Below are 67,133 nucleotides of genomic sequence, written 5' to 3'. Positions count from 1 at the left end.
GATGTATACACTATCGAAATAGTTTTTTCGATTGTTATGATTTGTGTAATATTTATAATGTACATTTCCGGCTTGCTTGATATGGTTGCGCTTACAAATGAGGTTGACGCTTAAGAAATGAGATGTTACGCTTTAACATTTGTTCGCTAAGTATTCTGCTCGCTTAACAAAATGGGTCTGCTAACATTTTATATCTCGCTTATTAATCAGAGTTTACCGCTTAAAACCTTATATTAACGCTAAACTTTTGTCAATACCGGAGCTTGTGATTACGGTCAACCTAGTTAATGGCTGCTATTTAGATCACCCATGGAGACCTTAGCGAATTGAAAGTTAACACGACCTCGACACTGGGAGATTATTCAAGGGACACCGCTTATGGCGTTTCATCGAAATGGTGCCATATACCAAGAGGGCCCTTCTTGATTCTTTGCAAAGGTATCGATGGCGCACCAATAAATTCGTGGATCGGGAAAGCCCGGAAGTTTGGACCTCAAGATGGGCCTCGTTTCGTCTCATACATGAGCGACGCAGCGGGGTCTTTCAAGAAGAAAACCGTCAAGGCTTCAGATCTATCAAAGACCCACGAGAGACACAGAGACTCCATCAAGCAGCACTCCTGCAACTTGTCTCGAAGGTAGGGAGTAAGAAGACAATTTTGTCAAACTCCTCGATGGTGTACTGCATCACGGGACAGCCCTCTTCCCAACATACATCATGCTCGGCTCCGAATCGATCGTTGATTACGCATGAGCGATCTACCGCCTATGGGCGGCGATACGCACGGGCGCGTTAGCGACGCACAAGTGGCTTGGCTGGAGTGATATTCCACAAGTCGGCCGCCCGAGCGCAAGATAGACGCGCCGGGAAAATAGACCAACACGTGTGGGCTACATTAAGGGTTGCTCTGGCCGCCGCTTAACGCCCTCGCGGTTTTACGAGCCGACCGTGAATCGGGGAAGGAAAGTCCTGCCGGCTAAGAAGATCCCAAGCTGACGCCGTGCTACGGTGAAAGTACCACTTACGCTAAGCGTTGACGGAAACGAGCTTGTCATCGCTCGATGGAAAAGAGAGGTAATAAATCATGGACAATGTCTAACATAAGTCTTTAATGTTTAAACATTAGTTTATTTAGCGCTATACTTTAGTATTTGGCACCGCTTAACTCTTTATTCATAACCGCTTAAATATTTCTCGCTCTCCGCTTTAATTATATTCTATAACGCGTAAATATACAGTATAGTTTAAAATGAACGATCTCGCCGAAATTGTTTGGTTGTTGCCATGTTGTTTCCGAAATGGTTCCGCAATGTCAAGAAGAAATATTTGTTGGCGCCAACCGACTGATGGATGCCACTCGCTCCCGAACCACTTCCAAATTTCGAAGGTGGACGCAGTAGGCAGCCTCTATCGCGGCGCTACTTCGGACGCCAGCTCTCCTGGCCTCCCAGCCCACCACGCGATCACATTCCCTCGACGCCGAGAAGTTCTCCCTACCCCGCAAGCAGATTGCAACAACCCCTATTACCACGACATAACGACAATCTCCACTCATGGCGGTGCCCTCCGACCGCCAGCACTCTGACCGCGACATTGGGCTGAAGATGCGTCACCGCAACTCCCATGCGCAGTACGCCAGATATTGACGATCGAGTTTTCGCATGTCGTCAGCAGACGGCGCCTCGAAGGACGTTTTCACAACCACCGCGCCATCTAAAGAACTGCTGACACCGGACGAATCTAGATGCGCGGAATTTGACGGCTTCACCGACATCACTTCCGGAAGGTCATTCCAAGGCGGCCACATTCGAAGAGACTTGGCGAAAAGAGGAGAATAATATCGCCTCGTCTCCACCGCCACGACGATCTAGAATCAATAAAGCAACACCATCGCGGGCCGACAGTCAAGTATCGAGTCTGCCGCTGATGACACGGGCTACGACGGTGGAGGACATCAGACGATGTGGCTGGCCGCTCGAGAAGGTCGCCGACTTCTTCTCGATGAAATCGCTCGATCTCGCGGAACCGGTCACGAGATTTCATGATCAAAGACGGACACAACCCTCAAGGTCAAGAACAGTTAAGCGTGTGTCTCCCAATGATGCCGCTGGCTACGGCCACGGCTGAGAAGATCGCCGAACCGCTGTCGCGGGCGTGGGCCGACAGCATCTGGCAGCCCAAGCAGGACACAATCCCACCACAACAAGAACCATGTAAGGAGTGTCATGGCCGATGCTCGCATTGCTGTCGTCTCAAGATCGGCCGATACAATCCCACAACAAGAACAACAATGTAAGGATGTGGTCATGCAGCTTTGATGTCATGACGGGCCATCGTCGCATCAAGGAAGATGCTGGCGAAGACCCCGACCGAGCAACGAGAGTGATCAAGGCCAATCAAAAATTGGACTGACGCCTGAAAAGCTTTTTATTCAAGAAGAAGAAATGGGTTGGCCTCGAGTCGTTTTAACAACACGAACAGTGGAGTTGATGAGGATCTTCCCTCAACCGCCTATGGACGGTAAGTAACGCTTTTTAAGGATATTGTTTAAAGAGTTTCTTATAGTGTTTAACTATTACCCTAATAGTGTTTAATACACATTATGTTATCATTTAAGTTTTCGCCTTTACCGCTTAATTATATATAATATCATGTAACAATTGATAATATCATTTAAATATTTACAATACGGTCTTCTAATATCTCGTTATCGCTTTAACTCAAAGACCGCCGTGCAGGGAAGAACGACGCACAAGACACACACGCCGACTAAAAGTGTATACACGCCGCTGAGGGGAAGGAGATGGTCAATCGATGATGTGATGGACGCCAGATGCATAATACAAAAAGTCGCCGAGCAAAAGAGCCATATCTCATGCAAGAAGCGCTGCTCCATCATCGTATCACTGGCATACTGCTTTATGTCAAAGGTGATCGACGTACATGACACAATTATGGGTTATGATCGGGATGCTGCGGCGCAACCTCGCATGAAGTTCAAATTGTCATCCTCCCGATAATCATGAATGGCCACTTCCCATGTCAGCTCGTCCCCGACAATGATAAACAAGAATACAGTGATTATTCTTCATGTCCGGTACTGATAAGGACGCCTGGACATGGTAAGTTCTTTAATTATGTCCGATTAATATCTGCTTGGTATTTAAATCGGTATTCTAATCTCGACTCTGCATATCCTCGACAATGGAATCTATCTCGACCTTTGTGTCGATATGGAGTTAGGCGAGTCTGGCGACGCAAGAGTACCCGCTCGGCACGACATACGTAAAACCCCACGCCAAAACAAGGAAGGCCGATTGCGTCCCGCCCACGCCATGCGGTTTATCGAGCACCATTACGTGGGGCGAGAAGTTACGGCCACCGCAGTATGCGACGCTCCTTACCTCGGGACTACGTGATGTTACCCGTGATACTTAAGGAGTGGAGGGCACCATGGCTCCACGATAAAGGGGGTCAGCCAAGCTGGTTAAATTTGCTTTTTGAATAACATGTCTTGTATATCCGATCGCCAATTTTGTTTTCAAATGTAACTCGACAAATTCAATTCATTGTTTTCGTGTTCAAGAACATGACTTGTATATCTTAATGTAAATTTTGTTTGTTTTGAATCAGAAGCTGGTTAAATTCCATCTCGGCTTTTATTTCATTGTTTAATTTACGCTGTAATTGTGTACATTTCACTTTCATTGTTTAAATATAGTATATATCGCTTTAAACATCGCTTTTAAATATTTCAAAATTACGTGTACATCCGCTTAAAAATAACACTTTCTCCTGCTTAAATGAAATGCACTTATTGTTTAACTAAATATGGAAAGTCGCCCATCAATACACAATTCAATTCATTGTTTTTTTGTTTTCAAGAACATGACTTGTATATCTCAATGTAAATTTTGTTTGTTTTCAATTGTAAGGCAGGTTAAATTTCATTCAGCTTTCATTTCATTGTTTAATTTACGTAGTAGTTGTGTACATTTCCGCTTCATTGTTTAAATATACCATATATCGCTTTAAAACATCACTTTGAAATATTTCAAATTACAAAGTGTATCCGCTTTAAAAATAACAATGTCTCCGGTAAATACATTCAATTCGTTATAAATACACAATGTTTCCCTCGCCATCGCTCGGTTTATTAACAATGCCTAGTCGGCGACAGCTTTCATCGCAAGATCGCCGATCGCGACCGGATCCTCGGCACGGCCGCAATGTAACTCGCTGGACATCAAACGCCATGACTCGATCCTCTTTTCGCCTAGGCCGCCCAGTCGCCTTCTAGTCACAGCGGTCGCAAACGAAGCTCACGATTTCCGTCCCCAAGGCCCTCGCTATCGCTCGGGCATGGGGAATATAGCTTCCTTTGTACGCCAGCTTTGTAATTGTCGACGTGAAGCACCCGCTAATAAATCGATGTACGCTGGTGTCTGCTCACATTGTTGCCGCGCAAGCATGTTTGCAAGGGATACCATAAACTTGCCACCTTCGACATGAACAAGTTCTCGATGGCGAGATCCACGGAGTTGCTCGTGATTGGTCGATCACTTCGTAACGATCATCGACACAACGACCAACACGTAAGATTTCTGCCGCCCTCAACAATGATCTCTAACTTCGAATGTATGTCTCGGGCATAAGTAGGTCTCCCATTTGGTCGCTGCTCACGCCTACATAACATGCGATCAACTCGAACCTCGCAAATAAGGTTAAACAAAGACAAAGATGGTTAAATAATTCACAACATGTTTAAACATTATTGTAATTAAATAAACGAAATGATTAATATTTAAAGTCGAAAAGTGTAATTAAACAAAGATTGAGAATGTTTAAAGGGTAATACTAAATGTTAAGTGTAAATCAACATTCGCAGACTCTTATGGAGTCGACCATTTTCGCCACCCGTAGAAATGACGAGCTTCCTTGATCCAAGCATCGAACGACTCCGCGACGCTCGAATCACATCTCACCCCCAACGATCACCTCCCGAACAGATAATCTCACCAATGTGCCATATCCGATTTATTAATCAACCAGATGATGAGTTTCGCGTGATACGGCCTCGCAGCTCATTCACGGTATCATCGAAATCTTTAGCCGTGGATGCCCACGCAATGCGGAAGCATATAGACCAAAGACTCCTCCCTCAACGCCTTCCCAAGTCCGACATCGCTTTCATAAAATTGGCCTCCAAATGTCGAAGACAAGACGCATGTGGCGAAGAAGGGAAGACTCTCGCAATTGCGCCTACAAGGCCCTCGACTCGTCCGACACGAAGGTAATTATCTCATGATAATCTCCACCCTCGTGATAAGGCATCGCCCAACTTAGATATGAACCAAGTCCAATTGGCATCGGTCTCGCTGTCGACTCATACCAAGGCGACGTGGAAAAACCATTGTTACTATCTTTCCCTCGTGGCACCCAAAGAGTGTACCCCGATATTTTCCAAGGAGGCGGGTACCATCGAGAAACAAAGCAGCGCCCCGCAAGCCCTCTCGAATCCCACAATACACGCCACGAAGAAAAAGAATGCACGCTTAAAACGATCACCGCCTCTCCACGATCGCAACGCCGCGGATTTGTCTCAGCCCTACTTTTATCCACATACCAAAGCAACAAATATAGCCGGAGATGTCACCGCGCCGAGGACCACCCGCATGCTTTCTTTTCCCAACCAAGCCTCGCTTGTATGGTATGTGGACACCATGTTCCCGCAACATGTCCTTCTCGAATGTCGATGGCCTTGCATAAGGGACTGGTCCCTCGAGCTTCGAATCACCGTAGCGCTAACCCATTTTTTTCGACGCTTTGACGTGACGCCGAACCTACGCCACCACCGCAAGTGTGCGACGGGTTGATTGTCTTGATTCCGAAAAGTATTTTTTTGTTATACTCTTTTGATGCATGAAGGCGCTTAACGACAACCACTCGGCAACAAGATTCCACTACCACCCGATGTTTTTTTCGCTCTTTATGAATTTGAAGTCAAAAATTCCTTTTGATTGCATGATTTCAAGTACATCCCTCGAAATGTTCGACACCGCCAAAACGTCGACCAATATCCAACGACAACACTTCGTAATGATCCGACGAGGAAGGAAGACATCCCACACCGCCGTGGTCACCATGGGGATGAATCGGGAGCACTCGCAGAATCAATTCCCCGCCAACACTTCACCAAATGAAAAAGATCAATATGTTAAGCTTGAGAATATAATGTTTAAGCTTTATAACGACAATAGTTAAACGTTAAATTAAATACTTAAACAATTAACTAATAACGTAAAAGGACTAGTACAATATGTTAACCAAATGACTGACATATTTAAACAATAACGACCCCGCATAACCTGAAATAATTAAAAGAAAAAGGAACTTACAACGAGTAAAACCTCGCTTTTCATTAGGATTCAGCAATGGCACATTTTCTCGCCCCTCGACGACAAGATCAACTACAAAGACATTTGAAGATGGAGTGGACGTGACACATCCGACGGAAGTCAACATCGCTTTCTATCGGGCAAACCGCTTTATATCCATCCTGTGTGATGAACTTAACCCCGACAAGAGAAACTTCGAGACCCCATCGCTCACATATCTCGCCTAACACCAATTCCCAAGAAGTCTCGAGCCAGGAACATTAGCACTCTTCCCTCCCCGCTGAATCTAGCAATACCACAAAAAAACTCTCCATAATATATCGGGCTCGAAAACCAAATCGTATAAAACCAAATGAAATGAAGAACAAAACGAAGACGACGTAAGAAGAAGTAGAAGATGTAAAGAACAAACAAAGCAAATGAACGCAAACCAAAAAGTGCACGCTTGTATGTATAGAGGTTAGACTAGACGTGATGTGATTGGGCGGTATTTTTTTCCCTCCATCCCAAGGGCAAAAAGGGAAATATATGTCATTGTCATGCGAGGAAGACATATTGTCATCGCTCGAATGAAAGTTCTCAACTCAACATGAGTCTCGTCGTAAACGCTAAGCTTTTTTTATGTTTAAATAGTATACATATAGTGTTTAAAATAACGGGTTAACTGCTTAACTAAAGTCTATATCATGTAAATAATATGTTATCGTTTAAATCGAATGCTTAATCGACATCGCGCTGCTAGATGGGTACCTCCCGGGTCACCGCTTAAAACATATTTACGTATTTTCTTAAACACCGCTGTCATTGTTTAAAGAGTAACTTGAGTATTGTTTAACTTTTTTTCTATTGTTTACAATGACGCTTTTTTTGTTTCCCACATTGTTTTTTTACTAGGTCTCTCGCTTTAAATTTCGTAAGTTCACAACAACACGATTGTTTCGCTTTTATTTATAAAAAGATTTACAACATTTACAACATTTACAAAGATTTACAACATTTACAACATTTACAACGTCCGCTCTGGACTTTGACACTCACGACTCGACCCTCGTGATAATCTAAAACAAGTGTCTCAGACATTCGAACGCTCACAAACTGGGCTGCATAACAAGCGCATCAACTCAACCTCGCAAAAACGCATAACATTAAAAAAAGGTTAAACAACACACATTCATGAAAAACGACTATTAATCAATGTGTCATGGTAGGACTTAAACGATCGATCCTCGAGAAGTTAAACACGTAACGTAATAACATGACACTCGACGCCATTTTCTTAAACGCTAATGTAAAAGTCTCAGTGGTAAATGTCAACCTCAGCTTTTAAAGGATGTTTCATGATCTCCTCCTCTAGAGAATCCTCCGCAATCACGCAATACGTGAAAAACTTTCTTTTCTACCCAAGTCGAAATGCTCTCTTAATTGCTTTCCCCGTCATCCATCACCGGAGAATCCTCCCGCATTCGTGCAATTATGAGAGGATTTCGCTCAGGGTGAAAAAGATAGTTTAACTAGTTCGGTGATTACGGCTAATCGATTCTCAAGATAAGGAAGAAGGCTCACGAAACATCCTTTCGTGATAGAGTGGTTGTCCATGGGAAGAGGAGGAAGAGGAGGAGGAGGAGGAGGAGGATGATGAGGACGACGAGGAGTGGTTGTCCATGTGGGAGGGTTCTTCCCGGGTTATTTATGGTGTGAAGTCCACAAGCAGTCGACTCTTCGTATCCGAGAAAAAGTTAAACGCACAGTCGCCGATATCGATCGATGAGAACGAACGTGTGTTCGGAATTTGAGTTACCGCGGCATAAGAATTAATGCCGCCATTAATTCTCACGCACGGATACCATAACCTCAGCCACCGCCACGGCCACATGCCAACAATTCAGATCAAACGAAAAAGATCACCGCTTTTACGCAGAGACTTTTGAGAATTTACACGCTTATGAATAGTTATACATGTAAAGATAATGTTAAACTGAGATGGGAAGTATTAAAACTGATATGACAATTATTAAACATATTAGTAAAAATATTTAAAACTGGATAATAGCAAATAGTTAAACATTATTTAAAAATATACAAATAGATAACCATAAACGAGAAGAACTTTTACAAACGAAATGAACTCGTCAGTAATCATCGCTCTTCTCGTCGTAATACAACTTTACAACCATAAACGAGAAGACTGACTAATGGCACATGCTCCGCCTCGACAATAAAAATCGACTACATGCTCATTCTGAAGATGAAGTGCACTCGACCAATCCGATGGAAATCAATTTCATTTTCTGTTCGAGAAACCGATTTATATATTTCTGGGTATGATAATGAGGAGAATAACAAGATGTAATGCAACTCCTCGCATTGTCTATCGAAACCAAGCAGAAAGTTCTTCAAAAAGGCTGAATACGATGTGATTTCAGCGCTTTCCTTTTCCCACCATTTTCGGGCCAAAAATGGGATTTCACAACATGGACCCATTTGAAGTGAACGGTAGGGGGTAAAGTGAAGTTAAACACTAACGGAAGGACCGTCTGCGGTGTAAAAAGTAGGAGGGGGTTTTTGGGAAGTTTTTGAAAAATTACGAGAGTGAAATGTGAATTTTCCCTTTATTTTATCTTTCTTTTAAATTACTTGAATACGCTACAAAAATTTATTTATTTGGGATTAAAATATTGTAGTAGACTAGCAGTAGTAGTATTAGGAGGGAAACAAACTTGGTGAAAAGAAAAGTTTCCAAATAAATCATGCGTAAATTTTTTTTTTTTTTAAAAAAAAATAGATAAATCACACTAATTAAAGAAAAAAACGTCATGCGTAAATCCTTTGTATGGTTAAATATAAATTAATCAGTGTAAAAATTTGGGATACCTATATAATTTCATGTGCATATGAAATATCATGAATAAATCATGAATGATTTTTTAAAAAGAGTTTTATAGTAATTATTTTCAATATAAATAATTATTTTTGTTCATCCGAGCTTAAAAGAATATTTTCTAATTAATTTATTTAAAGAGAATTTCAGCTACCACCCCTACAATTAGTTTCTTGGTATTTTTTTTTTACTTTAAATTGAAATGCGTGTTCAAATCCTACCCACGTACCACAAATTGAAGTGTAACAAGTTCCTTGTAATAGTATTCAATTTAAACATAAGATTTATTTGTAAATCAACGATAAGTCAAATTCAAGCTATCTAAAATAAATAAATACTAAACAAACTCCAAAATTAAGATATTAATATGTATTATAACAATCTAAAACCTTCATGCATGGTCATAAAGTTAAAAGATTCTATCACTCCACTCAATGAGTTTAACTTTAAGATACCGGAAAAGACAATGGTCGGTAGTATTTGTTCAGAGTGTATTTGTAGTTGCTGCGGCGTTTGTTATTATGGCAGTGGTTGTTATGACTATGTTAGTTGTTGATGGTGGTGATTAGGAATGGGGGTGGGGTGGGGTGGGGTGGGGCGGGGGAATGGGATCCCCGTCCCCCATCCCCGCTCTCCACGGGCGGGATTCCCCAGTAAAATTTCCCCATGGGAAAAAATCCTCCCCGCTCACTCCCCGCTGAGGATCCCAGCCCACGGGAATCCCCTCGCCCACCCAAACCATTAATATAAAAAAATTTTTCTATAAATAATTATAATATTTTCTAATGCGATTTATGTTACTACATGCTAAAAGATCGCTATATACAATTGAAAAATAAAAAAATATAATGTGTGATGAAATAAAATAAAAAAATTCTCAACCAAAGTACAACATACGTACATCATATATAAAAATAAAAAAATTCACACAAAAATATTTCTCATAACAAGTCATAATATAATGTTTGATGAAACAACAACATTAAAGGTACAAATAACTATAAAAGTTTTAAAAACTAAATTAAAAAAATATTTAATGATAGATTATTATACATGAGATTTGGCATCAAATGGTTGGTTGGTCATTTGGTGTTTTGTAGTGAAAAATTTTATAGTGAACAAAATTTTTGCTATAATCACATTTCGTGCAAAGTAAAAATTACAATATTTGTTATATTTTATGAAAACCGATACTCGAAATATATATAAAGTTAATTTAACAGTTTGATATGAACACACATTCTCTATAAAATTATCTTAATTCTCACATCTGTAATTTTATCATGTGAGATAGTTTCAGAGAATATAACTTTAGAATCCAATAATTAATAAAAAAAAATTGAAGATCTAATAATATGTCAGTACTCTCTTATATGTAGCAACACATGGATATTTGAATAAAAAAAATCTAGACAATTACCTAATTATCCAATTCATTTAAATTAAATAAATAATTAGTTTTTATTAATATTAGAAATTTGAAAATTAGAAGTTTGAATTTTAATTTTGTAGATATATTATATAATAATTTATTAAAATAATTTAAGATTTTATTAAATAAATATGTTTTAATGAAATATATAAATTTAAATAGTTAATAAGTTGTATGAAATAATTGTGAGTTCCATAATAATAACTAAAAATATTAACAAATAAATATTTATTGATTATATAAATATATATATATATATATAATATTATGTTAATGTTGAAATAATCTTTAATAAATATATTAAAAATATATAATATATTCTTTTGGGGAATCCCCACGGGGATTCCCCACGGGATTCTCAGCGGGAGCGGGCGGGGATCCCGTGGGCGAGGGAGACCATTGCCCGCCTCGCCCGCCCGCTAGGCGGGGAGGAATTTTTTTCCCGCCCCGCCCCTGGGATGTTTCTGGGAATCCAGCCCCTTCAGGGCGGGGCCCCGTGGGAACGGGATTCCCGCCCCCACCCCATTCCTAGTGGTGATTGTTGCTGCAGTGTTTCTTGCTGTCGTTGTTCATCTTGTTGCTCCATGTTAAGATTAGTGACGGCAATAGCAATATTTGTGCTAGACATGATTCTATCTGTATGGAAAAAACAATAGCACTGTATCAAATATATATTATAATTTGAATATTATTTGAATTGATTTCTAATGATATTAATTTAATTTTAATCCAAATTGAATATGGTAATCCATGACTTTATTGTTACAATCTTATGTTAATTCTAATGGAGACGGGTTGAAAGTTTTGGATTGAGTCAAAAACTTGACCCATACAAAGCTACTTAAGCATATATATATATATATAAGCACACATTTTCTATGTACGTTCGTAGATTTTAAATCTATGAACGTTGCTATCGTTGGATTTCGATCCAACAATTCTACTTAATTTCATAAGTGAAAAGTGGAATGTATAGTAATTTGATCTAAACCGTTCAATTAATTTGTGTACAGTATCTGAACAAATCTAAACCGTCTAACCCTTATTTCTACTACACCAACAGGAAACATTTTAAAAACAAAACCTAAACTAATCAACCCAGCTAACCCATAATTAGGTAAACAAAACCTAAACTAATCAACCTAGCTAACCCATAATTAGGTCTCACTGCAGCACCCTAATGGTCACTGTGCTCCACTGCATACGTTCCTATGAATTTCCGCAGATGATGTTATATATATATATATACACATGTAATAGTATATATAAATATATTCACAGTGATTTTGATGATTAGTTATTCCCGCAAAGGCTTTCGTGCATGGCAGTGAATGTTTGAAATTGTGAGAACATACAATGTATAATTAAGCATATCATATGCTTACATAATAATTAGTAAACCATACATGATAATTAGCGAACACAATAACACTTACCTCCAGCTAGAGCTATTAGACCAAAGAACAGCAAAATTAAGACCTTCAAGTTCTCTCTCGTCAATGGTGGTGTATTATATAGATTGTGGAGTATGGTGTTGGTCTATATATAATTTTTTTAATAAATTTTTCTATCAAAGACATATATATATATATATAAATCATCAAATCATTATCCATATTAATTATTAGGATAAACATAGTCCTAATAATAAAGTTATAAATCACATTATTCAATTTGATCTAGAATTTGATTAATATCATCACCAATTTAATTTTTTTAATAATCACATTTTATACAAAATAATATTATTACAGCTAAATACACTTTACTATATGTGACTCAGCTTTATTATATGTGACTGTCTTCATTAATCTTTGATAAGAGAATTTTGAAAATATTTTTTAATTTATGTAATTTTATAAATTATAAATCAGTGATAATTTTGAAAACCAACTCACCACAACCAACTCATATGGTTTTCTTTCGTTTCTCACTTGATTAGGGTTTTCCCTTAGAACCCTCTCTCCTATAAAATGCATATGGATCTTTACATTATTATTCTTTTAAGAGCAAATACACTGAAAATAAAAAACTAAATTGGCATGAAAAAATAAGCACGACAAAAAATTGTGCCAAATTTGTTACAAAATTTGACACATAACTAACAATTGTGCCAAATATATATTTTTTTAAATAATAATATTTTAATTTCTTACCAAATATGGTATCAAATATACAAATTTAATAATTTTACAAGACTGTGGATAGGTTTAATAATAAATATAATAACTTATTAATAATGTCATCCCAAATACTGTGTCAAAAATACAAAAATAATATTTTAATATGGTGTCAAATGCAGTGTCAAACATGTAAATATAATAACTTTATTAATACCGTGCCAAATGTCATGCACAAAATACAAATATAATAATATATTGATAATATTTCAAATGTCAAATACAGTGCTAAAAATGTAAATATAATAATTTATTAATATCAACAATGATAGGAGAGAAAGCACGCTACATTTGAGAATGTGTCTCTAGCTGGCTCAAAAAGTTCTGCGATGCAGCAATCACTGTTCTGCTCGATTTGTCGGCCCTTCATCTAGACAGTGTTTGCAAGGTCTCTATTGCTAGTTAATTGATGTGCCATTCACTAGAACAATGGGCAACAATGTCATATTAATTAAAAATAAGCAACAATTCTAAATTTGACAATTGACAGCTAATTTTGTTTAAAGCATGACTTGTAATCAAAGGAGAAGCTTTGGGCTTTAAAGTGATGTTTTGTTCTATCACAACTCTTAACTTATATTCTTCAGATATTCAAACAACAAGACATGACATTTAAAAATAGTGCAAGAAGAGCATGGTGGTGATGATGCTGATGATCGAGGAAAAAGAACATCACATTAGAAGAAGAAAAAGAAAAAGGAGGATGAGGTGCATGGCGATTAATCAAGACCATCAAGAAACATGCAAGAAGAACACGATGATGATGATGATGATGATGATGATGATGATGATTGAAAAAAAAAAAAGAAGCAAAAGAGTAACATATTAGAAGAAGAAGAAGAAGAAGAAGACCTGTTCGACGAGATAGGTGGAGTTGAAGGAGAAGGAGGAGACTGTTGGGTTTCCATCGTTGGAGACGGGTGGAGTTGGAGGAACCCTATATGCAAGAAGGAATAGATCACCACTGTGAGAAGAAGAAGAAAAAGAAGCGAAGACCAAGACCTGTTTGACGAGACTGGTGTAGTTGGTGGAGGAGGAGGAGACTCAGTTGGCGTTCCATCATTAGAGACAGGTGCAGTTAAAGGAACCCTATATGTAAGAAGGAACAAAGTACCATAGTGAGAAGAAGAAGAAGACCTGTTTGATGAGACTGGTGCAGTTAGTGGAGGAGGAGGAGACTCAGTTGGCGTTCCATCATTGGAGACGGGTGTAGTTGGAGGAACCCTATATGCAAGAGGAAACAGAGCATTAAGGTAAGAAGAAGAAGAAGACCACAACCTGTTTGATGAGAATGGTGCAGTTAGTACGTGGAGAATGAGGAGACTCAGTTGCTGTTCCATCATTGGAGACGAGTGCAGTTGGAAGAACCTTATATGCAATAAGGAAAAGAGCACCACGGTGAGAAGAAGGAGAAGAAGAAGCGGAAGACCAAGACCTGTTTGATGAGACTGATGTAGTTGGTGGAGGAGAAAGAGACTTAGTTGGCGTTCCATCATTGGAGACGGGTGCAGTTGGAGGAACCTTATATGCAAGAAGGAACAGAGCACCATGATGAGAAGAAGAAGAATTATGCGGGCCGGATTGATGAACTAGCATGTACTTACATGGACAAGTGGGACATGATCTAGGTAGGGTCATTTTGGTAATTTCCTTGAACGGCTAATTTTGGTGATCAAAGGGCCCATTAGATGGAAAACATGTCAACAAACACAAGTCACATGTAAGCTCGTGAGTCATATCAGTTTTCGGCCAAATTCCATCATTTGGGCCTCGAAAACAGCAATTTTACTATTTATGGAAAGATTTCGTCCAACCATATTTTAGGCTATGAATCTCTCATTGAGGTGCCATTTTTGGCATTCGCTTTGTTTAGCTATGATTTTCATTTCTATAATGTCAATTGGGAATTTTCCAATTTTGGCAAATTTTCAATTTGTTTCCTTTTTATGTTTTTTTTGGGTTTTCTTGTTGGTCTATTTAATTGTAAGCCTTCAGGCTATTGGTCTATTTAATTGTAAGCCTTCAGGCTATAAAGGGAGTTTTTAATGAAATAACATATAGTCCGTTCTCTTTCTCTAAATCCCTGGGTATTCTTAGACTAAATAGGATTTAGGGTTGTTACTTTGTTGTTGACTTGGGCATTCTCAGACTAAACAAGTCTTCAACCCTATCCCTGCTGCGCCAAAGAAGAAGACCAAGACCTGTTTGACGAGACTGATGCAGTCTGTGGAGAAGGAGACTCAGTTGGGTTTCCACCATTGGAGACATGTGCAATTAAAGGAACCCTATATGTAAGAAAGAACATAGCACCAAAGTGAGAAGAAGAAGACCAAGACCTGGTTGACGAGACTTGTGCAGTTGGTGTAGGAGGAGGAGACTTAGTTGGTGTTCCATCATTGAAGATGGGTGCATTTGGAGGAACCCTATATTCAAGAATGAATATATAGAGCACCACGGTGAGAAGAAGAAGAAGAAGAAGAAGAAGAAGAAGAAGAAGAAGAAGACTAGGACCTGTGTTGACGAGACTAGTGCAATTGGTGAAGGAGATGGAGACTCAATTGGCATTCCATCATTGGAGACTGGTGCAATTGGAGGAAGCCTATATGCAAAAGGAATAGATCACCACCGTGAGAAGAAGAAGACCAAGACCTGTTTAACAAAACAAGTGAAATTGGAGAAGGAGGAGGACGACGATGAGACTCAGTTAGGGTTCCATTATTGGACACTGTGTAGTTTGAGGATGAGAAGTAGCACGAAGCTTGTGCTTTACTACCTCTGTGGCTATCGCCGTAGACACTGCTATGCATGTTGACATGAGGCTCACGTACTTAGTCTAGTGCATATTTAAATACATGAACTAATTACTTCCCGCTCAGTTACATTTTATAGGATAGAGAGAGTTCTACATGAAGAACCCTAAACCCAAGAAAATTAAGGGTCTGTTTGATTGTTGTTTTTAGAAACAATTTTTTGTTTTTAAAAACGCCTAATTTTTTGAAAATGTTTTTAAAAACTAAAAGACAAAAAGGTGGTTTTAAAGATAAAAAATTGAAAACAACTTTGGGAAGTTTCCAAACCGACGTACAAAGTGAGAAAATGTAGACACATGTTTATAGAAGGGCTTCTATGTGAAAGATATTAATTTTTTTATCATATTAATTTTTCAAAATTATTTTAAACTTTCCAAAATTGATAGGATTTAGATAATAATCCGCCCCCCTCATAATTTGCATCCGTAATTGGTTGCATGGTTTCATAGGATAGATTGGAAGTTTTAAATTGACTAATAAATTTGAGCTTTAAGTGGGTCAGTCAGTCAGTCAGTCTGTGCTCAAGATGCACAAAAGGGCAACTAGGGCTATATTTCAACACATATAATTTTTTTTTAAAAAATATTATTATTTATAAAAAAAGGATTAAGGGGGTGTTTGGATGTCAAGATTGGAGTGGGAGTGAGGGGGGATTGGATGTAACCCCTTGTTTGAGTATACATCAATGGGAGTGAGGGGGGATTATGGAGGGAGTGAGACTCACCCATGCGAGTGAGTCTCACTCACCGCACAATTGGGGGGATTGTGGCGGGATTGGGCAACTTGAATATGAAAATGACTAATATGCCCTTACATATATATATATATATATATATCATATTTTACAAGGTATTTTTAATTGTTTTGATTTTTTTATTACATTGTTGTTCTTATGCAAAAGAAATAATTATTATAGTTAACTTCTTTTATTGGAATTATTTTTAATTTAATTTGTAATCGATACCATTAGTTAATAGCTAATTAATGATATTATTATTTAAATCCAAAAAATTAGAATGAAATTGTAGTATTATAAAGTTAAATATTTATTTTTGATAATTAATTATTTATATTTTTTTAATATTTTAAAAAAATATAATTAAAAATAACTAATTATTATATATACAATAGTATTTGTTTTGCATAAAGGGCATAAGTGTCATTTTATCATATTTACTTTCTTTATTTTTTCCATTCCCAATAAATTACACTCTCCAAACCTTACCAACCAAACACATTCTTTATTCTCACTCCTACTCCACTCCCCCTCATGTCACTCCTATCCCATTCTTCCCTAAATCCACTTCTGACAACCAAACGCCCCCTAAAAACCAAGAAGATGTTTGTGATATTCTTCTCACGGTGGTATTCTTTCCTTCTTTTGCATAGGTTTCGTGGTGCTCTTCCTCCTCCTCCTCCAGCTACATTGGTCTCCAACAATGGCACCACAACCAAGCCTATGCAAAACTCCAGCGTCTCCATGTCCATCAAAGGCAAATCGGAGGAACCGATTCCTTTAAGAAAGCGGACGAGTTAAAGAGGTTTTAATCCTCTTCCTCCTCCTTCTCCTCCTCATATATTCTTTTTCTATTTCTTTTTTCCATCATCATCATCATCATCATCATCATCATCACATGCTCTTCTTCCATATTTCTTGGTGTTCTTGATCACATTGCATGCAGCATCACTATATCAAATTAAGAACAAGTGTCAGCCAAGGTAATGACCAAGTTATGTTCTTAGGTCGAAATTATGTAATACTATTTGCCTAACATGTTTATGACCTCAAAATTTACATTTTCTACAATACATATCATCTAGACTTAATGCTCCGGTGAATGTGCCGGAACTAGGACCAAATCCAAAGGGGTGCTAACTTTAATTTTAAAAAATTATTAATATTAACAAAATTTATAGTAAGACTTGTACGATCGCATCATTCAACAAAATAAAAACTTCTTCTAAAGGTTTTTTTCTTGAGAATTTGAAATTTTATAAAAAAAAAATCATTAGAATAAGTTTCTAGAAGTAACTTGTTACGGTAAAATCTAAAAAATAAGTCTACATGATGTGCAAAATCATATTAAATATAAATATTATATATATATATATATGTCATATATATATATATATATATATTAATAATAATAATTTATGAGATGGGGCCAAGGGGGTGCTTAAGCATTCCCTTGATCAACAAAAAGATTTTCTTTATGCATGCTATCTTTGGTATTAGTGTACCTGTTTATTCGGTTATTTGTTGCAATGTTTTAATCTTTTTATATTATTGGTAAAAGCTTATTTTTGTAATTTATATTGATTATTTTGGTATATTCTTTTAGAGTTGTGCTAACCCACTCACTGAGTGACCTAGGTTACTCACCCCTCCTTCTTCTTCCCAGTTTGTTGCAGGTAGTGAAGCGGTGTGCTGGGCAGTTGCTAGTCCTTTCTCTTATGTATTCATTTTTTAGTTCAATGTATGTTTGTCTTGATCATGAACATGTTATATAAGTCTTGGATCGAATAGTCTGTTGAAAACTTTGTCTACATGGTTGTGTATTTGCATACTTCTTAAACTCCTATGTTTAAGTATTGCTACTACTGTTGTTACTTCCTTGCGTATCTTTGAATTCCTCTATTCTATGCTTGTTCTTAAGGTTGTTGATTCACTTTTGTCAACCTTGTGGCAACTCGAGGGTTGAGTGGTGGGGTATCCCTCTTTGGGTTGTCACGTCCTGGAGCCCGCTGGTCCGAGCGTGACAAGCGATGCTTCCAGGACTATCAATTCATGGCATCCATGTCATTTGGACTATCAATTCGGCCTAAATATCATTATTGATATTAAATATGGTATTAATAATTAAAAATTTTAATTGCACTTATTTATTTGTGTAATAAATGTTCATAAGATCTTTTAAAACTAGATATCCCTAAAGTTTCCATTATAAGAAATTATTTAATCATTGTTTACATTGTATGTCTAGCGATGCTTCCAGGACTATCAATTCATGGAATCCATGTCATTTGGACTATCAATTAGGCCTAAATATCATTATTGATATTAAATATGGTATTAATAATTAAAAATTTTAATTGCACTTATTTATTTGTATAATAAATGTTCATAAGATCTTTTAAAACTAGATATCCTTAAAGTTTAATCATAGTTTACATTGTATGTCTATATACAATATTGACTCAAAACCCTCAAAATTATGTAAACTCTATGTGAACAGAGAGAATTCACCAAGTAATAATAATAAATATATCAGTCAACCATTAGATAGCCCAATGTTATAACACAAAAGTGTAAAGGGCAATGGTAAGGATTCAAATCTTTCCCCATGTAATACCATCAAACATGTTTGTTCCTTTGACAATCTCTATGGGGATGCTTGTCCCTGTTTGTCAAAATGATAATAATAATAATAATAATAATAATAATAATAATAATAATAATAATATGATATATAATATATAATTATTACTTAAAAGTAATAAAAGGAAAAAAAAGCTAATAGTGTGGTTTGCTTGATTGCTTTCCATGATCCTTGTGTTTCAAACTCACTTATCAATATTTTGTTTTTCAAATGGTTTTTCATTTGTTCTACTTTCATGTTTAAATGGTTTTATTTTAAATTGTGTTTGTATAAATTTGAAAGTTAGATAATTTAAGATAAATTAAAAAATTAACTAAGTAATCTGATATAACCTACTCAACTTAAACAAATTATATTTTCTCAAACATTATTAAGTGATTAAAAAAATATTTCATATAATTAAAACAAAAATAAGAACCTGTCTATATATTATACAAATATCTCAATAAAATGAAAGATATGTTAAAAAAATGGCTATTATTTTAGAGTTGAAGTACAAAATAATAAATAGAAAAATTGCACCCGCCCAAACACACGTGATGCGTCACACGTGTATATATACTTGTGAGAAGTAGACATTTGCTTATATACCCTTAAAAAGAATTATATTTGAGAATATACACTCACAAAACCTGTTATTTAATGATATAACCTTGAGTCACTTGCTGTTCTATGAACAGAGAATGGAGAAAATATCATTCAAGGTCTCTTTGTAGACCCTTATAAAATTTAGATTAATAATTTTTATCATTGAAAACATGGCGTACCTAGTGTTTTGGTTTATGGAATGAGAATTGATATAAGAATGAGAAATAGAAATGAAAATTGTTGTTAATTGTAAAAATATTTCATTGGGATGCAAAAAGCATGGGGTGATGTCATAAAATGGTTTTTTTATGGTTTTAATGCAAATAAATGATATTCAAATATTTAATAACATGATCGTTATAAATACTTTAAATATTATTATTCAACATAATTATTATAATTAAATATCTCACCTTAATCGTTATTTGCTTTTGTTATCTTGATTAACAATCTAAATTAATAATTTTTATTTAATTAATGACTACCATGGTTAAAAGTGTCAATTCACTTTAATTATCCTAGTTAAATTAATTATTTTATTTAATTAAACATATACTTTAATTATTATAATTAAATATCTATATTAATTCATGTTAATTAAATTCTAATCAAGGACAAAAATATTATTTCATCATCAATAGTATTTATTCCTACTTATTCCTCCAATTTTGGTGTAATAGAATTCATTAATAGGAGAAAATCATATTTTTTTACAATATCAATTCCCATTTTAATAGTTGTATATTCACCCATAAATATGTATTTCATATATGATTTTTATGAGGTATATAAATACACGCTTATTGTCTCAGGGGTATATGTGTAATTTTGTATAATAATTTATGTTTATTTTAAGATATATATTTTAGATAGGAGTACTTTTTTAACAAAACAAGCACTTTTAATGCCGGCATTTGAAAGAAAACGTTTGCTATGTTGAACCGTTCATGTTTTAACAACCCAAAACAACTTTTAACACAATTATAGCTTCGAGAAGGAATTGAACTCACATGGCCCCACCGGAACAAGTCGGTGCATTCCCTTCCATTAACCTCTACTTTTCCATTATTAAAAATCAAATAAAAATAAAATAAATAAAATAAATTTAAAAATTAAAATTAAAGAAAAAGTTCTTTTCTTTCATCATTATATCCCTATCACCAACTTAATTTTTTAGTACCTAAAACATCGCGCCTTTTTTTTTATTTACCATATTTAGTATTAATAAAACGTTTTAATTTTATAATATTAAGTCTTAGATTTACCGTTGGATCATCTCATTATCCTCCTCGAGATTCTCACCCACGTGCGGTTTTCACATCTTTGGGTCGTGGTACCCGCCCAACTGTTCCATCGTGGCTACACTCACCTCCTGGTGATAGTACCGGAAACCTCACTACCTGGTATAATAAGTATGCTTGACTTTAATTTTGGTGATATTTTTAAGAAAAGATAAGTGCAAATTAGTTTTTTTAATTAGTCAAATGATTTTGGGGTTTTGGTTTTAAAAAAAATGATATATTTATGTACAATTACTCCCTCCATTCCTTCTTTATCTGTCGTAAATAACCGAATCTCATAAAGTTAGTTATTTAACATAATTTAATTAAAAATTAGTTATCTTTCCAAAATTACCCATAATTTATATCTTCACATTTCTCTCTTATATTAAATTTTGAGTAGAGAATTGTTAGGGCAACTTTGGAAAAAAATAATAAATGCTTCTTGATGTTAAAAAATGACAGATAAAAAAGAACATGGGTTTATGACAGATAAAAAAGACCGAAGAGAGTATTTCTTTTATTTTTATGATTTCAATTTAAGAATATAAAATTTTTATTTATTTCGAGATGCAAAATTTTTAAAATTTTCAAACAATGACCAGTTCCTCAATAGTGGGAGAAACTTAAAATTAAGTACTGTATTAATTATATTTTTTAGAATTATAATAACTAATTTAATTGTTTTAAGCTGTATGTATAGAATTAATTTTTGTGACAATTTTAAAAAATAACTTCTGAAGATATACGATAATTTTTTAACTGTAATCCTTTACAAATTCAACACACTATTTTTTTAATATGTTAATAACATACATCACCCATTGAGATTTTATAAAATTCAATAAGCATGTAACCATTGTTTGCTTTTTAAAAATAAATGGCTTTAAAAAAATTGAAGAATTTAACAAACAAAAGTGGAAAATTTCAAATACTCCAAAGATTTATAATTGGGCTAAGTGGGCTGATTTTTAAGAGTAGGGGAACTAATTAAGAGTATTTCTGAAGAGGGGGATTAAAAAAAGCAGAGTGACTTAAGTAGAGGGTTCATTTAGGATATTCTACTTATTTTTTTTTAATAAAAAAATAATTTAGGCGCAGGCACATGAGTCAGTGGCGGTGACGCGACTGGGCAGGCCTTCAAACCTTTGAATCTATTTAATTATTATATCTTTTGCAATCCCAGGATTCGCGAGGCTCGTGTGACTCTGCTTTCTGGAGCTCCATCCTGCTTCTTCACTGCTCCTCCTCCCACCATTGCCAAGCTTCTTGGAGCTTCTTGAAGACCTTGAGCGCGTCAATGGCCTCCCAGATGGATGCCTTCTTGGAGGAATGCTCGCGATCGGGCGACGCTGCCTCATGCCGCCCTCAAGTCCTTGCTTGAGAGGCTTGAGAACTCGGACGCCCGAACCGAGGCCAGAGTCTTTCTCGCCGACGTTCAACGACGGTTTCACTCAAGGAGGATGCTGATCGATGCTTCCAGGACTATCACTTTCGCATCCACGACGTTGTGCTTAATGACTTTGAAGGTCTCCTTCTCTTTCTCTGTATCTTGAGCTGGTTCTGGTTTTATCATCGGTTTCTTTGATGGGTCTTTTGCGGATTTGGTGGATGCTAGGATTGATTTTGGTGATGGTTTAGCTCGTCATTTGTTTTTGATTTGCTTACTATAAGATGGGTGTTGGATTTGTCTGTTTTTCTTGGTTTGATTTGCGCTGAATTGCTAGTGTTGGAGTTTGCGTTGATTTTGCATTGTTTCTATTGCCAATAGGCTACCAGAAAAGGAAAAAGCTCACGATGATAGAAATCCCGAGTATATTTATCCCAGAAGACTGGTCCTTCACATTTTATGAAGGGATAAATCGGCACCCGGACTCCATTTTTAAAGACAAGACGATTACTGAGTTAGGCTGTGGCAATGGATGGATATCCATCGCCATTGCTGAAAAATGGTCACCTTCAAAGGTGTGTTTTGAGTGATACTTTGTATGTTGCGCTATGGCATCTCTGTTATAGAATTTTCATGAAAGGCACTTGGTTATTGTCTATGATTTCAGCTGGAGCATCTTGATCAGTGTGCATCTATTTAGATGACACTTGTTTACTTATAGCACATTATATTGTATTGATAATTTTATGGATAGTGAGTTAGTTTCTTTTATGTCTCACTGATTCATAGTATCTACTAACATAATTATGACAGGTTTATGGTCTTGATATAAACCCGAGGGCTATCAAAGCTGCATGGATTAACTTGTACCTAAATGCATTGGATGAAAATGGGCTTCCCATATATGATGGAGAGGGCAAAACTTTGCTTGACAGAGTGGAATTTCATGAATCAGACCTTCTCGCCTATTGCAGAGATAAAAAAATAGAACTTGATCGAATTGTTGGATGTATACCTCAGGTACGGAGTAAATGATCTTATATGTGAAGTAAATATTTATTTAAACTAATTAACACGCTTTTGTCTGCATTGATGCACCAAGGCATTATCATTATATTTTCCTGAAATAGTCCACCATGTCAGGGCCATTACTTTGGAATATTTAGTGGTAAATGATTTAAGCTATTCTTCTTCAATAATTCTATAACTTAACTCAATTCTTGCAGATTCTCAATCCAAATCCAGAGGCCATGTCAAAGATGATTACTGAAAATGCAAGCGAGGAATTCTTGTATTCCTTGAGTAACTATTGCGCTCTTCAGGTTATAATATAAGTCTTATATTTTGGACTTATTTGAATAAATTGAAAAAAACTTTTCAAATTTATGTAAGAGTGTCAGGCTGACTTCTTGGTTAGCGCCTTTTTTTTTGGGGTGCAAAGTTTCTATTGGTTATATGTTTTGAACTGAGTCAAGAAAGAGCAAGAGGGGTGCCATAGGCCTTTTAGCACTTCTTGGTTAAAAGGGTAGAAAAATGGAGTTGTCGATGGCTATCATGTTTGTTTTTCAAGTTAAAGGATGTTAAGATGTGCTAAACTTAAAAATTCACAGTATAGATTGCTTTCAATAGGAAAGTGAAAAACAAGTGGTTCTCTGCACTTTAGGCAGGCAAGAAAAATGTATTTCATCCTGCACAGCATGTAAAAATTTTATTCACTGTCTGATCCATATTTATGGCCTTGTTTATGTGAAGCTACGAGAGCAAAGTTTACATAGAGCAGATGTGGGATATTCAAAGTGTAGTTAACAATTCCTTAGTGGAGGCTGGTCAATTTTATGGTGAAAAATTTTGCCCAGTTTCAAGTGACATTTTTGTATTTGAGGATAAAGTAAAGAAGTTTCTAACCCTTGTGGGGATGGTAAATAAGTAAAAAGGGAGGAGTATGCAGGTCAGACTTGACTCACGTGTGATAGTCTGGTCTTCAGATGTCCTCTTTTATTCATTTTCTATAACTACTATTGACTTGAATATTCTCAAAGTTTACATAAAAGTTTTGAAAAATATGCCAAAAAGGCCTGGGCAGGTAACCTTGAACTTTGCCTAAGCTGAAGATTATTGTCAATTTTGAATTTGAAGTGTCCATTTCTTTTCTTTTGAGCATATTTGTTAGAAACTTGAGATCATAACTGAATCCAAGTAAGTGCTATGACCAAGCCTTTCAGATTGATAACAAAGTTAAATTCAAGTACCATTATATTTTATCTCTTATTTTGTTATTTGTCCCTTTGTATATTCTCTTTCTTCAGGTGTAGGATATAACCCTGTGTATCTGATTCTATGTTTTGGTTCAGGGTTTCGTTGAAGACCAGTTTGGCTTAGGTCTAATTGCTAGGGCTGTAGAGGAGGGAATTGCCGTCATAAAACCCATGGGTATCATGATCTTTAATATTGGAGGCCGTCCAGGACAAGGTGTCTGCAAGCGACTGTTTGAGCGCCGTGGTTTCCATATAACAAAGCTCTGGCAAACAAAAGTCATGCAGGTGAGCAAAAGTGGATAGCCACTATGAATTTTGGTTGATATAAAAGTATATTTTGGGTAAATGTGTGTGTGACTAACGGGTTGTCATGGTACTTTAGAGTTAATGAGCTCTTATTGTAAAACCATTTGGTTATTTGATTGCCGTTATCAGTTGTGTTCTTTTGCTCTGCTTTATTTTGTACCTTTCCTATTCGTCATAGATCTTATTCTGAACATCATTTGAAAATTTTTGTAGGCCGCAGATACTGACATTTCTGCTTTAGTTGAAATCGAGAGAAACAGTCACCATCGATTTGAGTTCTTTATGGGGCTTGTTAGTGATCAGCCTATTTGTGCCCGGACTGCTTGGGCTTATGTTAATTCTGGTGGACGAATTTCACATTCTTTGTGTGTGTATAGTTGCCAACTTCGGCAACCAAACCATGTGAGCTCTTTCTTTCCACTCTTTTCTCTGTTAGAGAGACTTACATAAAACCGAGGCACTGATGTAGATGGTTGACTTCTCTGGTGTAATTGGCAGGTGAAAGTAATATTTGATTTTCTGAAAAATGGCTTCGAAGAGGTTGGCAGCTCCTTGGACTTGTCATTTAATGATGATTCTGTGGCTGATGAAAAGATACCATTTCTAGCTTATCTTGCTAGTGTCTTGAAGGAGAATTCATTTCTTCCTTATGAGCCTCCTGCTGGAAGTATATATTTTCGTAACCTTATCTCCAGGTTTATGAAGAGTTATCATCATATTCCATTGACTACTGATGTAAGTGAAATTTCAGTCCATCTATGTTGCTTTGTTTTTCATTCTTATGTGTTAAGTTTCTGTTTGTCTTAAAAATTTTTGTTTTACAATATGCTGGTAAATCATGCAACTAATCCTATGGCATAAAAATAAATCGTTTCTTTTTCTTCATTTTGGAGAATTTATTTTTCTTAGCTAAATTCTTAGTCTTTTGGTAGGAACTTGTTTTTTTCTTATCGATGCTTCACAATCAGCTTCCATCACTTACAGCCATTGTAATTATCCTTTTTATGATCACATTTCTGTGAACTATGTCTTCTCAGATGTAGCATGTGAATGTTTATTCTATTGAATGCAAATATTTGAGTTTTTTTAAGTGCTGTGTCAATTATTTCTTTTATGCGAGTAATAGTGTTATTTCAAGAATGTTTTGATCAAATTTTAAATATTGGTTAGCTGTATACATACAATCCAAAAGTTTTTTTCATCTCTTCATTTGTTATCGAATCAATCAAGAGAGTTTATCATATACCAGACTTTAAAAAGGTTAGTTCAGGAGCTTCTTTTGACAATTCCTTTTTCCATGACCATTTTCCATCAATAATATATAGGGGATATGAGATTGAGAAAGATATTTGTATATGAAACATTGTTTTGCTTTGCAAATGAAGAATTTAAACCAAGATATTTTGTTTCACTATGTGATTGCATAATATGGTTTTCTGACTATGCTTTTTCTAAAAAGAAATCTTTTTTTGCTGTGCTAGAATGTCATAGTATTCCCGTCAAGGGTTACAGCAATAGAAAATGCTCTCAGGCTGTTCTGTCCACGGCTTGCCATCGTTGATGAACATTTGACAAGACATTTGCCCAAGAAATGGTTGACATCTCTGGTGATGGAGGTATGAACTTGCGCTGTACCCTCCTTTTCCTCCATCTTTCTGTTTATGTAATTGCATATGTGTGCATGTGTTGGCTCATGATTTTGCTTGATCATTCAACATGTTATATATATATATATATATATTCTTTTGTAATGCTCGAAAAGCCAAATCACATTTACTTGGAAAGACTGTAAATGTTCATGTCTTGTCATTATTGTTTTTTTCAGGGTAAGGAAGATAAAAATACGGAAGATGGCATTACTGTAATTGAGGCCCCAAATCAATCAGAATTGATGATTGAGCTGATAAAGAAGCTAAAACCACAGGTTGTCATAACTGGGATTGCTCATTTTGAAGCAATTACTAGCGCTGCCTTTGAAAGTCTACTAAGTACTACTGCAGATATTGGTTCCCGACTTTTCCTTGACATATCTGAGCATCTTGAGCTGTCTAGCCTGCCTGGGTCTAATGGGGTCTTGAAATATCTTGCTAGAAATGTTCTCCCTTCCCACGCGGCTATCTTATGTGGTTTTGGTGAAAAAAATCAGGTGAACGCTCTTATTCTTTTCAGCATCACCTTTTTAAGTCAAATTCATAGATGGTCTGGTAAATTTAGTTTTGGAGCAATCTAGAGATGGGTTAGTCTCAGATGCTTAACGAATATTGAATCTGTTAAAAAATTAAAGTGAAAAGATCCAATTAAATCAACATGACATTTCGCGATCAGGGACGCCGTCTTGATTGTTTGAGTTTAATTTGACTTTGAGAATTTCTTTTGCAACTTTCACAGTTGCTTCAGGCAAACTAAATTGTTGAAATTTTTAAATTTCTTCAGAAAGCTATTGTCCCACAAGTCTTTCTACAATTGAAGAGAATTTACATTTGCAGGTTTATTCTGATTTGGAAGTAGCATTTATAATTTCTGAAGATGAAGCCATCTTCAAGGCATTATCAAAGACTGTGGAGTTACTAGAAGGCCATACGCCTCTGATTAGCCAGTACTATTATGGTTGTCTCTTTCATGAGCTGTTGGCATTTCAGATTTCTGACCGGCATCCACCAGAACAGGTTCTTCCTTCCCCCCTCCTCTCTCTCTCTCTCTCCCTGTGTGTGAAAAAATCCTGTTTGTGCAGAAAAACTTGAGATGCCTTTCTTTTTAAGTTTATTCAAAAGAATTCATTAGAAAATCCTTTGTGTGTTTATTATATAATTAAACTTATTTATTTATTTAGGTGGTACAGTCATAATTAAATCATACCAAATCATACCCAAAAATTATAGGACTAATTTCAAGTTGGAAAAGCCATGCACATGTTGGTATCACTGTCAATTTCAAAGAAGGGCATTAAATTGTAGTTTTGTTTTAATTGCATTGTTTTCAATTAAGATTACTCAAAAATTTGTTATTTTTTTAGAAAAAAATAATTAGAGTAACTGTGGATTATTCAAAATGATATGTCTAAGCTCGGTTTTGGTTCTTTGATAGAGCAACATTGAAAGGAATGATTCATGTAGGCAACTCCAAATTGTTGTTGCTGTATCATCACTATATTATAGGTTGCTCACAATAGTAAACCTTCTGTATCTGCGGGATGTCTTCGAGAGCAATTTTTACCTATCTTTCCTCCTTAGATGGTGTAAAACCAAACCACTAAATCAGCTCTCTACTAGTCTACCACAACTGATTTGTCTCAGCTGATTCTTTTTTGACCAACCTCATCCTGAACTCTGCCTTACAAGGGGTAAATCTCCCTTTTTTTACACAGTGAGTTGTCATGGATTAAGATATAAAGTCTACACTATGAATGTTGATTGTTAATGATGTGCTTTTTTTGAGTTTGCCTTCACATTATTTTTCAGGTTGCAATGACACTAATACTGCTTGCTAAACAATGCCACAATTTTTGGGCCTTTCACTTGCATTAATTTACTGAGTTGCAGGCAAAAATGACTGGTTTCGGCATAGGGGTGAAACCATTTTACTTCTGTTCGGTGTTTAGAATGGTTTTGAGTGGATGACAGATACAAAATTGATGTTTGAACTATTTAAGGACCAAATGCTACCAAGGAAAACCTAATATGTATTTTCCACAATTATTAAATTATAAGAAGCACTGATATGTTTCGGCTAGAACTTTCTCCTGTATTGCCCTCCCACAATTTTATGTTTTAAGCAAAGGGAATTCTGTGTTTGCAGAGGGAATCTTCAGATAAAAAGCCTGTGAAAATGATAGATTTTGCAAGTTCTGCAAATTCCACCCTGAATAGTGCTGAGCTATCTATAAATGGAGAGAAGGAATCTCCAATTATTCACATGGATGTTGGTCAAAGCTTCCTACCATTACCTTCACCTGTGAAGGCTTCAATTTTTGAGAGCTTTGCGCGGCAGAATATGATCGAGTCTGAAACTGATGTTCGCTCTGGAATCCAAGAGCTAGTCAAGAATAAGTATGGGTTCCTGTCTGATAGTTCTTCTGAAGTCATATATGGAAATTCTCCTTTGGCTCTTTTCAACAGGCTTGTCCTTTGTTGTGTTCAAGAAGGTGGCACCTTTCTTTTCCCCTCAGGTGCAAATGGTAATCATGTATCTGCAGCGAAGTTCATGAAAGCAAATGTTGTTACTATACAAACCCAGGCAGAAGAAGGGTTTAAAATTGCACCAAAGGCACTTGTTAGCTTGCTGGGGACAGTGAAAAAGCCCTGGCTGTATATTTCTGGCCCTACTGTGAACCCTACTGGCATGCTCTACAGCAACAAAGAGATCCAACAAATACTTTTCATTTGTGCTGACATGGGAGTTAGAGTGGTGATCGATACATCTTTTTCAGGACTGGAATTCCGAGAAGGCTGGGGTGGATGGGACCTGCAACAAAGTTTGTCTCATATCAAGTGTGCAAACTCATCCTTTTGCATGTCTTTGATTGGAGGACTATCATCTAAGTTGTTGACTGGAGGGCTTGAGTTTGGATTTTTAATACTGAACCACCCATCATTGGTTGATTTATTTTATGCCTCCCCAAGCTTGAGCAGGCCACACAGCACAATCAGATATGCCATAAAGAAGTTGCTTGGTCTCAGGGAGAAAAAGGATCAATGCTTCTCTGAGGCTATCAGCCAACAGAAGGAGATTCTAAGAACTCAATCTGAGCAGTTGATCAAGGTTTGACTTCTTGATTCTTTATTTTATGTGTCATTTCATTTTAAAGCTTTATAGTTTATAGGTTTTAACTTCCTGCTCAATAATTATTAAAAATGCGAGCACCACTGACAATATATGTAGAATAGTGATAGCATGATTGAGTCATTGACCCTATATTCATAGGTAACGGATTGGCACCTATCACTAGGTGGGCTGATGAAATCCAGGATTTTCTCTTTGGGTGCCTGAGGTTCTACTAAGTTAGTTCTAACATTGTGGTAATCTTTCGGCATTCAATGGTTTTTATTAAACCCTCCTTATAGGCCAATCCTAATATGACATAATTGAGTTTAAGATTAATAGTGCATACAGATCTCATGAAATTTCTGCAATCAAGCCCTCTTGCGTTCATGAGTAAATTGGAAGTTTTCTCTAAGCACAACCTAACCATTGACTGATCAACTCCTAGAATGTTTCTGTTTTGCTACTCAGGTCCTGAGCAGTTAATAGTCTATTGTAGCAATATTCAATGTGTATAAGGGTGCAAGGCGCACCTAGGCGCTAGGGCCTTTATATTGCCCGAGGTGAAAGGCAAAAATAAAAAAAGTGCTCACCTTAGTGAAGGCGCATGCACACACAATTATATATATATATATTTTTTAGATTTAACTTAAATGTGAGATAATAATGATATTTATTACAGCAAAAGATTATTTTAAGACCAATGATTTCAAAGTTTGACCTATTCTTCCTAAAATCTATTCCAAATATAATTAATTTAAAATCATCATCTGATTCAAATTTGAAGCTATGTTTCCATATTTACTCCCATTTTCTCCATAATTGTAGCTATCTATGTTCCATGTGCACTCCTATTTTCTTCATAGTTATAGCTATCTAGATGCTACTCTTCTTCATTTGACAACTTCAAAGTGAAGGAAGATTGTTCTGGCGGACTTGTTTTCATAGATAATATCTAGCTAGCTTTGAAAATTACCTACAAAATAGTAACGGACTCTATTTATAAGCGAATCACTACTTTTTAAGTCATTTATTAAGTTTTAAACAAGGTTTTGACTTTTAAAGCATAATAATTTTTTTTAACAAAGAAATGGCAAACCCAATAGACTCATCAATGAAACTCATTATTTATTTATTTATTCTGCCTTGATCCTCAGACAAAGGCGCAGGCAAAGCATCAGTTTCTTTAATTGCCAATATTAAAGAAACTGATGCATTAAAATATACTGGGATTTCATAAGCAGAAATATTAAATCCAATGATCTTTCAAATTTCTGTTTTTCCAAGCATGAGCTGCAATTTTCATGGCAGGATTGTGAAATGAGACTCTTTGATGAAATGCGCCCACTTGTTCTAAACTTATGAGTCAGACAAAAATGCTTTTGCTGTTCCTAATTTTTACAACCACTTCTGTATGTTTACAATATCTTAGGTACTCGAGAGCTGTGGATGGGATACTATTGCTTGCAATGGAGGTGTGTCAATGGTGGCAAAACCAACAGCTTATCTTGGAAATATTCTTAAAATAGAAGGCTTTGAGGCCAAGCTTGATGACTTCAATTTCAGGGAAGCCATTTTCCGTGCCACAGGTTTGTGCATTAACAGTGGTTCATGGACAGGCATACCTGGCTACTGCCGATTCAGCATTGCTTTAGAAAGTTCAGAGTTCGAAAAGGCACTGAAATGCATAATGCAGTTCAAGAATTTGGTTCTTGGGAGTTAAACGTGTGCTCGGTTTTCACAGCTTGGTTATTGCCGTAATTGTGTGAGTTCAATAACAAAGTTTTGTGCAGGTCTTCACAAATGGAAAGCCCCTGTACTTGATCATATTTTTCCGAATGATGTTCTGGCAGCTAGCTTATCGGAAATCTTAGGCTTAACTAATCAACACTTTGGCACATAAAATACATCAATTATACACGTGATGCTATTGTTCTTGTGCATATAATTTGGCATTGTTCTCAGCATGAAAAAGATGCAGAACATGAATGAATAGTGCTCTTTAAAAAGTATATACTCTTCTGTTCTCCCTAACTGGACCTGTTCTGAGAGGATCTATATCGCTGTGTTTCAATGTGATGTTACTCTTTTTCTGATTACATTGTCAAATATTACTTGGTTATGCGGGTATGTAATATTTCATGTTGGCTGGCAAAATTTTAAATTGTTGTTTGCAGGTCGCTGTTCTTAAGGGATAGTTTCACTGGTGGCCACAATGGTCGGTTTCGTGGCTGTTTCCATTGACTTTGCTAATGTGAAAGCCAATGAGACATTAAATTCATAACTTGTGTGAGATGGCAGTCTAACTCATCCTCTTTTTAGAGTTGAACCCGTCAGCCTTGATATGGCGATTCTTCTCTTCACCTAAGCTCATTGAAACCCTAGAATAGAGCATCAAAGCCACTTTTTTTCGTCTCTGGTCCTCTCTCTAAGCTTGGAATCCATCATTGACTCCTCTCATGTGTTCCTCGTCAGTGACAGTACCGGCGGTAATATTATCCATGAAGTATCCTCTTTTATCGGCAAACAACCCGAGGAGTACTTATCACCGATGAAGCTCGCCGGCGGTGTTCTTATCCACCCGGTCTTCATCAACTCAACACATAGCAAATCCGAGCTTGAGATGAAGACGGATGGTTTCTTCAACCTTGAGATGCTTGACATAGTTGCAGTGGAGGAGTTGACGTTGTGTTGTTGTTGTTGTTGTTGTTTGTGGTGAGCTTGAAGTTTGTAGTTGTGATTTGAAGTTGTGAAGTGCTTTGGTTTCCTCGCGATCGGTTTGAAAGGCTATTTAGATCATTAAGCTTGTTGTTTTCGATGAATGCATAGAGATGTTTTTTGTCATTTTGTTTCGTGGGTGGAGATTGACTTCAAAAAAGATGAGAGGTTTTAGAAATTTGATTGCCTTCAAGATGAAGTTCGTGTTGTGACGTGTTTTGTTTGTTAGAGCTTGAAATTTCTTCTTTTATTTGATTTAGATCTATTATGCTGTTAAGAGATGCTTGCTTGATGATAAGGGTGCGCATGATGGAGACCTTGACGTGGACATCTTCAATGTTGATGGTAGTGCGAAGGTTGCATTTCGAGATGGATTTGTATGCCAGGGTCTTGCTGGTGTTTGGATTAGAGCAGAGGCGGGTGATGCCGAACTCGACACTACCGAGCTCACGGCGGAGACGAAAGTAGGGTGGAAGGGGAGAGATAGTAGGGTCATGCAGTATAGGGGAGATGTCAGGGAAACTATCCCCTATTTTTAGTCTGTTGTGTCTCCATGTTTCTCTTTCCGTTCCTTTTTATGTGTCACAAATCCATGCTTTTTTTATTTGTCATTTTCTAACGTCAAAAAGCATTTATTATTATTTTTTTCAAAGTTACCTATAGGATTTTATTCAACTTTCTTCTTAGAATTAAATATGAGAGAAAAATTTGAAGATATAAATTAAGGATAATTTTAGAAAGATAACTAATTTTTTATAAAATTTTAGTGAAATAATTTATTGGTATGTAAGATTCGGTTAACTACGACGATAGATAAAAAAGAACGAGAGAGTATATCCAAAGGGCGAAGAACATCATATTCATGATCCTTATCGAATGCGTGTTATCATAATACCTTTAACGGTATTTTAGTTTTTAAAAATCTGGTTTATTTTTTTAAATAGTTATAATTTAATTATTTAATGGGTATAATTTGTTTTTTGTGTTTTTGGGTTTGGGGTTTTGTGGTGGATGCCATAAAATAAATTTCAAAATAAAGAAACAATTTAAAATCCAAATAGACTCGGAACAACCCAATTCCAAATATAAAAGTAATATTAATCCAGAAATTTTTTTTAATAATACATTCCGGATATTGGAAAGATATTTTTCATATAACTTAAATAAATTATAAAAATTAATTCAGTTAATCATCAGGGGATTATCCCTACAAAAATCCTTCCAAATTAGAAACAAAATATGAGTATATGATCCAAATATCAACCGGATTCAATTTTAATTCCTATAACAATTCAAAGATAACACTAATATTTTTCTCCAACTTGCCGATAGATAAAGATCAAATCCACTAATTATCTCATTCCTAATCAACATCAAAGTCCAACTAAACCAACTTATAAATAGACACCCCCCCCTTCACGACACTTCACTCAAACATTTGTTCTTCTTCTTCTTTCCTCCCAGTGGTAGTTAATCAACTCTTGGTTTTGCAATGTTTTTCAGACTTGGTTGTGTCTTTCGGGTGAGATGCTCATCGACTTCGTGCCAGATGTCGCCGGAGTTTCATTGGCAGAGTCACAGGGGTTCATCAAATGCCCCGGAGGAGCTCCGGCCAATGTGGCTGTTGCCATCACTAAGCATGGAGGAAACTCTGCTTTCATTGGCAAGGTAATAAATATATAACATTAACTATTTATTTATTTATTTTTAATCTTTTAAATATCTTCTACTACTTTTTTTTTTATGCATATTAATTAATTAAATTTTTATGATATCTTGTTTTATTAATCATATATATATATATGAATCTTGATTTCAGTTTGGTGATGATGAGTTTGGACACATGCTCGTTGACATACTGAAGAAAAACTCAGTGAACGTGGATGGAGTATTGTTTGATGAGCATGCAAGAACAGCGCTTGCGTTTGTGACACTGCGCAGTGATGGTGAACGTGAATTCATGTTTTACAGAAACCCAAGCGCTGATATGCTGTTGACTGAGGCTGAGCTTAACATGAGCCTGATCAAGAATGCCAAAATCTTCCATTATGGTTCTATCAGTTTGATCACAGAGCCGTGCCGATCAGCTCACATGGCGGCGATGAAGGCCGCCAGGGATGCCGGAGCTCTTCTCTCTTATGATCCAAATGTCAGGCTTCCTTTGTGGCCTTCTGAACAGGCTGCCCGTGAAGGCATCATGAGTATTTGGAAACATGCTGATTTCATTAAAGTAAGTATATACATATATTTTGTATCATGATCAATATATAGATAGATAGATAGATATATCACTTTTGTTTGATATATTTATATTAATGGTACTGTTTTTTTGAAATTGATCAGGTGAGTGATGATGAGGTTGCTTTCTTAACACAAGGAGATCCTTACAATGAGGATGTGGTTCTTTCACTCTGGTATGAAGGTCTTAAGCTGCTTCTTGTTACTGATGGAGAGAAGGGTTGCAGATACTTCACTAAGGTTCATGAATTAATAATCTACTTAATTAATTATCATTTGGATATCTCATATATATCAATATATATATATACATAATATAGAAGGTAATTATTCAAATAAATTGATTTGTTTTGGATTATTTTAGGATTTCAAAGGCAAGGTTGGAGGGTATTCAGTGAAGACAGTGGATACAACTGGAGCTGGTGATGCTTTTGTTGGAGCTTTCTTGTTTATTGTTGCTGCTGTTAGTGAGGGATCTCTCTTCGAGGTATTAATTTTTAGTACAATTTTCACATCATAATTTTTATTTTTTTTTACAAGAAGAAACAAAACAAAACATAAATAATAATGCAATTAATTGATGCAGGACGAGGGGGAGTTAAAAGAGGCACTCAAGTTTGCAAATGCATGCGGAGCCATTGCTACAACAAAGAAAGGAGCTATCCCTGCACTCCCAACCGCTTCCATGGCTGTGGATCTCATCTCTACTTCAAACTAGACCAACAGACATTATTATGTTGGACAATTAGTTCTACTTTGCTTTTTTTATTTTTTATTTTTCCTTCTTAATTTGCTAGAACATTTGTATGTAGATTTTTCCTTAATTTCTAAGTGTCTATCTATTGCATACTTCAGACTTTTGTTAAATATGAAAATAAATTGAATTAACAAGAATTTTACATATTCATTATGGCAACCTGAGAAAATTTACAGTGATGAGATGATTATATATATATATATATATCATGTTTTCATATAGCATGGACGTACAAACAAACTTGTGAATGTTATGAGTTTATGATACTTCTTTCTTCAATTAATTTAAGATATAAGATTTTAGCTTTTAAAGATACTAAGAAATAAATTAAATGTTTCGCATACAATGAAAAAAATAGCTCTCTTGTAAATGAAATACTCAACAATTTGTACAAACAAACTTGTGAATGTTATGAGTGTATGATACTTCTTTCTTCAATTAACTTAAGATATAGGACTTTGGCTTTTAAGAAAACTAAGAAATAAATTAAATGTTCTGCATACAATTAAAAAAATAGGTCTTTTTGTAAATGAAATAATTAACAATCCAATCAAAGAACAATTCCCCAAATTATTTTACAAAACAATAGCTCTCCAAAATTTAATTTTTCCAAGTCCAAAAAAAAAAAAAAATCACTCTTAGTGAATAATTTTTATCTATTTAACTTAAAACAAATTTTATTTTATTTTTAAAAAGTTAATTTGTGGTGGAATCATAGTTAACTAAAACTAATTATGCCATACTATTCTAGAAATATGGTATAATGCTACTGTTAATAGTTGGTCTTTCCATTGGCAAACCACAATTTCACTGTCATATCAAGAAACACAACTCATTAATAAATAAAAAAATAAAAAATAAAAAATAATTAATAATTAATAATTAATAAACCCTCTCATTATTTTTTTTTTCCTGGAAAAACAATTTACTTCAATTTATAGACATTAAACGCCATCCCCCAATATTTAATTAATACTCCGCCTCGTGATTCGTGCACGGGATAGATGAAGAAATCTCTGGACATGATCCATCCTGAAGTGAACTCGAACCTTGTCGTCCTCGTTCGAACTTTCTTTACGATTCCCAAACCAGACCCTCTATAAAAACCCTCCACTGCCTTCATCTCCGACGAACACCGAGCAATCAATTCCCAACTCCGACGAGATCTTCATATATCCCATCAATCAAGCAAGTAATCCATCGATGTAGCAAGCATTGGGCATCGTCCTCGCGAGCATTGGGCGTCGGCTTAACTCATAGCACCTTTTCTGAATCGGCATGATGCCCTTTGTCCGACCTCTCCTCGGATTCTTTCTGGGTTCTGGAGCACATCCCGTTTGGTCTTGACCGTCACGTCCTCGCCGTCTCGCCGGCGCGCTGATTGGAAGAAGACCCCCGATGCCCATCTTATCACCATCGACGTTTCCGGTATTTCAAAACTACTATTTCAATAATAATAATAATAATAATAATAATAATAATCGTATGCGGAGAAAAATTATTCCCCTTGTAGATGAGAAAAGATGTTGTCGGGATGAGAAAGCTGTTGGAAACGTAGATAATATACATGAAATATAGGTATTACATATAAAATGTACATAATATACATATGAAGTGTAGATAATACATAAGAAAAATAGATATTACACGGATAATATACATAAAATGTAGATAATATACAAGAAAAATAGATATTACACATGAAACTTATGTAATAAATATGGAATGTAGGTAATACATAACAACATCAAAATATATTTAATTCAGAATAATATTACATAGAAACTTTTCGTTGTGAGAAAAAAAATATAAATAAATTTCATTTGCATTATGCTCAGTCCTCTATGATTGCATTATATGGTCGATAATTATGTCTAACTGATGGTGCCGATTACAATATAAATTACAGATATCGATACTATGTGACTTGATTATCTTTTTCTTTGAACACTTCAGACAATATTGAGCGTTTTAGTAGAAGGATGTTAGGATAAAAAAAGTCTGAACATTAGCATATTCATGTTGTCTCGAGAAAGACTTTCGTGGGGTAATGCATAATACAAAATATACATGAGCCATTAAATAATACATAAGAAAAATTAATAATACACAAGAAAGATTAGAAATATGAGAAGGAGGAGAATAAGAAAAAGTCTCTCACTACAAGAAATTTACAGTTTTGCAACGGTCGAATCTATTGCCATTCCGTTGCAGATATAACTTTTGTAACGGTTTTGCAACGGATTAATGCCATTGCTATTTTGCTCGTAGCAAATTTTTGCAATGAGAACTAATCCATTGCAAAATGTTTGGAACGGATTGGCAACACTTTTGCAACGGATTAGCATTAGATCGGTTACAAATATATTATAAATTGGTAATGAAATTGTAATGGACTTGCAACAATTTCATTGCAAAGTCTGTTACAACTAGGTTGCAAATTTGTAAGGGATTTGCAACAGATCTTTTGATCCCAAACAAATCCATTGCAAATGTGTTACAAATTGACAATAGCTTTGCAACGGCTTTTTCCAGATATGTGCCAATTTTTTACAAAGAGATTGCAAATTTGCAACAACTTTGCAATGGATCCATAACAAGTCCCTTGCAAAGTGGTTGCAGAATATATAATAGATTTGCAACAGATCCATAAACATTTCCCTTGCAGATTGGTTACAAATTTGAAACAGACTTGCAATGGATCCAGAACAAGTCCCTTGCAAATCGGTTGCAAATTTGTAATAGATTTGTAATAACATTTTGGATCAACCACCAATCCAATACAAATTCACTGATACCATGCTATCATGTACATTAATGAATTCTAACATTATCATCTTAATAAAATATAACACACAAATTCTACTGTATTTGATAAAATATAATATAGTAATAAAAAGTAGTCATAGTACCATGCATAAAATAAAAAAAAACGTACAAATAGTAGTAGTTAATGTGCACGAAGACAAGTAAAAAATATATATAGTACTAGTAATATCCATAAAGACAAATGAAAATACTCATGGCATAACTATAGGTCATCATCATCCTCATTCTCATAATCATCATCATCATCCTCATCCTGATCCTCCTCATCCTCCTGAGGTTGTAATGTTTGGCCTGGTCCAGATTGCATCATCATTCGCATACGCTTCCACTCACAGCGCATCTGTCTCATCATCTTCTGGTTCTGCTGTAGAAAACTTTGGTTTTGTTCTTCCAAATTTGTCATTTTTTTTTCATGCCCTCCATCTCAGACACAATCTCTGGGGGACCGTAGATGCTGAAGGTGGTGGGGGAGCTGATGTAGCACCACTACACAATGACTCTTGATACATGCTTGATGCATGAGAACCAAGCCCATAAACTCTCTTTTTCTTTTCTCCACCAGAAGTCTCCAAGTACATAGCATCCATATCAAGTGGTGAAGGTTGTGAGCCATCTGGTAATGTTTGAGAAGCAGTCTCAACCATCTTACGCATAGCGAGACTTTTTCGGTGAGGGAAAAAAATTAAGAAAAAGTCGACAATATTTAATGTGACATGATTTGACGGGGAAAAAAACTCCACTAATTTTTTTCACTTAAAAAGTAATGGTCATTTCGGACTTTTCGCATGTCATTAAACTAACGGACCTCGGTAGGGACTAAAAAAAGGAGTGATGTAATGGAATTTTTGAAATTAAAGTAGTGAATGTTTGAAACTTTTCATGGGCTTATAAATAATTTTTCTAAATTATTGTATATATATATATATATATTTCTTACGAAAGTGATAAATCATATATATATTTTAATAAAGAGCATGTACATGGGTGACAATTGATCATTTAGTCTAAATATTTTTTTATTCCATGTATTTTTCATGCAATGATATAAAAATTTGGACTACAAATTTGTACTCATAATTTAAGATTTGTTATCATTATTGTGTTTGAATTTAAGATATATAAATATTTTTATGTTGATATTTTAAAATTTACTATTATTATTGTGTTTAAAATTTAAGATATTTAAATATTTTATGTTGATTTATTACTTCCAATGAGACATAAAGTAGAGATTTAACTTTCTAAAAATGTTTTGTAACTAACCAACAAGTTAGATATAAGCAGAGTTATGATTTCTAGTATATTGTGTATATATATATATATATTTGAATTTTTATTATTTTTTTATTTATATATTTGCAAGAAAGAAGAAATTTTTTTAATTTATTTTTTTAATGAGTTTCTTTATAAAAAAATAAAGGAGTATACTCTAATAAAAAAACATTTAATTGAATATCATTATTATTTAATAAAACTGCTTTTTATAAATAAAAAAATTGGCATTGACATGCCTTGGGAGGAAAAGCGCCCTCTTTTTCTATCAAATTATGATTAATTGTAGTTAAATATGTAATAAAGAATCTAATTAATCTTAACTAAGTTATGTAAATTGGAGACTTAGTTGAAGTTAAAGTATGCAAAATAAGGTTTTTATAATGTTTATGATATCAAAGGTGCATAGGTACAATTTAGGGGTGTAAATGATACACCTCTCCTCGCAAGCTACTCGGGCTCGACTCGGTGAAAACTCGAACTTGGCTCGGTCATGGTCGAGCCGAGCTCGAGCTTTCAGTAACTCGAGTAGTTAGCGAGCTCGAGTTCGAGTATCTAGATACTTGGGTCGAGTGCTTATGAGCCCTAATCGAGTAGTAACATATATATAATATAATATTTATTATATAATTACCATTATATCTTTTTTTAAAAGTTAAACATATTAATATTTTTTTAACCAAAAAATCTCTCATTCTCACTAATTAATATGCATATGGATTTTCATAACATATTGAGAAATAGAAGCGCCATGTCAATCGAGCCTCCCTTTGAGGCTTTCACAAAAAAACCTAACCCTAAATCCTAATCGCGGATTTATCACCATCCTTCAACCTAGTCGGGGCCACTTTCTCGATTCTCTAATCCCAGTGGATGACTCGATAAATGCCGGTGAGGTGCCAAGTAGTGAGCTTGCGCCGACGATGGCTTTTTAGTTCCTTTCTCTTTCTTCTCGCGCTCTCTTTTTGTTTCTCTTTCTTCGTCTCCGGTTCGCACTGAGTTCGTCGGCGATATCAAAGGTGAGATCTTTTGTTCGCTTGTGATCTTCGTCTCTCTTTCTTCATCGCCAGTTCGTTATACTTAGATGCTGCCACACCCTCATCTCATCCACTATGTTTCACTGTCTGTTGTTTCCTCTGTTTATAATTCTCTTGATCTGATGCTTATCTTTAGATTTTCATAGCATTTTTTTGAGATTCAGGTGTAACTGTGAGAAAGTTTTTTGATGCTAATATCATTGTTGATGCAGGCTTCAAAATGAAGATGCTTTTTGCGAGGAGGTTGTTGACTGGGACAACCTTTTGGAGCATAGGTAACTTGTATGTCATATAGATTGCAATTATTATTCCAAGTAGAACTTAGGAGCAACTTTAGAATAAAGCTCAGAAGATCAGATATGAGGTTTGGAGCTATGGAGCTAAATTGGTTACAACCTCTGATCAAAACATTAGGATGAATGGCATATATTTCTAAAATCTATCTCTATTATCGTCTTTGGACAGTATCCATTCATCTGCTTTTGAAAACTGATTGGAATAGCCTGATGATTCTTCATTTTCTTTGTTTTTGTGCTTCAACATTTGTTGAACTTATGCCAAATTAAGTGTCATCTTCAATACTAAGATAAAACATCACTTTGTATTTAAATCCCTCTAAACCCATCTTTAATTTCTTTCCAGTAACTTGATATAGTTCTATTTATGCTTGAAAATTATCGACGATCAAATGGGAATGAAAGCACAATGAATCAAGTTGAAAAATGGCCCTTTTTTTTTGGCATTGTATGCTGTTGACTCTTTTGATTATAACCATTAGATTAGATCATGATTAAAGAATGTTTCCCATTCTCAGGCCTAGTGATATTTGCCGGAAACGCTGGAAGCAAATGATCCAGTAAATCAGTGGTCACCAGGAGAAATCTTTCAATTAACAAGTGGATGTTCTTTCGCAAAGGTATTGCCCGGAGATGATTGAATACCGAGAATGAATCTAGTCTTCCATGTATTAGCCATGTATCAGCCATGTATCTTTTGTCAAACTAGAGCAAACACAAGTCCTCGGTTCCTCTGAATTAATGTTTGAAAACTCTGATCAAGTTATATATCAATTCAATTATTCTACCAATAACTTTACACTTAATTTAGTCACTTTGTTTTAATATTCATGTCTGTGTTTGTTTATTTAGGTCAAGTGAAATTTCTCTCAGTAATTGTTCATATTTGCGTATGTTTTGCATGCAGTGTGAGTCTCACAACATCTCAATGAAATTAATATTAACCTAATAATGAAAATGAACATAGATGTACATGTGTCACCATTCTATTGGTCAGTCACTAAGTTTTTAATTATATTAAAAAAAATCAATTTTCTTTTTTAATTATGTAGCTTAGTTTAGATGCATTTGTTTTTATTTTTATGGTATATTTATATATTCATTTTGCTTGTTGAACTATTTATATATTTATTTTAATCATTATGTGATCCTTCAACTGAATTAAAATTCAAAATAATTATAACAAAGTGACATTTATTTTAATTCATGTAATAGAGTGCATATGGTTTAAAAATTTCCATTTTTTTCTAATACTTAGTTGACCAATTGTAGACTTTCATTATATAAATATATATATATATATATATATTTGAGAGCTCATTGTACAATGGCATCAAAGTTGTACATCTTAACCATGCTTATTTTACTTTACATGTCTAATACAGAAAGGTTGATTTATTTATTTATTTGGTTGTTTATTATGATAGGCAATATGTCGTTAAGCACACCAAATTTCTCATTTACACCATTTCAGTCCGGAACAAATTCATCAACCAGTCGGGCTATTTTAGAAGGTGATTTTTCAATGAGCAAAAGTTTTGATGGTGATGATGATGGAAATGCGAATAAAAGCACGAATCCAATTGAAAAGGATTGTGATGTTGTTGACCTTGGTGAGGGGGAAAAAGAGGAAGGTCATGAGAAAAAAGGGCCAAGACTTCAAGTGTACGGTTGGAGTTTAAAGAAATTGATCTTCCTGATGGTTCTAAAAAAAGAGAATGCATTCATTGCAAGAGGAAGTTGGCTATAAATGCTTGCAAGAGTACAACTCATTTCAAAAAGCACTTGTCAACTTGGACGAAGAGAAAAAATTTATCAAAATCAACAGCAAAGGATTTTTTTTTTCCAACTTATACAAAGAGGTAATGGTGATGTTGAAATACAACCGGCTCTCACAAATGGCAAGTTTGACATGGCAAAAATGAGAGAAACAGCTACACATTGGATATTGATGCATGAGCATCCTTATTCAGTAATGGAAGAGGAAGATTTTAATATGATGCAAATATGTGAAATGCCTGAATGGGAAAAAGTATCGCTGGTTAGTATCAAGAAAGATTGTATGCAAGTTTATGAAACTGAAAAAAATTGAAAACATTGCTTAAGAATGTTAGCAAGATAAGCTTGACAACAGATTTATGGAAGTCTAGCAATCAAAAGATCGAGTATATGGTCTTAATAGCTCATTTTATTGATCATAATTGGAGATTGCATAAGCGTGTTATCAATTTTGTTCGTCTTCCACCTCCTCGTCGTGGTGTTAGATTGCCGATTGTAACTTCAAGTGTTTGAAAGAGTGGGGGATTGAGAACAAGGTTTTTACTATCTCTGTTGATAATGCTTCAAGCAATGATGTGGCAATTAGGATTCTTAAAGACACATTTTCAAGAGTTAAAAGGTTTCTTTGTGGTGGAAAGTTATTTCATATTCATTGTTGTGCACACATTCTTAATGTCATGGTGCAAGATGGCATTTTCGAAATTGAAGAAATAATTGAAGATATTCATGAAAGTGTGAAGTTTATTAATCAAAGTGAAGCAACATTGAAGTCATTTTCTGATATTGTGCATCAACTACAATTGCCGAAGCGAAAACTTATTCTTGATTGCAAGACACGTTGGAATTCAACGTTTGAAATGCTATCAGTTGCAATGAAATTTAAAGATGTTTTTCCAATGTTCAAAGATCGGGAAATCCTTTATCAATGTTTCCCATTCCTTGAAGATTGGGCAAAGGTGGAGAAAATATATAAGATTTTAGAAGTGTTTAATGCCATCACAAAAAATTATTTCCGGTAGTGATTATCCAACTTCCAACTTGTTTCTCAATGAAGTCTATCATATGAAAATGTTGGTAGACAAAAGGGCGAATGATGAAGATGAGTTTATTAGAACAATGATTGGCAAAATGAAGGCTAAATTTGATAAATATTGGGGGGAATGCAATTTGCTCATGTCCGTGGCTGCCGTCTTGGATCCAAGATGCAAAATGAGGGTTGTTGATTTTACTTTTTGAAGGATGTATTCCGATAGAGAAGCAAGAGAAAATATTGCTAAAGTTCGAGAAGCTCTACATGAATTTAATGAAGAAAATGTTCGTGAATATCAACATGGCAATGAGCATAGTGGTGAAACCACAATGCATAATAATGATGATGTTGGTTAAAATGGCAAATGCTTATCAGGTTGGTCCGAATTTTCAAGTTATGTGAAATCTATTGAAAAGGCCTCACCACAACAGTCAGATTTGGATGCATACTTAGCTGAAGGTTGTTTTATTTTTGAAGGAGATCCTAATCAATTTAATACTTTAGAATGGTGAAAGGAAAGTACTTTAAAATATCACATCTTGTCTAGGATGGCTCGTGACATACTTGCTATTCCTATCACTACAATGGCTTCAGAGGGTACTTTTAGTGCAGACGATAGAGTGATTGACACTTATCGTGCTTCATTGCCTCCCGATACAGTGCAAGCATTGCTTTGTGGAGGAGATTAGCGTCGAAATCTTCATAGAGTGAAAAAAAAAAAACAAAGTGAGTTTATAATTGTTCTTGCTTTAATATAACTTTTTATTTTTCATGGTTTCCTTGCTTTAATGTAATTTTTGACCATTCTTTTTTCACTTATTATATATTAGAAAGAGAAGAACCTAATTGAGATTTCAATTGAAATACCTTGAAGCTCAAGTTTAAAATGGTATGAAGAATTATGTTTGCATGTAAGTAACATTTAAGTTTGTTCATCCTTATTTTTTTTTATCATCAATGATTAAAATGATTTGTTTTCCAATTATTCATTCGTAATTTTGTATAGGTTTGATGGAAACATTGGGTCAAACCCTCACAATCAAGAAATATATTCTTGAGATGGTGGATGTTGATGGTGGATAGATTGTTTTCTTATTATCTATGGACTTATTTGTCTGTTGTCAATGAATTGTATTAGCACTTGTTTATTTTCTATTTGTTTTACTTGGACTTATTAACTATGGACTTACTTGTTTTATAATTGTTCTATTTGTTGAATTTTGTTTAAGTATGAGTTCTATTTGTTTTATTTAAATATGAATGTATTTGTTTATCTTTGAAAAAAATTAAAGAATGTTATTATTTTTTTAGTTCTTTTATTTGGTCAAGTTTGAATTGTGTTTGTTGTCTTTAATAAATTTTAGCATGTGGTCATTTTAGAATGGATGGAAAAAATAGATTTTTTTTATTAAAATCAAGGGAATAAATTTTCGAGCTCGAGCATAATGTTTATAGTCATTTCAACAATTTCGAGTTTAATCGAGCGAGCTCGAGCAGCTCGAATTGTGTATCGAGTCGAGCTCGAGCTATAAAATGAATACTCGGTCGAGTTCAAACTTAGTATCAAATCATTTTGAATTTTTCGATCGAGAGCTCGAGCTCGAGCTTCGCTACTAGGGCTCGGGACTTGATCGAATACACCCCTAGGTACATACCTAATTTCTATTTATCTCAATCTAACTTAATTATAGAGTAATTTAAGGTTTAAAAATAAAATTTAAAATTAAATATTTCATTTGTTTAACGAAATTTAAATTTTATTGAATTATGTTTTAATAAATAAATGTTTATATAAGATGTTTGTTAATTTTTCTACCGGTTGACTAATAAATAGATAGATTTTAAATTTGCAAACAAAAATTTTTAAAAAAATAAAGGAAAAGTATAAATATTTTTTTTTCCAATGGCTTCTTCTTTGAATTAATTTGAACCATTTAGAGTCATATATATATATATATATAGTTATTTATAATTGATCCAAATTTAAGTCTTATAATCTCGACGAACAAATATGATATCTGCATATTTGTATGCCATCTTTTTATAACTATGTATAAATAAACACACATAAAAATAACATAATAGTTGTGACGCCTTGACCCGTATACTTACGGGACGTGACAACCGCCACGACAACCCGAAGAGGGATACCCCACCACTCTACCCTCAGGTTGCCGCAAGGTTGGTAAAATTTCTGAAATCAACAACCTTGCAAAATAGGTGAATTCAAAGGTACACAAGGGAAGCATTAACTACATGATCTGATAGCAGGGTTTAAGAACTATACTGATCACAAATACAACGAAGTCCACACTACTACTTGCTAAAACCTGGGAAAAAGAATAAGGGGTAAGCAACCCTCGGGTCACTTAGTGAGTGGCCAACTCTACTAGAATATACTAAAATAATAATCATAAATTACCAAAATAATGTTTTTACCAATAATATAAAGCAGATTTTAGAACATAGTTATGTATAATAGGGATCCTTAAAAACAGTAACAAAAGATAGTGTCAAGAAACTCTTTTTACCCCCAACTAGGGGTTTTACAACATCAACTCCATGAAATACAAAATACGAGGTTCAAACTATAAAAATAAGTTGAACATAAAAACCAAGCTTTTAAAATAAAATATAAAGATTAAAATAGTTCCACATCCATACAACTATATAATATGAGTTTTGAGATAAATAGACATAATACTCTTGCGAAATCAAATTTGTGGGAACTACCCTTCTAAGAGCGACAATTGGGCTTCGCCTCCTCACCACAAATTCAAGATGTCACTATAAAAGAAACACCACAGGATAATTCTCAAAACTCGATCGCATGAAAACACCAACTCATTAAGATACCCAACTCACGCACTCAGCAAGTAGTGGTTTAGAAATATCTCTAAACCTTCGCCGTGGCTGCGGCTAGGCTCAGAGCCATCAAGGTACTCATGTCCTTGACATTAACCCATCGGTTCACCGTATAGTAAGATGACCGTCCAATCAAAGTCCTGTGCCCGCTCCTGCATTGGTCGAAAAGGATCAGTTGGTCTTTCAAGTCACCTCAAAAGGCTGACCACTAGAAATGCCTACTGTAGTAGGGGTAACTACCATCTAAGCCAAGTAATACAAGTATATCTCCACACGAGTCCACTAGTACTCAATAACCAAGAATTAATGTCATTTCCCCAAGGAAAAATGATAAACACATAAAGCATATTCAAAGTTTTTTTCACACAAATCAACTCACAACTTACAAATCAAGCATCAATCCAAAATCCTTTCCTTCCAACAATAATGCTTTTCAAGTATGAACCATACATAAATAACTCATTTCAAGTCAATCAAAATCTTGATTCAAGTATTAAAACCAATAAAACATTACTCAAGCATTATAATATATATATATCGGTATTCTTCTAATAGAATTATGTTTAACATTCCTATTCACAACTTTGATGATTTCACTTCCCTGAATGTTAATCCTCTAATAGTTCTTTGTCTCGAGCCAAAACTTCAACTCCTTGCCAAAGCACAACAAACACCAACAAGAATTGGCAAAATAAATCAAACAGTGATACCCTAAGTTTCTCTAACAATCAACAGTAAATCGATCCTAAGGTTTGCTCAAAACTAGGTTTTTCGGTTATCAAAAGAATTTCTAAAGGTTTGAGCTTCATTCTAAACTAAGGAAGGGAAGGAAACAACTAAAATTCACCAATTCTACAGTAACTAAGAACTGCTATGGTAAAACCAACCCTAACGCAATGGTTTTCTCCCGATTTTTATTACATCCAATAAAAAATTTCATTACAGCATCAATCACAAAGAATCACAACATCACTGGCTTCGATTTAAGCCTAAAATCACCACACAATGCTCTAATACAAGGTTTTCAAAGAATTAAAAAACTGTGAAATACGAGTAAAATACAAAATAAAAACTTGGATTAAAACTCTTAGGGTACTTACTAGCATGGGAGAAAGAAGTTTCTAGTTTGGTTAGCCCGAAAAAATCGTAGGATAAAAATTTCTAAGAAAAGGTAAGGTTCGGTTGAATGAGCTAAAGCAAGAAGAAGAAGGAAAGAAGAAATAAATAATGTAAAACTCGGGCTGCTATAGTATCAGGCTACTATAGTGCTGGGCTAAAAAAGCTACATTATAAGCTGGTTATAACAATAGTAAATTCGCTGATATTAGCTTTCCGACTTTAAAATAACAAAATTCTTAAATTATAATTTTAAAGTTCTGAGTGGGATTTATTTCTATTTGCTTCAATGCACTAACAAAATTAACCATTTTTTTCCCATATTAACAATCCACTTTTTGTAGTTCAGCCCTCATGTTTAATATCAAAATTTATTAATATAACTAATATTCGCTAATACCCAGTCAGATATATGCATTTAATACAAAAGACATACTTTTAATACAAAATATAAGTTTATGATCCTAATACTAACAATTCAAAGATAACGCTAATATTTTTCTTTAACTTACCATTAGATAAAATCAAATCCACTAATTATCTCAATCCTAATCAACATCAAAGTCCAACTAAACTAACTCATAAATACACACCCCCTCCCCTTCACTGCTCTTCACTCAAACACTTAATTTTTATCTTCTTTCCTCCCATTGGTAGTTAATTTACTCTTGGTTTGCAATGGCATCAGACTTGGTTGTGTCTTTCGGTGAGATGCTCATTGACTTCGTGCCGGACGTCGCCGGAGTTTCATTGGCAGAGTCACAGGGGTTCATCAAAGCCCCCGGAGGAGCTCCGGCCAATGTGGCTGTTGCCATCACTAAGCATGGAGGAAACTCTGCTTTCATTGGCAAGGTAATAAATATATAACATTAACTATTTATTTATTTTTTAATCTTTTAAATATCTTCTACTTTTTTAAGCACATTAATTAATTAAATTTTATGATATCTTATTTTAATTTTTTAATCATATATATATATGAATCTTGATTTCAGTTTGGTGATGATGAGTTTGGACACATGCTCGTTGACATACTGAAGAAAAACTCAGTGAACGTGGAGGGAGTATTGTTTGATGAGCATGCAAGAACAGCGCTTGCGTTTGTGACGCTGCGCAGTGATGGTGAACGTGAGTTCATGTTTTACAGAAACCCAAGTGCTGATATGCTGTTGACTGAGGCTGAGCTTAACATGAGCCTGATCAAGAATGCCAAGATCTTCCATTATGGTTCTATCAGTTTGATCACAGAGCCGTGCCGATCAGCTCACATAGCGGCGATGAAAGCCGCCAGGGATGCCGGAGCTCTTCTCTCTTATGATCCAAATGTCAGGCTTCCTTTGTGGCCTTCTGAACAGGCTGCCCGTAAAGGCATCATGAGTATTTGGAAACATGCTGATTTCATTAAAGTAAGTATATATATATATATATATATATATATTTTGTATCATGATCAATATATAGATAGATAGACATCACTTTTGTTTGATATATTTATATTAACGGTACTGTCGTTTTAAAATTGATCAGGTGAGTGATGATGAGGTTGCTTTCTTAACACAAGGAGATCCTTACAATGAAGATGTGGTTCTTTCACTCTGGTATGAAGGTCTTAAGCTGCTTCTTGTTACTGATGGAGAGAAGGGTTGCAGATACTACACTAAGGTTCATGAATTAATAATCAACTTAATTAATTATCATTTGGATATCTCATATATATTAATATATACATAATATAGAAGGTAATTATTCAAATAAATTGATTTGTTTTGGATTATTTCAGGATTTCAAAGGCAAGGTTGGAGGGTATTCAGTGAAGACAGTGGATACAACTGGAGCTGGTGATGCATTTGTTGGAGCTTTTCTTGTTCATTGCTGTTTTACATGTGTCGAGGGATCTCTCTTCGAGGTATTAATTTTTAGTACAATTTTCATATCATAATTTTTTATTTTTTATTTTAAAAAAGAAACAAAACAAAACATAAATAATAATGCAATTAATTGATGCAGAATGAGGAGCAGTTGAGAAAGGTACTTAAGTTTGCAAATGCATGCGGAGCCATTGCTACAACAAAGAAAGGAGCTATCCCTGCACTCCCAACCGCTCCCATGGCTGTGGAACTCATCTCTACTTCAAACTAGACCAACAGACATTATTATGTTGGACAATTAGTTCTACTTTGCTTTTTTGTTTCCCTTCTTAATCTACTAGAACATTTGTATGTAGATTTTTCCTTAATTTCTAAGTGTCTATCTATTGCATACTTCAGACTTTTGTTAAATATGAAAATAAATTGAATTAACAAGAATTTTACATATTCATTATGGCAACCTGAGAAAATTTACAGTGATTAGATGATTATTTATATATATTAATATATATATATATCATGTTTTCATATAGCACCTACGTACAAACAAATTTGTGAATGTTATTGAGTTTAATTATGATAATTCTTTCTTTAATTAACTTAAGATATAGAACTCTGGTTTTAAAGATACTAAGAAATAAATTAAAATGTTTGCCATACAATGAAAAAATAGCTCTCTTGTAAATGAAATACTTAACAATCCAATCAAAGAACAATTTCACAAATTATTTTACAAAACATTAGCTCTCCAAAATTTAATTTTTTCAAGTCCAAAAAAAAGAAAAAAGAAAAATTCACGACCACCTGTCACAGGCATGAAACTGAGAGTTTTATCAACTTTTTTTTTCTACTATCCTCCGTTAGTGGATAATTTTTATTTATTTAACTTAAAACTATTTCTTTTTGTTTTTTAAAAGTTAATTTATCGTAGGTCAAAACAACTTTACTATTGACCCAAAAAGACCTTTGATTTTTTCAAATCTTTTAGAAGTCCCTCTTTTTTCCTAGAATTACTTTTAAACCCTACGGCTAGATAACCTTGATTAAACTATTTTTACATTACTTCCAATTTTTAGTTTTGCTCTTTGGTTTTGGTACTTCGGATTTATTATTTTTAGATCACCTTTAGTTTTTAGTTTTGATCTTTAGTTCTTGGTGTATCCGTTTTGTCAAACAAAATTCGAACTTCCAAAGAAAACGAAAGTGATGAAATAGAACTAGTTATAAAAGGAGGGACTACAGATAATAATATTTTGTCAAAAAACTTATTAAAGTAAACAAAAAATTTCAAGCACTAATAAATAACTTTCCCTTCTCGAAATATTGTATAATGCTAGTGTTAATAGATGGCCGTTCTATTGGCAAACCATAATTTCATTGTCACATTAGAAACTCAACTCATTAATAAATAAAAATGTTTGTATAGACTTTGAATAAAAAATTATTAATAAAAATATCAATTTAAAAAGAAAAAAGAATCAAATAAAAAGATATAGGAGGGCCAAAATGAATAAATAAATAAATAAATGTCATGCCACCAATTGTCACATGGGAAAATATCAAGGAAAAAGAGAATATATTATTTTTTTATATAAAAGTAAAAAATTTGAAATCCAAAATTCAAAATTAAAAAAATGTTTAAAATTTAAAAAAAATTGAATTGAAATTTTAAAAAAAATCTCCCAAGGAGGAGTTTCGATATTGTGGAAGATTAAAAAAGATAGGAAAAAAGAAGAAGAAAGGAAAAAGAAAGAACAGAGTGCTTTGAGGAAAAAAAAAGAGAAGAAGAAGAAGAGGGTTCAGAGAGGTGAAAGGAAAAGTTAGGAACAAAAAAGGAGAGAGTTTTTGGGAGAAGAAAAAAAAGAGGAAAAGAGAACTAAGAAGGAGATTGAAGAAAAAAAAAGGGAGAACAGAGAGGGGAGGAGATGACAAGAAAGACAGAGAAGATCAAAAGAGAGAGAGGTGGTTGATAAAGCACGCGGTGGAGGAGACGAGAAGCAACTGATCAGTCTTGAGTAAAAAAATTATGAAAGAGGTGCAATTTTATGTATGCAATATAGCAAGATATTGTTTATTGCATGGTTTTATAAAACTTGATGTATGGATGATCATCATGGGTTATGAGTGCAACCTTGAGTGGGTCCCGTTCTTTCTTTTTTTTATCCATGCCATGTCATGCATTGCTTCATGAAACATTGTTAGTATGAATGTATGAAAGATCCTTGCCCATGTTTCATATAGCCATCATCCGAATGTGAAATGAGCCATGAATCTTGTGGGACCCATTTCTTTCTTTTACATTCAATTAATGCCATTATTCGATCCCTCATTAGCATGCATACTATGCCATGCCATGTTTTGCTCTCTGATTCGTTTGCAATACAATTGTGCTTTGTACAGTGTCTGCACATTTTATTTCTCTTTCCTATGTGCATACAGATGCCTTTATCCTTTCTCTCTTTGCTTGATTTGCATTCGCAAAACCTAAATCTAACTTTACACAACTCTTTCATGTATGGGATTTAAGCAAAAATGATGGGGTATAATGATAACAGATCGAGTCTATTTTCTTTTCCCAATCAGTGGTCATTTACATAGCCTATAGGTTTACCCTAGGATCTTCGAGCCTCATGTACGACAATCATAGATTTATTGGCAGAATATGCGATTGAAAGTTTAGAAAAAAAAAAAGAAGAAGGAAAGAATATATATATATAGTTCGAGGGCTGAAGTGAAAAAAAACGTAGAAAATCCGGGTTCATTTGCAAAAGTTATCAAAGATGGATTTGTTTGTAAAAAAAGGGAGACATATGAAAAAGTGAAGTTTTAAAGGATCTGATTGAATAAATCTTGAACTTTCTTAAACAAAAAAAGAAAAAAAAAATCAGGGGTTGATGTGAAAAAATGACATGGGATGCTATAATATGAAATCGGGAGAAAATAATAACTTGATGCGTGGGGGGTATTTTTGTAATTTCACAGGACCTCCTCTTGAAAAATTTTATGAGTATTTCCTTGAAGCTTACCTTGAGGTCTTTGAAACTCTTAGGGTTAGAGAGATAATTCTATAAAATTTCTCCAAAACCCACCTTGAGGTCTTGATACTCTCAGGGGTAGAGTGAAAATTTTATAAAGTTTTTCCAAAACTCACCTTGAAGTCTTGACACTATTGGGGGTAGAGAGAAAATTTTATTAAGTTTTTTCCAAAACCCACATTGAGGTCTTGACACTGTTGGGGGTAGAGAGAAAATTCTATAAAATTTCTCCAAAACTCACTTTGAGGTCTTGATACTCTTGGGGGAAAAAAAAATTTTATAAAGTTTTCTCCAAAACTCACCTTTGAGGTCTTGACACTCTTGGGGGGTAGAGAAAAATTCATAAATTAAATTTCTCAAAACCCACCTTGAGATCTTGACACTCACGGGGGTAGAGAGAAAATTCTATAAAATTTCTCCAAAACCCACCTTGTGGTCTTGATACTATTGGTATTAGAAAGAAAATTTTATAAACTTTTTTTTTTCAAGACCCACCTTGAGATCTTGACACTCTTGGGGGTAGAGACAAAATTTTATAAAATTTCTCCAAAATCCACCTTGAGGTTTTGACACTCTTGGGGGTAGAGACAAAATCTTATAAAATTTCTCCAAAACCCACCTTGAGGTCTTGACACTCTTGGGGGTAGAGACGAAATTTATAAAATTCTTTGAAACTCACTTTGAGGTCTTTTGACACACATTGGAGTAAAAAAAAGTAAAAAAAAATTTATAAAAATCTCTCTTTGAATTCATTTTGAGATCGTTTGACACTCATAAGAGTGAAGAGAAGAGTAAATAAAATTTTTTATAAAAAATCTCTCCACTCACTTTGAGGTCTTTTGACACTTAGGGGCTGTTTGTTTGCCAGCCTTGGAATGGTATTCATTCCTAAATGGTATAATACCCTAGTTAGTCCCTCTACTTTTCTCTCTTTTCTTTTTGGCCCTCTACTCGAAAATGCTCGACTAGTCTCTCATTTTTGAAAATGTGCTACCAGTTTGACAAATGCTCCTAACCAGGTCCTCTACTTTTTAGAAATGTGCCCACTTAGTCCCTCAAGTGAGCGTATTTTTTTAAAAAGTAAAGGGACCGTTGGAGCATCTTTTAACTAGTGGACATATTTTCAAAAGTAAAGGGACTAGTCGGGAGCATTTTGAGCAGAGACCAGAGAGAGAGAAAAAAATCTGAGGGGACTATTTTGGTGATTATACCTTCCTAAATCCATGCACACCCTTGTTTGGGTGTGCATCAATGGGATTGGTATAGGCATGGCATTGTAATGACATTGTACGGATCAAGGATTCAGATGCCTTAAGAAAATGGGAGAATTGAGCAATCCTTGGACTTGAAATGACTATACTGCCCATTAAAAAAACCATATCATTTCATTTTGACCAAAAAATTACAGGTCTTGACCAGCAAAGCAAAAGAAGAATGGTGAACTCCATCATCAACTCCGGCAAGATCTCATTCCGGCAGGATCTCCAAGCAATCGCAGGTACCGTGGATCTCCAAGCATTCTGGCAAGTTCTCTAAGAACATAGAAAAGAGAGTACCGTGGAGAAAAGGAATTACAGGTTGGGAAATATATATGAATATGTTGATTCTTCATAAATTCTCCTCAACATGTGTAAATCTATTTTAGCAATGATGTTAGGTTTGAATGTTAGTTTGAATGTTGTGTATTTTCTCCATCCCATAGTTAGTTGTCAACCTAAATTTTGGAGATACCCTTTTTCATATTTGAAAAAGACCAAGATTTGTTTGCTTTGAAGCATCATCTGTAGAGGTTGTTGTTAAGGTTATTTCCAAAGCCAAGGTTTGCACTTTCATCCAAATCTATCATTTGTTTTGAATTGATGCTACCTATTGCAAAAAGATCTAATTTTGTTTGCTTGATTTGATTAATGCATGCATAAAATTCACAAAGGTTCATATTTGTAGAAACTATTGAGTTCTTTTTTATCTGTTGATGGTTTAAGCTTCTTTGTTGTGACAAATGATTTCAGATTTCATGTAGTATGTTCTTATTTGCACGCTCTTCTATGCTTTGATCTAGAGTTTTATTTGTGCCCCCCATGTTTTGTGGAATAATTAAAATGCCGCAAGATGGTGGTATTGTTCTATTTGTGCCATTGTATACCACTTTTCCTTTCGGTGGTGGTTATGTATCCACTTTGGTTGGTTGGTTCTTGTTATTGATTGTGTGTGTTGACAGTAGATGCAGAAGTTATAGTTGTGATTTACCTTTGGTTTCATTGGCATGGTGTACTAGCGATTAAGGGTGATGCAGCAATTTAATAACCTTTTTGTCTGGATGTCCTGTTAACTATAAAAAAGGATGATGTGATGGGTTATGTAGTCATTGCTATGAATTTTCTATATTGGAAAATATTTGTCTTAACCATATTTATTATAACCAATCTAGTTGTTTAGCATGACTATCATTTATGTGTTGCATGCTATCGTAATGTGTATATGTGAGATCTATGATACCTCCTGAAAACTAAATCTTTTGCATTTATTATAACATTATTTATTAAGTTGTTTGCATTTTTCAAATTGAGGTAAGGAGTTATTTTCCCTCAATAAATGTTGTGTTAATAGCTCATGAAGCCTTCCTGCAATTGTATTTAGTTATTTTAAAAAAAAATATTAACTCAATGAAATAATGTACATATAATTGTCATTTTTTTAGAGATGAGGAAGATCAAAGAACTACAACAATATTGCATAATGATTATATGCTACATTTATATATTGAGCGTCATGATCACAACATGTGCAACAAGGCAACACAACCATAGAAATAGAATGATTGAACGTGATATTGCATCAACATCAACTAGGCGCCGCAAACAACACGAATATCTTCATCGAGTGGTTTATGAAAGTGACATTCAGTGTATTGATAAATTATGTATGGAACGTCATTGTTTTCATAACTTGTGCCAATTGCTAACTACCACTAGGGGCCTACGAGGCACAATAAATGTTCGGGTTGAGGAAATGACCGCGATGTTCTTAAACATTATAGGACACCATGTTAAGAATAAGATAATTAAATTTGATTTTGTCCGATCCGGAGAGACAGTTAGTCGACATTTTCATGCTGTTTTGAAGTCGGTTATTCTTTGCCATGGTGTTCTATTGAAAAAGCCTGAGCCAGTACCTGAAAATTCAACTGACTTTAGATGGAAATGGTTTAAGGTAATAGCTTATTTGTATTTTTTTTGTTTATCCTAACTCGTATTTTATATGTAACATAAATCAACATAGAATTGTCTTTGAGCTTTAGATGGAACACACATTCGTGTAAACGCGTTCTAATCTGATCGACTCTAGATTCAAATCGAGAAAATCTGAAATAACCACCAATGTACTCGGTGTATATAGCCAAGACATGCAATTTACATATGTCTTGATCCGGGTCAGAAGGATCGACTCATGACGGCCGCGAGTTCTTACTGAATGCAGATATGAGGCCAATGGTTTAAGGGTTCCAAATGGTAAATAAAATTTTTAAATTGTTTTAAAGTTTTAATAGTAAAATGGTCTACAAACCCATTAGCTAACAAAAAATTTCTCCTTCCATAAGGTTTCTATTACTTAGTGGATGCAAGATACTCAAATTGCCTTGGTTTTCTTGTGCCATTTCGAGGACAACGGTATCACTTAAGTTCATGGGCTGATGGACATCAACCAATTACACCTCAAGAAACATGCTAGTGCAAGAAATGTGATAGAGAGAACATTTGGTCTATTAAAATGTCGTTGGAAAATTCTATCAAGCCCAAGTTTCTATAGGATGACAACGCAACGACGTATCATTAATGCATGTTGCTTGTTACATAACTATATTAGAAGGGAGATGATGAGAAGACCCTCATGAAGATGAAGTGGACAATCTAATCTTAGATGAAAATCACGCAAGATGATTTTGAGAACATTACAAGTTGTTGATCCAATGGATGAGTGGACACAATTTAGGTTTAACATGGCTGTGGAAATGTTTAATGAGTGGCAGTCGAGTTGATTTTATTATTTACTATTGATGTACTATGTCTGAATGCTTCTACATACTATTATTTGCTATTGATGCTTGTCTTTTGATAATCTTGTGTTTCAGTTTTGATATTGGAAACATTTATTAAGAATTATATTTTAATGTTCTTGACTATAGCTGAATTTTATTTTATTTTTGCAAAATGCATTATATGTTCACTTGACATTTATTTTTATTGCTTTCATTGCTTTTATCTAGTATGGATTCAAGTTCACAATCAAGGGGTAGGGGTCAAAATAAACACTATTGGATTGTAGAGGAAGATAAAGCTCTTATTGATGCCTTCGTTGAGTTATCTACAAATCCAGATGTGGAGGGTAGAAAATGGATTTAGAAATCGGTATCTCTACTCATTTAGGAAGAATGGTGAAAAGATCCCCGATACTGACACTCAAAGGCCCAGCCCAATTTTGAGTCTCGTGTGAAATTGTTTAGAAGCAAAACTATGGCTATTGCCGATATATTACAGAAAAGTGGATTTGTTTGGAATTATGAGAGATGTACCATTGAATGTGAAAAAGTGCATACGACGAGTATGTTAAGGTATAAAGTCTTTTATTTGGCAATTGTATAGATTTATTTAATTGTTATATATGTTACTAACTTTGTTTAATTGCCAAGATGCAATATAGATCCATAAAGAAGTAGCTGGCCTATATGGAAAAGCTTTTCCTTTCTTCAATGACCTTGCTCCAGTATTTGCAAAAGATAGAGCACATGGCACCTCAAGAGGGGATATTGGCGATGATGCAAAGCAATATCTCCATGAGGGAATATTACAATGACTGATGATCACGGGATTTTTTTCCAAAATGCCAAGTGATGAGTATTTTATTCCCACTCAGGAACCTATTCTTGCTCCATCACCTATGGGGTCTGAGACTAGTATCTCAAGATCGCGTCGAAAGAGGAAAAATCTTCCTGCAAACCCATAACTTGATAAAATATCTGAAAATCTAAAAAATTTTGTGGAGATAATTAGACCAGGATTTAAGGCAATTGCTGAAACCGCTACACATGAAGTAAATCGTGAAGCAGCTCGTAAAGGAGCCATTGAAGCTACTCGGGCAGAAGTTGCAGAAAGGAGAAGATTACTGAATCAAGTAATTTTTGAGATTGATGGGTTTTTTGTTGATGAGGCGTTGTTCCTCCTACATGTTTTTGGCTAAAGATAACAAGAGGCTACGCTTTTGTCGCATACTTCTATCAAGATTATCATTTACCCTCCCAAGTGTGTAATCCATATTAGGCTATGCCATTATTTTTTTTACTATTTTGTTTGGAAGTACCTATGATCAAAAACTGAAACTTTGTGTGTTTGAAATTTGTGTCCACAAGTTTACAAACTAATGAATTTGGAATGTATTATTTTTACTTTCGTATTATGCCAAGTAGGTTGGGTTATATTTGTTTTGTTTATGTTTTGTTTATGTTTTTTTGTGAGTGTTGCCAATTTGATAGATGTGCAAATAAAAGGAAATTTGTTGGCATTATTTGAGATATATGTCTTTGAATTGATGGGTAAGTCAAGAAAATGAGAAATTGTTGCCACCGCAGGAAATTGTATATATGTCTTTGGATTGATGGTTGAATTTCCTTGGTGTTTTTCTTTTATATATAGGTTCTTTGAAGCAATCACATGAGCACTCTCTCATGCAAGAGAGTGTAAATGAATTAGTTGTGATTGAGCTTATATGGGGCGAAATTAGGTGAACAAATATTGTACCATTAGTCTAGGATTAATCTTAAAAAATAACACAATACTTAATTTTTATTAAATAGTATTAACATTTTTTAATTATAATAAATAATTGTAAAAGTGGAAAATATAATTTAAAATTTTAATTATGATAAAGGAAATAACAATACTTAAATAATATAATTAAAACGTATTAGCATTCTATTTTTTACATTTTATTATTAATTTCAATAATAAATAATTGGAAAAGTGGAATATTTAATATTTAATAGAAGTGAAACAATATTTTAAACACTTTATTATTTAAAAATATGTATTATTTTATTTTAATAGGTTATGTCATATATAATAATATAATTAAAAAGTATTAACATTCTATTTTCTACATTTTATTATTAATTTCAATAATAAATAATTGGAAAAGTAGAATATTTAATATTTAATAGAAGTAAAACAAAATTTTCAATTTTTTATTATTTAAAAATATGTATTATTTTATTTTAATATATTATGTTATATACAATGTTATTTATTCTTATAAGGGTATAAAGGTCATTTTACCATATTTCTTTTTTCTACTTTTCCATTCCCAATAAACTACCTTCTTATACCTTACCAACCAAACACATCATTCATTCTCAATCCTCCTCCACTCCTCATTTTCATTACTCCTCTACTCTTTTCCATTCCCAATCCGGGAACCAAACGGCCCCTTATTGGAGTGAAAGGAAAAGTAAATAAAGTTTTTTTATGAAAATTTCTCTTTGAGCTCACCTTGAGGTCTCTTAACACTCATTGGAGTCAAAATAAAAAAAAAGGTGCTAACAAAATTTTTTTTTTGAAATCCATTGTGAGGTCTCATTTGCAAAGATGAATTGGAGAGCTCAATTGATGACTTAGTTAACAGAAATCAAGTTCATGAGTAGTTTGAGATCATTTTAAAAGCAAGTCAGAATTGTCAAGTTAATGACCTTATTATGTTGAAGGCCATGACTTGAAGATTTGATGGTCAATGCTCAAAAAGCATTGAAGAGTCAAGACCTAAATATTTCATACAAATGATGAATGCAACTTTGAAGTCTTGAGACACAGAGAAAGTCAAAGACCTAAGGAGTTTCACAAGTCAAAGGCCTGAAGATTTCACAAGTACAAAATTCCGAAGTCTTCAGCAATTAAAAAAACAAAGATGACCAAGTAGGCAACTCATAAATGTAGAGTGCCTCAGCTTTGAGAGAGTTATGCATATGTCAAGATACAAACACAAAACGAAGAAGACCACAATCACCGAGTTAAAGAGTCTTTCAATTTGCTTTTAGCAAAGGAGTCGAGAGCGTCAGCTAAGTCATGCATAATAAAAAAAAAGGAGAGAGTTTGATGAGTATGATAAAAAAATAGTTCTCTTAATACTTTTGTATTCTCTCTCGATTATGTACTTATATGCTCTTTAAAATTAATAAAAAAAATTAATTTTATGTTTGCTTAGTCATTTTTTATTCACACTTGTTTCGACATTGTCTAGAGTAATTAATATTAGGGGTTTTCACCTCCAATAAGAGTCGTGAACCCTGAATCATCCGAAAATATAGAAAATAATTTTTAATTTATGGTTCATGATTTTTTTAACCGATCAATCCCAATTAAAAAGCAGTGTAAAAAAATCCATAAAAATTAATTAATAAACACTCTCATTATTATTATTATTATTATTTTTTCTGGAAAAAAACAACTTACTCTAATTTATAAACATCAAACGCCATCACCCCCCAAAATTTAATTAATATCACGCCTCGTGATTCGTCCAATAAATAGATGAAGAAACCTCTAGACATTCTCCATCCTGAACTCGAACTTTCTCGTCCACCTTCGAACTTCCTCGACGATCCCCAAACCAAACCCTCTCATCCCTCTATAAAAACCCTAGTTCCACCGCCTTCATCTTCATCGAACACCGAGTGATCAATACCCAATTCCAACAAGATCTTCATCAACCAAGCAATCAAGTGAGTAATCCATCTATGAAGCAAGCATTAGGCATCGTCCTCGCGATCAGCGCGCTGGTTCCATTTCTCGCCGCGCCGGCGTCGGCTTCACTCATAGCACCTTTCCTGAATCGGCATGATGCCCTTCTGTCCGACCCTTTCTCGGATCCTTTCCGCGTTCTGGAGCACATCCCGTTTGGCCTTGACCGCGACGACGTCCTCACCGTCTCTCCGGCCCGCGCTGATTGGAAGGAAACCCCCGATGCCCATCTCATCACCATCGACGTTCCTGGTATCCCAAAACTATCTATCCATTTGTTAATATTTATAATAATTTTGAAATATATAATTTTAATTAAATAATTCAAATTTATAAAAAAAAAAAAGAAATCTAAAAAAGAAATTAAGTATGTATATATAATAAATGCAGGGTTGAAGAAGGATGAGCTGAAAATAGAGATAATGGAAAACAGAGTATTAAGAATCAGTGGGGAGAGAAAGAGGGAAGAAGAGAAGAAGGAAGATCAATGGCACTGTGTGGAGAGGCTTCATGGCCGGTTCTGGAGGCAGTTCAGGTTGCCGGAGAACGTGGACTTGGACTCCATTTCGGCAAAGTTGGATGATGGTGTGCTCCATGTCACACTGAAAAAGTTGGCGCCGGAGAAGATCAAAGGTCCAAGGCTTGTTGATATTGCTGCAAAAACTAGTACAGCTGAATTAGAAGGACAAGATGAGGAGCAGTCAAAGAAGGTGGAGCTCTGAGTTTGAGGAGTTTAGTCTTTTTCTTTTCTATTTTCTTTTCTTTTTGTCTCTTTTTGAATGTGTTTGTGTGCATGGCCGTTTGTGCTTGTTGATCTTTGTTGTGCATTGCCTTTTGACTACGTGTTGTAATCTTCTCATGAGATGATCCAATGAAATAAAAATATTGTATATATATATATACATTTTTTTTTCCTATGAAAGTGATAAGTCATATATATATATATATATATTAAAAAATTGATCATTTAGTTTATATATTTTTACTTTATATATTCAATCATAAGAATTTGTTGTACAAATTTGGATTCACATGATAATGACCATTTGGTCTATTGGTATCGGGTTTTTTACGTAGGGTGTTCGTTTCGAGTGTTGAGCGTGGCTCCTCGAGTTCGATCTCCATCTCGTGCAATATGAGGCAGCGGTTCGATGGTGACGATTGCTTCACTCAGCGTGTGCGTCCCCAGGGTTACAGCACTTGTTTTTTTATTTGTATTCACATCAGATATTATTATTATATTTAAAACAACAAATTTTTATTCATATTAGAGATTTGTTATTATTATATTTAAATTTAAAATATTTAAATGTTTTATGTTGATTTATTGCTTCTAATGTTTTTTAACGAGGTAAATGTGACAGAGTTATAATTTCTTCGTATATTATTTATAATTATATATGTTTTTGAAATATTATTATTATTTTTATTTATATATTTTGCGAGAAAAGAACAAATTTTTTTAATTTATTTTTAATGAGTTTATTTTGAAAAATAAAGTAGGAGTATACTCTAATAAAAACATTTAATTGAACATCATTATTATTTAATAAAAAAATGCTTTTTATAATTTAAAAATTGGCATTGACATGGCTTGGGAGAAAACTGTCCTTTTTCTATGCCAAATTATGATTAATTGTAGTTAAACATGTAATAAAGAATCTAATTAAATTTAAATATGTTTATGTAAATTGAAGTAAAAGTATGCAAAAATAATGTTTTTTTATAAAGTTAATGAATTTAAAAGCTATATACGTAATTTCTATTTATCTCAATCTTACTTAATTATAAAAGTAATTTAAACTAAATTTTAAAATTGAAGTTTTTCATTTGTTTAACGAAAATTACCTTTTATTTAATTATACTTTATTAAATAAATGTTTACATAAAATATTTGTTAATATTTCTACACGTGTAATAAATGGATACATTTTAAATTTGTAAAAAAATTTAAAAAATAAAGGAAAAGTATATATATATATATATATATTTCCAATGGCTTCTTCTTCTTCTTTGAATTAATTTGAACCGTTTAACTAAAAGGGATGTGTATATATATATATATATATATATTGTCATTTGCAATTGATCCAAATTTAAATTTTAAAATCTTTATTAACAAATATGATATTTGCATATTGCATGTCATGTTTTTGTGACGATGTATAAATAAATATACATAAGGACAACATAATAGTATAATAGTTTTAATAACCCAGAAATTGATAAGATAAAATAGTAAATTCGTTTATATTAGCTTTCCGACTTCAAAATAACAATACTCTTAAATTGTAATTTTAAATTTATGAATTGGGATTTATTTCTATTTGCTTCAATGCACTAACAAAACTAACCATTTTTTCCCTATTAACAATCCACTTTGTGCAGTCCTCATATTTAATATCAAAATTTAGTAATATAACTAATACTCGCTAATACCCAGTCACATATATGCTTTTAATACAAAAGATATGCTTAGTTCTTGAATACCCAAATACTCAATCACAGTCATACTATTATTATTATTATCATTATTATTATTATTATTATAGAAAATTATATTATTAAAGGCACTTTGTTTGGATAGACCAAAAGAAATTATGACGTATTCTTTACTGATATATCGTAATTTAACGTTTTACAAAATTATGTCAGTATTGAGTGATGGAGTACTTATTTTAAAATATAAAAATTATGGCCTAATATATTTATTATGATATAAAAAAATATTCCACTACGTTTAGTAAAAACCTCTCTTTTTATTTAGCCACCGACCATCGGTCCACCGAGGACGAGCCTCCAGATCGATGTCAGAACCAAATGGGGTCTACCAGGGGAGCAATTAGACATCAAAAGGAACAAGTTTTCTATTCAACTCCAACTGAGAAAACTCTTTTACAAGTCTTGAAAATTCATACAAGAGAGAAGACTTCAAAGAAAAACTGAAAAACATGAAAACATTGAACTAAAACATGACTAAATTAAAATAGACTGAAACTTTGGTAATCAAAATGAAACTAACTAGGTGACTAAGCTAGCCACGTGCAGCAACCCGGTGCATCAAACCACTTGTCAATCTTGCCTCGAACTTAAACGCACCTCTTTGATTAATCAGATCTGGGCCACACAATCATAATCCAACCCCCAATGCTAGACTTTCTCTTCTGCCTCGAACTTATGCACTCTCTTTGATTTTCAAATCCTAACCGTTCTTCACAAACATAATCCGAGCTCTCTCCATTTGCCTCGAACTTACACTAAACCCCTTTAATGGATAAGATCACAGCCATTCAAACTTTCCCTTCAACTGCAACAATGAACTTTCAAATACCCTGTAATGACCATTATACCCTTGATCATAATCTATTACCCTCAGCCCCCCTATCAATAAGTCCTGATTTTGTCCCTGCTCCGGTGACACGCCGGCGGTCCACCAATAATTCGGTCGGTCTTCACTTTCATCGGCCACGTTCCACCGGCGATCCAAAGGCCCTACCGCTAGCCTCCGATGACACCTGCAGGGTTCATTAGGTGATCCGCCTCCCGACTCCCAACAACCGGGTCATACTAAACCACCAGCGGTCTCAGTTTGCTGACGGGCAGATTTCTCCAGTAATATTTTTGTTAACCAAACACTTATTCTATAATAATAAAAATATATTACAATTTTTATAATAATCATTTTCGTATTTTTCACATAATAATATAATCATGCTATATATATTTTGCAGTCTGGCCCTAAATATTTTTTTATTATTTATTATTATTATTCACAGTCAATTAATCATATTACAGAGCCCACTCGTTTTACGCTGGATCTGTCCCAACTTGAAAAACAACCCAATGGGCCAAACACAAGAGCTCATTCTGGAAGCCGTCCGACGTAAGCCTGTTCTTTTTGTTGGGTTGAGTGGGGGTGGGGGGCCCACCAGGCTGCACGCCTGAACCTCTGTTCCCGGGCAAAGGGGAGCAACCCATTAGGGGTGGTGGGGAGAGGGATCTGACACGTGGCCCCACCTGAAACGCCGAGGCCTCGGGACCATAAACCTCGATAGCCGAGACCCGCGGGACAATGTACCGTATCGATGACGTCAGCCGAACTGGGCCCCCATTTATCTGGGCCTCCACTTTGCGCTTTGCTTCCTGTTCATGTGGGCCCCTGACCGAGCTGAGTGCGACTGGACTTAAGCCCAGTGGACCCCACGTATTGGGCATCGGGTTCGATGTAGATTTTGTCGCCTAGTGGAACAAGCCTTTCAAGGGGCGTGCGGCCTCCTTGGATCACTCGCTCCCCTCACTCCCGCTTGTTTATTTTATTTTTATTTTATTTTTTTATTTAATTTTTTTCTATTTACTGATGAAAATTTTTGATTTGTTATTAATAGCAATAATTTTTTTGTATTTTTAAGTATAATTATATAAATAATATTTTTTTATTTTTAAAATTTATTCTTTATAATCTCTTAATGTAAACGATAAAGCTTTTTAATTAGTCATGTCAGTTTTTCAGAGTTTAAGATTAATTAGAATTATAGTTTAAGGTATAGGGAAGTGATGTGATTAAATTAAAATAATAAATAAATAAATAAATTATATTTAAAGTAAAAAAAAAAACTAAAATTATAAGTTTGGTAAAGTAAAGGAATTGCTTAGGAATTTTTTTTTTCATTGTACATACTTTTAAAAGTATAAGTATATTGAATAATAAAAATTTCGATAAAACCTCCAAAAGTATATAAAGCTTAGTTTGGATTTTTTTTTAAAGATATATATACTGTCTCAAATATAGAGCGGTAAGTAGTTGGTTTAAGTTTTTAGGGGGCAAATATTACAAAATAAATTTATTTTTTCAGAATTTTTCCATGCTTCTTGGGGAAAAGTTTTTACAACAGAATAGAAAGCATTTGAACTTGATTTTTATAAATATATTTAGAAAAATTCTAATTATACAGAACCATTTATATGATGATATTTTAAAAGCGCTTTCAAGATGGAAAAAGCTTGAGTGATTTTTACTAAAAAAATTTTTATATAAAATTGGATATCTTTTCGTATATTTTTTTATATTGAGCTCTAATATTCTCTTATTGAATTTTGATTGGTTATATAAACTCTATGGAATTTATCATAATTTTATTTAAATAGAGTAGTAGGTTTATTTTTACAACAAAAAAATCCTAAAAATGCATTATAATTTATATGAAAATTTTGAGAGATTGAAAAAAATTGATAGAGCACAATTAAGAAATTAAAAAAATGAAATTAATACCAAACCAATAATTAAAAAAACATAATTCAGTAAAACCAAATTGGTGCCTTTAGTGTTAATTTCATACTACAAGTATTTCAGCATACATACACCACATACACTAAATAAATGTTCTAAAACAACATGTACGATAGAGAACTTCTCTACATTTTTATTAGGGGTTTATTTTTTTGTTGTTCATTTTTATTGTCATTTGTTTTTGTCTTTCCCACCTCTCACTCTAGGGTGTTTGGTTGTCGAGTGGATTGGGGAGGGTGGAATAGGAGTGAGATGAGGGAAGTGGAGTGAGGAGTGAGAATGAAGAATGTGTTTGGTTGATAAGGATTGGAGAGTGTAATTTATTGAGAATGAGAAAAGTAAAGAAGGTAAATATGATAAGATGACATTTATCGCCCTTTTATTCAAATGAATATTATGTAAATTGATAAATTAATTGTTATAAATAAATATTTCAAATTTTTTTGTTAATATCATTAGTAATTAATTAACTATAATAAATAATTATATCAAATTGATAATCAATTATATTTTTTAAAATAATTAATTAATAATTAATTAACTATAATAAATAATTAATTAATGAAGAAATATTATTAATTAATTATTATAAATAAATATTTAACTATAATTATTAGTTATTATAATTCCATTTTAATTATTAATTATTATTAAATTATCAACTTAATTATTATATTTAATTAAATTATTATTATTTATTTAATAATTATTGTTAAAATTAATTAATTAATTATTATTTAAATTAAATTATTATTTTAATTATTAAATAAAAGGGCAAATTGGTCATTATCCCAAGGAGTGAGGGAGGAGTGGAGCAATCCCCCCGAGCAATCCCCCCATTTTGGGGGGATTGCTCACTCCTCACTCACTCCCCACTCACTCCTCATCCACTCCTCTCTCACTCCCACTCACGACCATCCAGCAAAGCGCTGGATTCACTCCCTCCCACTCCCACTCCCCACTCCAATCACTAACCAAACACTCCCCTAGTGGTTTTTTTTTCATCATTTTATATTTTTAGTCTGCCTCACTTTTTTTTAACTCTTATCTTTTATTGTAATTTTTTTTTCGTAATTGAAGTATGTGATTTATTTAACTTTAAAAAAAATAAAAAATAAAATGGACCACTTGTACTATTATTATATAGACAAATATTCTATACAATTTCAAAATTAGATCTCCAGCATTGTGCATGGAAACATGAAAATTATTCTTTGCATGTTGAAAAACAAGTTCATGTCAAAAGTCAATTCAAAGTATTGTAACACTAGCTAGTTATTAAAAAAATAATAATAATAATAATTTAAACTTTATGATATTTTAGAAAAACCCAATCTATTCCTTCATTTTTTCTATTTGCAATGCATCCACAAGAGGCTTCTTATGCTGTCCATCAGTCCATGTTACATTGTTTTATAGCTTGTAAATAAGTTATATATATATATATATATAAATATCTACTAATATTAGTGATTTATATATATATATATATATGTTTGTGCTTCTTTTAAGCATATATTTTATACTCCCCCTCTCCTTTATTTCCCTTTGTGAGTGAATGCACCAA

The 67,133-nt window shown here is 34.1% G+C and overlaps 3 protein-coding genes and 1 pseudogene across 3 annotated transcripts; all 4 read left to right on the top strand.

The window, feature by feature from the left end:
• Window positions 1–22,246: 22,246 nt before the first annotated feature.
• Window positions 22,247–31,575, top strand: LOC120261308 (methionine S-methyltransferase-like). The gene is given in 14 exon segments (XM_039269150.1): window positions 22,247–22,303; window positions 22,305–22,409; window positions 22,412–22,475; window positions 22,718–22,911; window positions 23,150–23,356; window positions 23,563–23,658; window positions 24,688–24,876; window positions 25,111–25,299; window positions 25,396–25,632; window positions 26,379–26,513; window positions 26,723–27,043; window positions 27,384–27,563; window positions 28,693–29,655; window positions 31,088–31,575. Coding segments are annotated over 14 exon segments (3,228 nt in total). The 3' UTR covers window positions 31,379–31,575.
• Window positions 31,576–32,206: 631 nt separating this feature from the next.
• On the top strand, window positions 32,207–35,342 carry LOC120259891 (annotated as a pseudogene).
• A 12,880-nt stretch (window positions 35,343–48,222) lies between these two features.
• Window positions 48,223–49,731, top strand: LOC120262125 (fructokinase-2-like). Its single transcript, XM_039270186.1, has 5 exons — window positions 48,223–48,444; window positions 48,588–48,998; window positions 49,120–49,254; window positions 49,373–49,498; window positions 49,600–49,731. Exons 1-5 carry the CDS (start codon window positions 48,271–48,273, stop codon window positions 49,729–49,731), a joined length of 978 nt encoding a protein of 325 aa, XP_039126120.1. The 5' UTR covers window positions 48,223–48,270.
• Window positions 49,732–60,120: 10,389 nt separating this feature from the next.
• Window positions 60,121–61,169, top strand: LOC120261764 (22.0 kDa class IV heat shock protein). The gene is made up of 2 exons (XM_039269747.1): window positions 60,121–60,531; window positions 60,670–61,169. The coding sequence occupies exons 1-2, from the start codon at window positions 60,276–60,278 to the stop codon at window positions 60,999–61,001; spliced, it is 588 nt and encodes a 195-aa protein (XP_039125681.1). The 5' UTR covers window positions 60,121–60,275; the 3' UTR covers window positions 61,002–61,169.
• Window positions 61,170–67,133: the final 5,964 nt, after the last annotated feature.

The sequence above is a fragment of the Dioscorea cayenensis genome, chromosome 5 (genome assembly GCF_009730915.1).
Source record: "Dioscorea cayenensis subsp. rotundata cultivar TDr96_F1 chromosome 5, TDr96_F1_v2_PseudoChromosome.rev07_lg8_w22 25.fasta, whole genome shotgun sequence".
Taxonomy (NCBI): domain Eukaryota; kingdom Viridiplantae; phylum Streptophyta; class Magnoliopsida; order Dioscoreales; family Dioscoreaceae; genus Dioscorea; species Dioscorea cayenensis.
This window is presented reverse-complemented; position numbering and strand designations above follow the sequence as displayed.

Bases quoted from the DNA above. Each gene is read 5' to 3' on its own strand.
- LOC120262125 (XM_039270186.1), top strand. From the start codon at position 48,271: ATGGCATCAGACTTGGTTGTGTCTTTCGGTGAGATGCTCATTGACTTC. The intron at 49,255-49,372 runs GTTCATGAATTA...GGATTATTTCAG, and splicing joins GTTGCAGATACTACACTAAG to GATTTCAAAGGCAAGGTTGG. The intron at 49,499-49,599 runs GTATTAATTTTT...TAATTGATGCAG, and splicing joins TCGAGGGATCTCTCTTCGAG to AATGAGGAGCAGTTGAGAAA.
- LOC120261764 (XM_039269747.1), top strand. From the start codon at position 60,276: ATGAAGCAAGCATTAGGCATCGTCCTCGCGATCAGCGCGCTGGTTCCA. The intron at 60,532-60,669 runs GTATCCCAAAAC...TAATAAATGCAG, and splicing joins CATCACCATCGACGTTCCTG to GGTTGAAGAAGGATGAGCTG.